General features: G+C 37.9%; 1 protein-coding gene and 3 long non-coding RNA genes across 4 annotated transcripts; 1 reads left to right on the top strand and 3 right to left on the bottom strand.

Moving 5' to 3' along the window:
- Window positions 1-12884: 12884 nt before the first annotated feature.
- Window positions 12885-13926, bottom strand: LOC122526489. The gene is made up of 2 exons (XR_006306078.1): window positions 13171-13926; window positions 12885-12991 (listed from the first exon to the last, which is right to left on the bottom strand). It is a non-coding gene; the product is annotated as an uncharacterized LOC122526489 (long non-coding RNA).
- Window positions 13927-13939: 13 nt separating this feature from the next.
- LOC122526488 lies at window positions 13940-16094 on the bottom strand. The gene is made up of 2 exons (XR_006306077.1): window positions 15994-16094; window positions 13940-14013 (listed from the first exon to the last, which is right to left on the bottom strand). It is a non-coding gene; the product is annotated as an uncharacterized LOC122526488 (long non-coding RNA).
- A 2710-nt stretch (window positions 16095-18804) lies between these two features.
- Window positions 18805-59010, bottom strand: LOC122526339. The gene is made up of 3 exons (XR_006306029.1): window positions 58609-59010; window positions 18986-19072; window positions 18805-18843 (listed from the first exon to the last, which is right to left on the bottom strand). It is a non-coding gene; the product is annotated as an uncharacterized LOC122526339 (long non-coding RNA).
- Window positions 21613-34164, top strand: LOC122526336 (unconventional myosin-IXAa-like). The gene is made up of 15 exons (XM_043649699.1): window positions 21613-22158; window positions 23344-24252; window positions 24340-24636; window positions 24741-25358; window positions 25428-25726; window positions 25790-26049; window positions 26122-26429; window positions 26520-26857; window positions 26947-27007; window positions 28086-28412; window positions 29409-30329; window positions 30409-30501; window positions 30582-32818; window positions 32903-33913; window positions 34004-34164. Exons 2-15 carry the CDS (start codon window positions 24194-24196, stop codon window positions 34099-34101), a joined length of 6927 nt encoding a protein of 2308 aa, XP_043505634.1. The 5' UTR covers window positions 21613-22158; window positions 23344-24193; the 3' UTR covers window positions 34102-34164.
- Window positions 59011-72089: the final 13079 nt, after the last annotated feature.

The following is a 72089-nucleotide window of genomic DNA, read 5'->3' as shown; positions in this document are numbered from 1 at the left end:
ATATTCATGTCGGACAGCTGATAGGAATATATTTTAGCGAATAGTATCGAGGGTTTAATTACATAGCTTATATCGAAATATTCTCGGTTAAAGCCGCGTTCGACATAGACGGTAAGCCGTTTCCAGCGGAACAGAAGCGAAAGGAAAGTAAGTCGCTTCTCCCAAGCTGCTCTCCGTTCTACCTACCTTATATCGTTCTTTTATCCAGTTTTAGTCCTTTTATTGATAGAAACCACTTAAAGCATTTCCATTGTAGGATATAACCGGCGTAAATCCGTTCTCTCCGTTGGAGTCCTCTCCTCGTGGTTCCAACAATTTCCTAATTCCCTGTAGATAATCTTATTTCGAAGGAACTTCCGAACGGATATAAATACGATTGAATCTGAATCTAAATGAATTTGTCTCTTTTTCTATCTCATAGCTTGGGAGAATTTCAATGGGTTGAAGATCTAAAATTTGATTGCAAGGATCAAGCCGATGTTTGGTATCGCATTCTGAATCGAGTTTTTCCCGAGAATTTTCTTCTTGACAATTTTGTTTTCGCGCAAACGTAATTAAACCGTTGGTCAGTACACGAACGGAAGATTTCGAATTCTTTCTAAGCGATAACGGAATTATCTCGTGATTAATACAACGAAATAAAGAGTAATTAAGAAATGAGGAAGATGAGAATAAAGAAAAATGCTTGACGTTACGATAAAGATTGAAGAAACAATGGAAGAGCAACGAAAAAGTGCGCGAAAGGCTAAGAATAAGTTAGGAAAGCTCCTTTGGTCTCTCTGACGGTGCTTTAATTTGATGAAAATATGAGAGAAAGGGGGTCAAACTCGTTTGATGTTATAAAAATACGTTTCTAAGAAAATAGATAGATGGTCCGGAAACTAGTAGGAATGTGCGCGAAACTTCTCGACATGGAATGATGATAAATATTTCTCTCCGGTATGGTCCCAGTGACACGGTCTATCGAGAATTCCCTTTGCTCTTTGGAAGAATAGAGCGCGAGGAAAAAGGAAAGAAAGTGGATAAAAGATGAACGGTAGAGAAGAAAGAAGAAAGAAGGAAAGGACGAAAAGTCGATGAACGAGAACTTGGCTCCTTCGTTCCGACGCAATTGTCGAGCTCGAGTTCAAAGAACCCTGTTCGTTGTGACACCCGCGTACATAACTAGGCGAGGTTTTTCCTGCGGCTTCAAACTCCTGTAGAATACCCATATTGGATTTCACATTGCCCACGCCTCGCTACCTGAAAGCTTCGAAGAAAAAATGCACGCGGCTTGGCCTTATTCGACCCGGATCGACCTGACTCTAGGAGAATAGAAACGTATAACATCGTTTGCGAGTAAACGACCGATAATTACGTCCTCTATCATTTATCTGGAAAATGAATTTCCTTTGAAATTCTAATTGAGAGTTATAACTATTTATCGGTGTTATTTCTTAAAGGATAATAATTAGACAAATTGAGATTATGAGGAGAAAGAATTTTCCCAAAATATGAGAAGGAATTTTTGCGGTTGAAAAGGAAATTGTTTCTAAGTTTGGACTCGATGAGAGGAGAAAGTGGAGGATCAAATATCGGCAATGACCACCTGTCGTACTTGGAACGTAGGTACTTTGCTTGACTCGATGAATGCATAGCTCGTTTCAAACTATCCTGATACATCGCACGGAGTATATGGCTGAAGGAATACAGAGTACCAACAAACTGGCACTCCAAACTGGCAGTCCAAGCTGGCAATCGAAGCTGGCAGTCGAAGCTGGTTGATCAAAGCGTTTCTAAAGTTCACGTCGGACGAGTCTACAATGGGTTTACGACGCTAACTCATCATCGATCCTTCTCTCTCTCTCTAGCCTCTATTTCTATCTCATTCGCCCTTTCACGATTAATTGAAAATCGATCGAAAGGTTAGAGACATACATTCGAGAATGGTATGCGTATAGTATTATTTTTACCCTAAGTCGATCGTTCAAAGTTACACCTAAAAGTACAAAGTCGTAGTGAACAACGACCCGAATGGAGGAAGCTTGAGATAAGTAAGACGCTTAATGAAAATGTCGCTTTTAGCCAGAAGACACGTTCGCGAAACAGCCTTTTACCCTTTAACTTTGGAAATATTTCTTCTACGCTAAAAAAAGCAATTCCGTAGAGTTAGAAAAATGATCGAAACATGGAGTACGTGCAGTTTGATTCAAGGATTGACTCTTTCGTATTTTCCGTGATAAAGTTTTACTCTCTTGGTATATCTTTCTATCGGATTACAGCAAGAGAATAACGAGTTTCTTGAAAAATAGATGCAAGAGTAACTCGCGAGAAATATTTTGTGAAAAAGGCTAAGAGGTGTAAGTTTAACGAACGTGAGTTTCGTTGCGCGAAGATAACTCGTTTCTATTCGACATCCACGATCGATTCTAAGTTACATCTACATCTACGTATCTATCGATAAGTATTCTCGGTGACGAGCTAAAGTAAGTTTCCAAGGATTACACGTTCACTTTCGCGACCAACGAACTAACTTTTCATTGAGCTTTATATTAAACAAAACGATCGCATAACTAAAAAAAGGATTACGTCGATAAAAAAAAATAACCTGACAAATTACATAAGATGAGTATAATAAAGAACATTAGGTAAGAATAAATTTCAAGTATTATCCTGCTTTTTCTTTCGCGATATGTTTTTTCGCGCGTTACACTTGTCACGTGTGAGTTTTTTACCGAGACAGTTTTATTAGGTAAAATAAAGAAAGAGTATCGCGATATAGTTCTAGTCGTGTGCTTAGGCGACGTCAGCCACGAAAGCTCAGAGAAGAAAAATCGCGAAAGTTTGGGCACGCGCACTGGTCCGACGTGAATTCGCGTTCGTCTATCATTTTTGATCGCGTCGCGAATATCGTTTTTGCATACGCGCGCAACGAAAATCGAAGGGAAAATAATAAACAATGAAAAAGGATGGAACATTTAAGCCGATGGTATCGCATACGATATTTCATTTTTACAGGATTTTACGGACTAGATGTCGAACGAGTAAGCCGCATCGAATGAAAATTGATTAGCGATTTTATTTTCATCCGAGTTTTCAAGAAAATAACTAATACAGAAACGATTTTTTATAGCGACTCGCATAGAAAATAGACTAGGAGAATGTTCGTTAACGAGAACGAAACGGATCGTCCTCGTTATTGTAGACGATGCATCTCCATTAAACAAGGAGACGTAGCGAGCTCGCAACGAAAAATGCGTCATGTAAATGTGTGCTGGACCTTTCCAAGTGGCAACAACAAAAAAAGTAGGTCCTTCGTTGGTACGCTTCTAAAAACGACGAGATGGTTCGCGTTTCGTTAAAAATAGTATATCTCTACCGAATGAAAAGAAATACTAAAAGAGAGTATGGAAGAAATGAGAGTGCTCTTGCTATTCGAAAAATGGATAAGCTAACAAGACATTTTAAATTCGAGATCGTACCGTATTATAACAGATACAATAGGAATCGAGAGAACCTTTCCTCGAATGGTCTTCCAGGAAGGAAAGCTTGTCGATAAAATCCGTCGATAAGATGAATACACATAATACATATGTATACATAAGAGAAAATTGTTGACAAGAAGACATAACATTCGAAACGCGTTCCCGGTAGATCACACAGGTTCGTCGGTTTGCCACGTGCCAAATCTACTTGTGTAAGCAAAGGTATATACATTACGTAGGCGAATTTACCTTGTCGTAATAGCTCGTAGCTACATCGATGTATATAATCGGTGTTGGTCTAAGCGAAGGAGGAGAACCCGTTAGAAATGATAGTTGCGCTCCTGAGAAGAGAGTAGAGAACGTAAGGGGGTGGACTAGCGGAGTGGCGTAGCGGAGCTAGGAAAAGGGGGCGGCAGCGTTGGGTGCCGGGGGCTTGCGCTGCTTGAGGAAGGGAATGACCCCGGGTACGCGGGGTCAACCGTTGTTGAACTCTACCTTGCCCGCTACACCCATCCCCCTATCTTTCTTTCGCAACTATAAATGAGCATTCTTGCGTTTTCATATTGCAGTATGCGAAAACCAAAGGAGAAAGAGAGATAGAGTGAAAAATAGATTAGAGATAGAATACGCCAACTAATAGCGTATTCGCTTAGCATCCATTTATCGTTGTTGGAACGTAACAATTGCCAAGGCATCCTTTTTCGTAGAGAATTATCCATACGACGGCGCGGCGGTGGATAGTAGATATATCGTATAAGTATAGGAAAAGATCGATGCCAAATACTTTGGTGTGTGTGCTTATTTGTGAATTATATGATAGTGATCTTTTATAAAGATTATATCGAAACGTGGGTATTTTGTGATAATTTATCTTTCGTCTAGTTTGATGAACAAATACGAATATTCAAGGATCGTTCATTCTCAACAACGGCAAAATGCAAATTTGAAAGACGCGAAACGATCCGACGAAAATAAGCGAAGTTACGCGAAACAGCAATCGTAAGCACTTACGAGCTAACATACGGGATAGAAAAGAGATCAATCCTTGATGTATTTTTAATACGTATATGATGCCGTACTCGTTCGCATCTAGAAAGCGCCAAAATAAAAGTGTCCCAACTTTGGATTTCGACGGGACTAGGATTTACTAAAAGAAATACATATATAAATGTCTACGTATATGAACGTGTAAGTTAAAACTCATAGAGCGTAGGTCCCGAAGGATATCGCGATATGGTTCACAGGCGCCACCAAAGTTTCTGCGACCCAGAAATATCTATCAAATGTTTCGAGATTCTCTCAGCCGTTAAACTCTAAATCATATGATACCCGATGCTTAAGTAATTAATTCATTGTATTCTGTTTTGCGAATTCGTTCATCGACTGGCGTGTCTCGAATGAAAAAAAGCTTCAACTTAATTAATCGTATATATGATAAAAATCGGTAGGTCGTAACGAGAGCGAGAGCGATATAAAATCGAAGCACGCGATAAATTTTAATTATATTTCATAGGGCACTCGTGAAAGGATGGACTATATGGAAAATATAAGGACAAAGGTCGTTCGTCATCTTTCATAGGGAATGAGTATATTATGTGGGAGAGGAAAAGTAGTTTGACCGACTGTACGAAGATGTGCCTTGAAAAAAGAAAAAAGAAACGAGCTAATCGAACGGTTCGATGCTGATGAAATTATCGCACGGAGCTTTAATACCGCACTGGCTTCATTCATGAATGGTTTTCCAATAAAAAGAACTTCTTCGGCGTGAAAGGTGCACTAGCATAATCGCCCGAGACGTCATTTTCAACTTTAACCAATCGATGTGCTATCGTTTAATTAACATTCCTTAGAATCGATACGATTGTAATTGATTATACATCGAAATCGTGAAAGCAATGAACAGGTAGCAAACTCGTATCCGTAAAATCATACGTCAAATATTCGTCGAAAGATTCTTCTTTGGAATGGAGGAAAAAAATTCGCATTCGCACTCGCAACCACTCGAATGCAGTTTAATGGAGCATCGCTTGCGAGCGAGGGTAGGAGAAAATTCAATAATGCTTTGTTACCATCGCTAATCGAGCACCCCTCTGTCTCCGACAGACGCGACGTGCCTCGGACATTTCATTTCGTCAACGTGCACGGAATGATTTCCTATTTAGAATGGTGCATCGCTTTGAAATATCTCCAAACAAATTCTCGTATCGCGAAAACTCAAGAAACCGGGAAGCTAATGAAAATTAGACTAATTTGTAAAGTGGCAAGGGGAGGCAAAGTTTCAAACTTTAATACGAATAAATAAGAAAATAACGTGCTTTATAAAGAAGATCGATAACGATGTTGAAGCAAACAGCTCTCTCTCTCTCTCTCTCTTTATCTCCCTCCCTCTCTTCGGTCTGATTCGATCACCGTTTTTACTACTTATTCTCTCGCGGAGAGGATAGTTGTTTAAGCAAAAAAATATACAACGAAAATCTATAGTAAACAAATCAAATGGAATACTTAATTTCGTTGAAAAAACAAAGGATTGAAAAAAGTTCTTTCTTCTGACCGCGATTTTCGTTAAATAAAGAGTCATAATATTGATTACGTCATAGCGACTGCGGTCGTTGGAAGCCGCGCGGAAACGCAAGAGAAAATAAGGAAAAAGGGGTAAAAAAAAAGAAAAAGCGATGATTGGACTGGGCGTACAGACAACGGTAGGTTCGCGCCCACCGTTAGCACGCGATCACCCTCTTGCCCCTAGCCCGTCTCTCCTACTCCTCCTTTTCGACGTCGGGCATACGTATTAATGTAATTAGAGAGTTCATTAACGCTAATTAATCCGCGTGTACCGTGACTCGTTTAACTCTGCTCCACAATTTCGATACTTTGCAAGGTAACGACATTCTTTCGAGCGTTTCAAAGATTGTAACAACGTCGTCGTCGATTCGATTTCGGTGGAAATTTTCGAGACCACCGCATAAAGTTACCCTATGCGGAATGTTTTAAAAGTACGCGAAAATGTGGAAACCGTGTAATCCGAAGAAAATCGTTATCCGCGAGTAACTCTTTTCTATAGCAGAAGAAACTCTCGTCTCGTTCTATCGTCGCTGTTGTATTCGATCGATTTAGAAAAAAATCTCGTCTAACGAAATTCATACATTTTTATAAGATCGTCCCAAGATTAGTTTTATAACCTTCGTAAAATATTCTCGGTATATCGTAAAGCTCTGAGAAACCTTGTCAGGCGTTAGCGGGTAGAGAGTGCGAATCTGCTTTCGTTACCGTGCTCATCGAGCGGAAGGGACTAAAATTTCGAAAGAGCCCTTTCACCTTTTTCTAAAACGACCGAAAAGACTACATCCTACGACAGAGTCGTAAATTTGTTGGGAGCATAACGGTCCATCCGAAATAATTTAACCTCGCTTTATCGCCCATTTTCTTTTCTATGTCACTACGCTAGAAAGGGCTCGATTCAAAGTTAACGTTCATTTTTTCGATAAAAGGAATTTGATAAGAGGTACGTATTACGTACGAAATTTTATTCAACGTTTTGTAAATAAGTCGAATGGAAAAATATGTACGATGGATTTTATAGATAAGATTTTCGAATGGAAAGGAATGAAGGAAAAGACTCACCTCTGACGCTGAGGAGAGACATGGTCGAAGGTCCTCGAACTGTACGGCTTGGCTTTTATTATCGAGGGAGTCGCATTGAAAAATTCGTCCAGCGGTACTCGATGCGACGTTCAAAGATAACGTAGGAAAAAAGGCAGATTAACGTGCAGCGATGACGCCAGCGTAGCACGAAATGTCGATTCTCTTCCCCGCCTCTTTTATCTCTCTTCTTTTTTGGACGAAGAAAACTCTGAAGCAAGACACTTTCTTCCTCTCTTCTATCCACTTCCTTTTCTCACTTTGTACGCCTTTTAATCGTACGTCAAACGCGCGCACGTCTTTGTATTTTATAACGAGTCGTGTAATATATGTATGTATGTACGTATATACATATACAATATATATATATACAATATATTGATATACGTGCACTTATATACATAGGCATACATATACAGGCATAGATAAAGAAAGGAAATACGATAAACATATATACGCTATGATTTGAAATTCAGTGGCATATGGTGGTGAAGAAGGGGGGCTACGAGGAAGTTAGGCGAAAAGAGCGAGGAGGATTGGAGGAGAGTAGAACGCGAATAGAAAGAGAAAGAAAGATACTCCCGAAGGCGTTCCTCTCGTTTTTCCCTACTATGCACACACACACACTCTCTCCCTCTCTTTCTCTCACACTCTCTCTCTCTCTCCCTCTCTCTCTCTCTTTCTTTTTACACAATAAGAAGACAATGCGTTCGCGTTTTAAGAAATTACGATAGAACGTCTGTCGTGTTTTTAGTCTCCCTTTCTCCCTAAGTCCCTTTTTTATCCCCCTGTCTTTATTTCTCTCTCGTTAGCACTCGCGTTTTCGAAGAATTTCGTTTACCGGTTCGGGGCAGCCTTGAGAAAAGCCCAGCACTTTAGCAAAAGTACAAACGCGGCGCAAAGATAACGCACCTCGTGTGGCTAGCGTCGAGAAAAGAGAGAGAAGAAACGAAAGTAAACGTAAATCGAGGAAGAAAAGTCGCTAGTTTAGTTCGATATTCGAATAGGTCGTCGGTCGTGGTTGCACAAGTAGTAAGGAGAACGGAGGAAAAAGACACGGCCGTGGCGGTCGTTTGGATGATCACGCTTCGACTGATAAGCGCGTAGCGTGATGATAGAAGTAGTAACGAGGACCGGCTGTTGGTCACGCGCAAGCCGGTGCATCGACACCAAAAAAGTTGCTTTTATCCTCGTGCTTGTTCCTTGCTCCCGGCGAATCCTTTTTCGGTCTTAGCGACTTTCTAGCCGATACCTGGCGCGTGCTTTTCGCTCGGTCAACGATGAAAGCTCGATCACGGCTATAGCAGCGACAGTAATTGTTGTTGTAGTAATAATAAGAAAAACGATAGTAGCGGCTAGTCGTGGGGAGAAGAATGCTGGGACCGGCGTTCGGATAATCCTTGCTCGCCGGCGGCCACTCGCCTTGATAATCTCTCTCGTAATCTTTCTCGCAATCTCTCTGGTCGTTTTGCTCTTTATATTTCCGAGGGCAGAAACGCAACATCGCCTTATTAGCGACAGGGGGGTCGTTGGTGCTCGCTCGCCGTCGGTGAACGTTTTCCTCTCGTCTATTATCGCGTCCTCTTGATCGTCGTCCAACGTCGTCCTCCGAATTGAAGGAGGAGGCGGAGGAAGAGGAAGAGGAAGAGGAAGATGAACAGGAGGATGAGGAGGAGGTGGAAGAAGAGACTCGGCCGAGCGCCGCTCGCTTCGGGAGGAGCGCCCACCGTAAGAAGCTTCTCGTTACTATCATAGTAGCAAAAGGCGGCCTGAACACGCCGGCTCTCGCGGCACCGTAGTGATCTCGTGCGCTCGTCAAGCTACCTCGAACCACCTTCCTCTCTCGCGGCCTCCCTCGCGGCCTCCCTCGCGGCCTTCCTCGCGTCCTCTCTCGCGTCGTTTCGCGCTACCTCGATCGCTTAAACGCATTTCCACCTTGCGCACTTTCCTGAAAAAATCCTTAGGGAAAACGAACGCGAGGAAATCGGGGGGACCGGTCGGAAGAAAGATCGGTGCGAGAAGACGTACGAGGGTTTCCGCGTACCACGTATTCGTTCGTTCGTTCGTAGACGTTCGCTACTTCCGTACGTGTGTGCGCGCCTCGGAGAAAAAAGAGGATGGCGGCGGGGGGTGACGGGGTTGAGGGTTCGGGGGTGGACGAGGGTGGTTGGATTGGACGGAGAGGCAGGTGGGAGGTGGGGGAAGGACGAAGGTAGAAACGCGCTCGGTAGAATGAGGAGAAACGACGTCGGTGGTGGGCGAGCGTAGGAGTCACACCGTTTCTCTCCCTCCCTCACACACGCTCACACACACACCCGCATCCAGAAACATACAGGCACACGCATACACACACACACGTACGCACAAACGCATACAGAAAAGGTAGAGCTAGCTCTTCTTTCTTTCCGTTCGTAGTAGCGTGTTAAAGTAACGAGTCTTGGTGGTCCTCGTCGTTATCGTGGCGATCGCTTCTTCGAGCGGCCGCGGCGTTGGGAGATATCGTCTTCTCTCGAGGGACTCGTCGTCGTCTCGTTCGTCGTGGTTGCAGCCGTGGTTGCAGCCGTGGTTGCAGCCGTCGTTGAAGATGGTGACGCTGGTGGCAGCTACTCCCCGGCTTGGAGAGACGGGAAAGGCACCGTAGGACGCGGGAACGATGGGAACCCGCGAACAACAACATCGAGATTACGCCGACGATGCGCCGACGATGCGCCGACGATGCGCCGCTGGTGCGCCGATGATACGCTGATGGAACGTCGTCGTTACGGACATCCGCGGACTGCTCGGCGGTGAGCACTGTGCGGACGGAGACGCCTCCGACACGCCGCCGCCATCTTGCTACGTCAGGGCTCGGGGAGGACGCCGGCGTCGACGCTGGCGCCGAACTCGACGCCGGAGTCGACGCCGACGTAGGCGCCGGCCACCCGAGCCGAGCCGAGCGACACCGACGAACCGACCGACGAACCGTCGAACGACACTCGAACAAGGGTCGAACGATAGTCGAACGAGAGTCGACCGACAGTCGACCGACAGTCGACCGAGAGTCGACCCTCTGCCGAACTCACCCCCGCCGAGCGCTTCTTCCTTCCTTCCTTCCTTCCTTCCTCGCGGATTCCGTTGATGCGACTACCGCTCTATGCGCTCTCTCCATTGCAACCCCTTCCCCTGCTTGCAAACCGCTATGCCGGACGATCGAAAAGGAGCTATCGATTTCTTTCCGGAAAACGTGACCGAGATTTTTCTCTTCCTACGACTCCGCTCTGGCGACCCCTTTCGCAAACGATCTTTTTTCCAATTTCGATGGAAGAACTCCGCGAATTTTGCTCGAATTATTATATACGCTATTATGCTCGAAACGTTTGACCCGTGACAGGCCGTGTCTCGTTCGATCGAAACACCGCTTGGGAGAACCATAAAGTGTCGAAATAACGAGCTACGAGGTCAAGAGGTCGCTAACCTCTACCCGTAATGCTACCTCTGCTGTTTCCTGTAAATTTAATCTCGTTGCAATTCTATTTCCGTCTTCCGGATCCTTTAAAATGATTTATTTCCAAACCAAAGGTATAACATGAATTCGCCCTTATTTGATATAGTATAAAGAATGTATAACTAAGACCTTACCTTCCTTCCCTTTTTCTCTTTGGTTCGTATAGATTTAACATGAGTATATGTGCATGCGTTTTGAGAGAAAATAAGCAACGTTAAGTCCTCCTAACGAATATTCGTCATTTCTTCGTTCATTCTTCTTCTTATTTTATACATTTCTGCTCCTATATAAACCTCGCGTCTTCCGCTATGCGGTTAATTCTCATGTACATAAAATCATTTAAGTTTAAACCTTCCAGATCGTCCATTCGTATCTCTTGAAAATGAATTTCGCTAACTACCGTTTACGTATCCTTCCAATATTAGTCTTTCCAGCAAAGAAATACGAGGAATGGGTGGAGAGTTGTATTACTACTTTCCAACTTCAGCACTCAAAAAATATGTTTCAACGCTACCGGTAATTTTCTTTTCCCCTTCTACCGAAATTTCTCGCTTTCCTGGTATTTACAAGAAGAGTATAAGAAAGAAGAGGAGGGTTGAACCGTGTAACAACGTGATTTTCATTAACGGATGCAATGCATAATGTACTCGATAACGACGTAAAAGACGAGCGTGGAAACACAAGAGAGAAAATTGGTCGGTTAGGACGGTCGCCCTCACGTTTGCGTGTAGAAAAGTCGTAATGCAGGGTTGAACGAGCTCGAATACACGCAACGTCTGGAATTCAAAGTTTCTTCGTTCCACCGTGCGCTAAAAAGCTAGAATAGAGGAGTAGATAGGGTAGCAGTCTAATGTTGTTCCATCGTCTAACAACTATCGCATTTTCAGTAGGAACGATCACGAAGAACCGCTGGAAACGTTCGACTCGGTCACCGTAATTATTTCCATCTCTCTCGTTATCCTTACCTAAATATGATCTGACTATCGATGTGACCCGTAAAGTGTAAATGTCTTTATCTATGAAGACGCGTTTTTTATGCTATCAAAAAACGATACCGCGAATCAAACCGATGTAACTTTATCGAGAAGTGTTCTATTGTAACTTCCGATTAGCCTTCTGCTCGACTAGTTCGACTAGCGCACCCATCGATGAGAAAACGGCTGTGTATATTAAGTGCTTACACTACTCGGTCGCATCCTCTATAGGGCTGCTCCACTAGCTTCGATGCTGAACTCGTTTGGGCTCGTACCATTGCCTCCTATCTACTTCGAATTTCTAATGCGAGCGTTAGTAGGTACATAGGTATTTATGTACATACGTGTACATATCTTGGCTATGGGACGAGTAAAAGGGAACTTTGTCGTATCATTATCGTCCGAGAGAATACTGAAAATAAACGATTCGATTTTGGACCTATGCAATTGAGATATCCATATGTATTCGAAACATTTATTCAAATTACGAGTATTTTCTGTTCTTTCCATTACTAAAATAAACAGAAATAATGATCTTGTTAGTCGAACGAAGACGAATACAAGTTACGACGTTTCTAGTAAAATAAAAGCCGATTAAACAAATATTGTATGTAATTATTAAAAAAATAAGAAAATAAAAAAACTTGATACGCGTATGATTTGAATAAGATATATAGGCAATGAGATGGACGGAATCTTAGCAGACTCGGTTCCAATTTATCGCGTCTGACTCTTTCTAAGAAGCACTCCTACATGTTATTTTAGCCACGACGAAGATAGTTCGCCCACGATTACCTCCCTGTTTGAGATGACGCAATACGATGGGTCACCTTTGGTTCCTCGACGTCGATGGCCGACAAATAATTCCTCTCTTATATTTGCTCGCTTGTCGCACGATCTTGCTAATCGAAATATCGCACTTATATTTTATATTTGACAATTTTTATTTTATGTTATAATATATGAATACCACATTTTCAATTAATGCAATCATAATAACGCTACATTTTATATTCCTAATGTTTGTACAGTTATTTCGTAAGAGTTTCAATATTACGATACTAGGAAAGTAGACTTGATTCATTTGTCAACTAAGAGGCTCATATATAGATAGGAAGCTTGAATGCTTCGAAAGAAAATATATTAATATTTGATGCGCGTATTCGCCGTCTTCCAGGAGAATGCAACTCGTGATAGAAATCTGTGCTCGTTGCTGCTTTTCCTTCGTCCGGAACTTGGCGCAACTCCATCACCGGCAAGTTTCCCTCGCTGATTTCTCTAGGATCCATTGTGGGCTCCGACCGTGCTCCCTTTTTCCTTCAATGGACAAAACGCCGTTGGCGTGATACTCGCTAATTCGCCTTAAGATTCGAAAACGAATGTATTGGCTGACAATGAGAATATTCCCTAACGAACGATAAGATTTCTACCTGTTCGAAAGTAAGTTTAAGGACAATAGATATTAATCAGTTACAAAAGCAATATTTATCGTATTCTCAAAATGGAAATGTTCGGAATGCGTTTGACATACTACAAACGTCACCGCCTACATTTCACATCAGAGATTAGAAATTCTCGGCGGTGTTATCTACTCCCACGAACAAATCACCTTATTATTATTACGCCCCCTTGTTTTAATAAAGATTTGAGAAACTGTTACTACTTTCAGTTATTATTCTTGTTTATGTAACGAATGTAAGATCTACTGTCTAGGAAAACGTCTCGACTCTTGCACGTTACCAGTGTTGACTGGAAAACGTGGAGAAAAACCTGAAGGAAAAAGAGATAAAGGTAAAATAAGAGAAACGAGAACGCGTACAATGCATAAAAGTAAACGTGTGGAGCGTGAATATACGTCGAGTGATATTCGTGATATGTATGCGCGAGTGGGCACAACTTGGCGCGTATACGAAGCATTTATCAGGCCACGTTCATACGTTGCATATATGTGATATGCTATAAAATACTAGACTATGCGTTATCACAATCCCACAGAATCGAAGACTTTTTCAAGAAAACGATTTTTTTAGTTCGTTTCATATATTCGTCGATCCAAACTTCTAAGGAATTATCTAGAAACAATTTTAGTTAAATTACTCTTAGATTACACGGCAATTTTCCCAGATTCATTTTCTTTTCGCCTAATCAAACATCGTCGTTCGTCGTTATAAAATTTGATCACGCGGTCTCCCCTATAAATAGCCCATCTATCTTCGGAAACTCTCGTCGACAAAATATTTGCAAGCAACTCGAGTGGCCATCGAAGGAATTTCAAGTTCGGTTTATCGAGAATCACGGCTTGTCGGCATAACCCGCTTTTTATGAATTATTCTATTTAAGCAGACTACCGAGAGACGCAAAATATGCTAGTATACTTGCCTGCGTATTGATCAGCGAAATTCCAAGTTCCACTGACGTAGACGCGGGAGGAGTACTCCCTTCGTTGAATTCCCTGTCACACATTGTCCATTAAGCTAGACCGATGGCATTCCAATACTAGTATATACCATCTATACGCATATGTAGTATATGTACATTTCTGCGTGTAAATTCTATGACGAATTGTACAAAAAAATATATATATACATAGGTTTTTATTCTTAGATACTTTCTTATTCGCAACGCTGTAGTATTTACTCGCGTCATTCTTGTTACCCGAGTGACGTATTTTCTTACAAAAGGGAAAAAGCAAAAACAAAACGAGAGAAAGAAAGAAGAAATGAAAAAGCACGAGGTTGGTGCAAAACCAAGGCAATATTATTCTTACGTTGCTTTCCACGAAATATGAGTCTACGAATTTCCTTTAGTTTCTCTCCGAAAAACATACTCCGTGTTTCGAGTTTATGAATAGCCAAATATACTACGCTTCACCAATAAGAAACTAGCGATGTGTAGTAATATTATGTATACATGTATGCGTCGATATAACGGCACGTTGCATACGCATACAGTGTGTCAGCAAGTTTATAAAGAGATATCGCGTGCTCTAATTATGCGGTCTTTCTACGATATCGCTGACACATAGAAATTCACTTGTAGCTCACGTGCAATCGTATAAGAACTACATCGTGTACGCATCGGTAACACGAAGGGCCAAAGTTGGAAAACTAGTTCGTGACATTAGCGATACACGATAATACATTACAACGGATATACGTCACACGTATGCAGAGATGAAAAAAAAAAAGAAGGAAAAAAAGAAACGCATAGAAAATAGCGAAGGTCTATAATATAAAAATAATGGTAAAACAACACAAAAAAAAGATGTTTGCTTTGTTAACACAGACGCACATTGATTAGTTCTTTTTAAATAATTAACTATAAAAGTATGGACATGGGTAAACGTACAAACAAATATATTATGTATGTGGATAGTAAAACTATTGTATTTTTTATCTTATATTTAATCGTAAATAAGGTTTGGAAAGTGTAGGTAGGATGGAAATCGAACGAATTGAAAATTCACGTTATCCCATCGATCGGTAGTAAGTTTACGTGACGCGTTATTTGATTTCTGACTCTGTCAAAACATCTTAAGGAACATTCTAAATACGGGATCTTTTATTATCTATCCGAGAACGTAAAGATTGACGAGGTCGACGTCGCGCCAGCTGCGCGATGAATCGTTACGTCACGAAGGAGGATCAACGATCGTAGGTCTAACGATCCGAATGTAATCTCTCGTAAATAGTACTACACAAGATACTTTGAGCTTATAACAAAATCGAAAGTTCTAATCTCTTATATACTTTAAATCTATCTCTTTCGGCTTAATCAATAAAACGAGGATAGAAAATAATCTTTGAGGAATCCAACATTCTATCGAATAAATCGATACACTACCAAAAAAGAAAAAAAGAAATAAAAAGAAATAAAAAGAAGCGAACTTAATGCGAACCCGATCCGAATCCAAAGCTAACCCACAGCGGGATTTCATTGACCTATAGACAATACAACCGTTCTGACTTAATCTAAATGAAGATACTTTTATCTATCGAAATAAATTTTGCGTCGATCAATCATTTTGAATTATTTCCTTTGATCGCGAGTTGTTTAATATAAAATTGCAAATACGTTTCTACATCAATTATTTTATATTATTAAACATTATTTATTTATCATATCGAATCTATGAGAAACATTTCTCAATAGCAATGATGATGACTTTTTAAAATAAACAGGTACACGGTTATAAAAGGTATTTCTAGATTTTAAAAGATTAAACCTGTTTGCCTGATGACCTAATTCTTCATTTTCAAAGTACTTGTCTTTGTATTTATGTGTGAAAGCCAAAGCAATCCACTATACAATCAATCAAAAGTTTCAAATGAGATTTCTGCTTGATACTTTGACATTTGTCACGTATTACTTTAACTAAAATACTCGATACGCTAACTAAAATGTACATTTAAAAATATCTAAAACTACTTACTTGAAACTTTGTAGAGTTCGTTTTCTTACAGCGACGTCAATAAGGTAGCGCAAAAAAGTTGGCATAGAACTTTAAGAAAAGAAAAAATGAATATATGCATTTAATTGCTAACTATTTGCTAATTCGAAATCCATAATTGCTAATTCTTTTAATTAATTATTTAATTAGTTATTGATAATTGAAAATGTGAAAATTCGTTTTTTTATTTCTTAGTAAAGCAATGTAGCTGGCCACAGCAGAAAAAAATGAATAAGTGCGCTAAATTGCTAACAAAATGTTTATTTAAAATCCATAACTTCTAACTTTATTAATTAATTATTTAATTAGTTATTAATAATTACATTTAATTATATTTAATTTTTAATATATAAACATGTGTGTGCCTTCAGAAATGCATTTATATAAATATTTAAAAATGAAGCAATTTAAGACATTCAAATAAAAAAGAATCCAGAAGGTTTGATGATAAATCCAACGATGATCACCTGCAACAAGAAGAAAACTATATTAATCATACAATCAAGTGATACAATAGCCTGACATATAAGTGGTCCAATTGGCAGATGCACTTTTCAATTGAATCCTTTATTTACTTTTTATCAAACCTCTAATTACCGTTGCAATAAAATTAAATTTAAACGAGTGATTTTACATTTATATAAAATAAATAAAAATAAAGAAATAGGGAAAATAAGAATACTAAGTTACTAAAAAAAATAATATCTATTAATTATTATGAAATACTTTTAAACTGCATTATATAGAAAAGAAAATTGCAAATTTAATAAAATACGATCAAAGTGAAAAATTTTAAAGACGAAACAAGAAAAAAGAAATTACTATAATATTTACCGAACGTTATTTAAGCTTCAAAATTTAATAATACAAAAATTTGAATATTTCCGACTCTAACTAAACACATATGCATCTTTTGGACGATATGGCACACAGATTTGATGTGCCAAGGAGATGGAATGGTCCATCATCTCCAATTAAAACTACAATTAATGACGAGCAAGAATGTAATAAATAAAATATTAAATATGACTAAAGAGCTATTATCGAAAAGTTCGAATTTGCTGTTGAACCTTTGAAAATAACTCAATAGTTTATGTAGTTGCCCTCTTCAACCACAATTAAGTGGGGGCCTCTTCGGCATTAGCCTCTTCGACATTTAGCCTCTTCTTTCTTCATTCCCTGAAAACTGCATTGGACATTTTCTACGAGCGAGAGAGATAAGATCTTTCATACTACTTTTGTAAATTAACTTGTATTATGTTACAATTCTAATTCTCAATTATTAAAAAATTAATTTACATTTTCTGTTCAATAGTAAAGCTCGTGAACTATTAATGAACTTAGAGTTCATTGACATATACACGAGCACAATTAAACGAATGTCCAAGCAGACATTATAATAAGATGAAATTCAATTGCACCATGGCGATGCACCTCACGTGAATCTAAAAACGCGGTATAAACGAAAATAAGAAACTATAGATGAGTTTCTTATCGCGAAACCGAAATTTTATAATACGGCGAACAACACTGATTCTAATTCGCGTTTGATTTTAATTTGTTTTACGCCCGATCACTGATTCTACAAAACTAATTCAAAGACTGCTTTGCACACAGTCAATGCAAGTAGAAAAATCTTCATTGATGCACTGATTCTAATACGCGAACAGTCTGTGCGACTGTTTAAAGATAAAAATACAACTTTACTCGAACAAATTCTAATGCAATTACTGCTTTGGTCGCAGTTAATTTAATATATAAATTTCAAAAATAGTTCGCGAACGCGACGGAATTGAAAAGAAAACGAACGAACGTGCTTCTAATCCGTGATTTTAATTTTATTTAAACGATACAACACTCCCGTATATTGCATCGCGCACGATTGCAATGTACGAACACTTGCAACACTTTACAAACACAATTCACAAACACTTCCAACACTGATATATTCCCATGATGATCTAAAATAGAAATAAAAACAAAATTATAAATATCATTGTTGTAAATAAAAAAATTATTATAATTATTGAGAAAGTGTTTAAAATAAAAATTGACTTACGTTTATTCTTCAGTGATGAATGCACGATGGGTATCCTACCCTTAGGATGACGATGAGCACACGTTTAAACCGAATAAAAGAAACTTACGGAGTTTCTTTACCCGAAAAAACGAAACTTTTACATACGGCGTACAACACTGACTTTACTTTCCGATTCTTTTATATTTTATTTTATCGATGCAACACACGAGTACTTCATTGCCTACGCGCTCGATTGCAATGATGTTCTGAAACAGAAAAAGAAAAAGAACAATTAATGTCATCGTCGTAATAAAAAACCATTGAAGTTATTATAGAAATTTTTGATAGGAAAAAATACTTACTTTTAGTCTTCATTGATGACTGCAGGATGGGTATCCTACCCTTAGGATGACGATGAATAAAATAAAATTAAAGAAAAACTCTGAAAAGCTGAAACATACTAAAGATTATATTATAGTACAATATTCCCTGTAAATCATTCCTGAAGGCATAGCACACTTTAAAAAATATATATATATATTCTATATAAAAGTATTCTAATATAAAGAATCAATGTTAGATATAAAAAGTTGTCTAATCAGCAGTTGTCGAATGTTGTAATTAGATAACGTTAGAAAGAAAATCAATAAATAGTTTAATACGTCACGTTCGTTAGATCATAACTCGATGAAGGACGGAAGGGGAATGGTGATCTCTCTTTGTATATCTCGTAGAAGTATCGAATGCTCGGTGCTCGACTGTTTACGTTTCGTTTTCGACGGTTATTCTTCTGTTTTCACCTCGAGAAATTCCTACAAATATACATACACATTCATAAATGCCTGTAGGTCGAATGTTTTGTTTTCTTATTCTCTCTCTCTCTCTCTCTCACACACTCTCGTTCTTACTCTTTCTATACATTTCTATATGACTTAAAAAAAGAATAACGCTTACCTCGATGAATATGAAGATAAAAAAGAGTAAACACAATTATTAGAAGGGGTGTATGTATTCGTTCTGGACTCTCCAATGCTCGGAAATCTAAGAGAAGTAAAAAAATAAAATTACATTAGTACAATATAAAGAAAATCAAATATATGAGTGTATGTGTACGAGCAGTTAACCTATACTTATGTATATATGCCTGTATGTGCAGCTAATATTCTTATATTGCAGCTAAATTTTACCCTCGAAGTCATCACTGCGCAGGAGCACTAAAATAATTACACAAAAATTAAAAGAATACTAAAATAAGAACGTTACAATCTTAAATATTATGTATTAGATGTATGACACCCTTTATACACATGCGAAACGTTAGGAAAGTCAGATAAACAACATTTAATAAAAGTACTTTCATAGAGGACAACGTCTCATTTCAACGGTGGATTTCGAAGGGGAAGGTACATAGAACATATACTCCGATCTTTTAAACAACAATAGACGCTTGCATCGATTAATTAACAATTATTATAATGCACTAATGCACTCTCTCTATGTTACAGCAGAATTTTACTCTCGAAGTCCTCACTGCGCAGGAGCATTAAAATAATTACATGCAATAGATAAAAATACGAAAATCATAACGTTTTAATCTTAAATTTTATTAAATAGGCTTATTATTCTTTTTATACACGTGCTTAACGTTCGGAAGCTCCTGTAAACAACTTTCACCAAAAGAACTATTACAGAGAACAATGACTCAGATCAACGGTGAATTTCGAGGAGGAGGGATCACAGAACATATACTCCGATCTTTTAAACAACAATAGACACTTGCATCGATTAATTAAATATTATTTTAATGCACTAATGCACTCTCTTTATGTTACAGTAGAATTTTATCCTCGAAGTCATCACTGCGCAGAAGCATTATAATAATTACTTGAAATAGATAAAAATACGAAAATCATAACGTTTTAATCTTAAATATTATGTATTAGATGTATGACACCCTTTATACACATGCGCAACGTTAGGAAAGTCATATAAACAACATTTAATAAAAGTACTTTCATAGAGGACAACGTCTCATTTCAACGGTGGATTTCGAAGGAGACGGTACATAGATCATATATTCCGATCTTTCAGACAACAATAGACATTCCTATCGATTATTTAACAATTATTTTAATATTCTAATGCAATCTCTTTATATGTTTCAGCTTTTCAGATTTTTTCTTTAATTTTATTTTATTCATCGTCATCCTAAGGGTAGTATACCCATCCTGCAGTCATCAATAAAGACTAAAAGTAAGTATATTTTTCTATCAAAAATTTCTATAGTAACTTCAATGGTTTTTTATTACGACGATGACATTAATTGTTCTTTTTCTTTTTCTGTTTCAGAACATCATTGCAATCGAGCGCGTAGGCAATGAAGTACTCGTGTGTTGCATCGATAAAAAAGATATTAAAAAATCGGAAATAGTAAAGTCAGTGTTGTTCGCCGTATGTAAAAGTTTCGTTTGCTCGGTTAAAGAAACTCCGTAAGTTTCTTTTATTCGGTTTAAACGTGTGCTCATCGTTATCCTAAGTGTAGGATACCCATCATGCATTCATCGCTGAAGAATAAACGAATCGGCTTCGAGAAGCCTAGCGAATTTTTTTGTTTTAATCAAAAACAAGAAATCTAAAATTTGTACAATTAGCAAATACTTTTAAAGTAATCTATCTTTAGATATACTATTATATATAAGTGTGCATTATAATTATTATATGCAAAATAAGCATCAAATCATTCGACGAAATCTTGTTTCTTTTTATCGCAAATTATTATATTAATTACTATATGTTACTAATAATATTAATTATTGTCTGTAAATTAGTCATCGATCAAAATTATATCGACCTTGCATTCTAATTAACGCATAGATGAGAGATTGAAAAGTGCAAGCTTACTAATATAACATTAAATACTCTAGCCTACACCAACATGAGTGTTATAGCCCCTCTACAAGCTTATACACAGATACTATAGGCGCATGGTGGGACGGCTACTCTCCTGTTGCGCTTTTAGTTCATTTTTTGCCCATACATGTCGCTGAAGTCATCTCTTCGGGTGAAAGGTAGTGGTGAATAGCCTAAACGTTAGTTTTTAAAGATCGTTTAGTAAAAAACAACGAAATCAATATATAATATTAAGATTTGTATTTAATTTATTTTAAGCCGCATCAAACTTTACAGAGTGCAACCGAATATATATATATATATATATATAAATTATTCTTAGTTTATATTCGGTATTAGAAAAATAGTTTTTTTTTTTTCGTTAATTTTCTTTTTCGTCTTGATAAAAACGATATAAAATAGTAATTAAATTAATAGAGGATTTTTCCTTGAAAAAATCTCGAAAATAATAAGAAATGTGTAAAGTCGTAGAAACGTTTCACTATTCTCTCTGCTCTTGATCGTTTTCCGATGGTTCATGATGTATCACGTGATCGAGACAACAAACCAATCGTGTTACCAGAATAGTCACGTGATTAGGAAAATCGAAATGGTGGACGTATCGGGACGAAGAATCCCGAGAAGAGACGAAGGGCGATAAACTGGTCAAAGGTTTGTAGTGTGCTGGCATTATCTAGAATCGAGAGAACAAAAACACCGTGATAAATTCGATATTGTCGATTGTTAAGATCGTTGATAAGATTCAATGATATAAAATAGGAAGTAAAGTAACGAAAGATCTTACTCGTCGAGTGTCAATTTGCCCGTATTGTAAGTGCTTCTGAAAAGATCGCATCACGAATGTGTGCGCGCGCGTGTGAATGAGTGAGAGAAGAGGGGGGAGAAAAGAAGAGAAAGAGAGAGAAAGCATAGTTGTGTGCACGCAGCGATCGTGGGTGTTCGTCTCGTCTCACTTTCTTACAATTAGAAGCTGCTGGTTTTTCGAAGGGTGTTCGCTAAAGAAGAATATTTTGGCGGCGTGCGAGTGCAGAAACAGGAAAAAAAGAGCAGAAGTCTTTTCTGGACGTATCGAGATACGGTGACGGTTTAGTGGCAGTGCGGGAAAGGAAGGGAGCTAGGAGGCCGCGATTAGCATGTACTTACCAGTGTATACCAAACTCTTCTCTCGTGCACTAAAAGGATGTGTCATCGTTAATAGCTTAAAATCGACAAAGGAGGTAAATTTATGAAAAAATTTGTGCATTTTTCTTTAATGTTTTTATTGCATGATACTTAAGACACGTTTTTCTTTCTCTTTCTCTCTGTCTTTTTCTCTTCTCTTTCTTTCATTATCTCTTTCTCTGTCTATCTATCTGTCTGTCCGTCTGCCTGCCTGCCTTCTCTCTCTCTCTTTCTTTCTTTTTCTCCTTTTCTCTTTTTGTCTCTCTGTCTCTGTCTGATCTCTCACGAACGTTAATTGTGATAGAAGTTGGTATTGCTATTTCTATTACTATTGCCGACGGTGGTGGTGGTGTCCGGTGATCGGTCTACCTTCGAGCGAGAAATTCCTTCAGCCGCTTTAAGCCCAGTTTACTCTGTTGACGTTTGCGATCGCGTATCGGCGCTCGATTGGTAGCACGATCCGTGACCCGCCAATAGACGGGATGGGAAGTTTTTCCTTGCGAATGTCAAGCCGTCGACACGGATGCAGGACCGATCTCGGCAATAGCCCCTCGTTTAACAGTTCAAGTGTTGTCCTTTTTCGCGAGAAATCTTTCTTTTTCTAATATCTTGGAAGTGAATGCGTGCTAAAACGTAGAGATGGCGAAAAAAAGAGAACGAGAGAAAGGTTACGTATGTAGGATCATACACAATCTAGCCTAATGCTCGTTCGAATATTGTTTCCGAGTGTTGTTCTCCTTATTGTATGCTGCACCACTTTTCAACGATTACTGTACGCGTGGATATGTAATGTAGATCGAAAAAGGTCGTCGATAGGTGTGGGGTTATCTTTTTCTTTCCGAGACACAAAATCAGCCTATCGTTATCGTCTTCGTATTTATACACAAGCCAGTTAACGCAACAAAAGAATGTAATTTATATCGTTTACTTGTTTTAAGGTTATACTTTTGGTTCAAGTAATTTTTCTTTTATATCATACGTCAAGCCTCTATCTCTTGCTGTCATTTCGTTCTCGCGATGGTATCCTCGCTTCATTTCTTTCCAGACGTTCCTATAAATATGATATTATTGAATAACTTATAATAATGTTTCAGTGTTTCATTACAAGTAATAAATCCTTCTTTCGTGACCTAAATCATTCTGCGCAAATTGAAATACTTTGTAAATGGTTATGCATGCATTTGATTATTTTGTCATTTGTAACAAAGACATTTCATATTCTATTTATTGGCTTTTTTCAGATAAAGTATTTTTCTCATTAAGGAAACTTTCTACAAGAAATGTTATCCATGAAAAAAGGTCTCTGTCTCAATAAACATGTTAAAATACTCGAGCTGGATATGCCAATATATTGAGACCTATATACTTTTGTCCTAGCAAGTAGATTACTCTACTGCCTGCCAACAATAGCACGCCCACGCAATTTGCAACTGTACAACAAATTTCATGATAATAATTTGATGACTGTGTTAAGAAAATTCTATAGGCATTCGATTTTAATCGCGTGACATTAAGATTAAAAGTAGTCATACAAATAAAAATACTCCTATTCTTTGAGAACAAGATCAATAATAAGGACCTACAATTTGACTGAATTTAGAAACTAAAGAAGGAAATTATAATTTTAGTGAATCTATTTTATTACATTAAAATATAGAACAAAATTATAATACTCCGTTCTTTCCTATTGATCAAGTCGTTGTATAATAGAATGATACTTGATATTAATCAGAAAGCAACTACCGATATACCTAAACAGTTTATATTACTATTTAGAGAAAGAAAAAAAGCTTATGATATTTTGTTTAGTCAAACGATTGTTTCTACATAATTTCGATGCTGTAATTAAATGAAGTATTTTACTTAAATATAGTCTGGTTAATTCCAGCTAGCGCATAGTTATGCGATAAAACTAAGTTATATGACCGTTTGAGATACAGTACAGTTAATGCGTGTACATAGACTGTTGATGATAAAGAACAAACTGAGAGTATAGTAGCTAATATTTTTAAACAGAATGTGTAAAAGTTATTTTAAATCATTGCATAAGTGGGTGTATATAACAACAAAGAAGAATGAAGGAGTAATGATATGCTTGAAGTATCCTATGGATGGCAGAGGACGTATTTGCTAACCCTAATAACAAGAAGGTAATATAGTTAATTTTATTTTAATATATATTCGTTATATAGAAATCAATATTATTTGAAATATTCTTTCATCGATAATATTTCCAGGGTTATAAATATGGATATGTTTAGTTCTGGAGTGGTACAAGTATTCGTGGGCGAATGGAGCCCCGAATATGAAGCGCTGTCTATTAAAGCTACAAAACAGACTTCTTCAGCAGAAATAGTTGAATGTATTATTGAAAGACTGGGTTTGGTAGATGTTTCCAATGGTTACGAGTTAGCAGAAGTGGTAGGAAATTCTGTCGGGCAGGAATGTAAAGAAAGAAGACTTGGTCCTTCTGAATGCCCTGTAGCGCTTATGTTACTTTGGCCAAAAAGTGTTGCTCAGCAAGAATATTACAGGTAATCTAATATTGTTTTATTAAATTACAAATTATTTGCAAATGTACATATATGCAAATATAAATAATATTTATGTGCTTATCTCTATGCTCGTATCTCTTTAGGTTTTACTTGAGGAAAAAGCAAACGGATTATTTATGGTGTGACAGCAGATTTCCTATGGATCCACAATTATTAAAGGATTATTTCAATAGATTTCTATATCAACCACGAGATAAAGAATATCCAGATTTATGCCAGCTTCCCGATCTTAATGAGCAGACGCTTTTGGACAATCTTCGTGCTAGATTCTTAGCTGGAAATATATATACCTATGTTGGCAGCATATTGATTGCTTTAAATCCATTTAAATTTTATCCCATTTATAATCCAAAATACGTGAAACTTTATCAAAACAGACGATTAGGGCCCGATATACCTCCGCATATATTTGCGATAGCTGATGCGGCTTATCATTGCATGTTAAAAGAAAAAAGGAATCAGTGTATTGTGATCAGTGGTGAAAGTGGTTCGGGTAAAACAGAGTCAACAAACTTTTTACTACATCATCTAACTGCCTTAAGTCAAAAAGGTTCTCATGGTAGCGGTGTTGAACAAACAATACTTAGTGCTGGTCCTGTACTCGAAGCATTTGGTAATGCAAAGACTGCACATAATAACAATAGTAGCCGCTTTGGAAAATTCATACAAGTGAATTATAAAGAAAATGGAATGGTACATGGGTAAGTACCTCTTTGCTATGAAATATATTCAATTAAAATGCATAACAATAATTGTTATTTAAACAACAGGGCAGTAGTTCAGAAATATCTGCTGGAAAAGTCAAGGATAGTTTCTCAAGGAAGAAATGAAAGGAACTATCACGTTTTTTACTATTTATTAGCTGGTGCAAATGAACAGGAAAAACAGCTTTTACATTTAGAAAGTTGTGAACGTTATAATTATTTAAACAAAAGTGGCTGTTATGGTCTTGAAAACATCGATGAAAGGCATGAATTTTCGAGATTGAAGCAATCTATGGAGATGGTGGGATTCACACCTGAAAAGCAAAAACGACTTTTTGCAGTTTTATCAGCTGTTCTTTTACTCGGTAATTATTAAAATATCGTTAGTTGTTTTTTAAAAATATAACTAACAATATTGTATTTCCTAGGTAATGTGGAATTTCAACCAAGAAAATCTTACCATCATCATGACGAGGCAGTAGGAGTTAAGAATCCCGAAGTCGTCGCATTAATATCCGAATTGCTTAGGGTGAAACAAGAAACTCTTTTGGCTGCATTAACTGCTAAACGCGCACGTGCTTCTGGTGAAACATTGGTCATTAATTATAGACTTCCAGAAGCAATAGCGGCAAGAGATGCAATGGCCAAGTGTTTATATGGAGCTTTATTTGATTGGATCGTACTTCAGGTAGAAGAGTTAGGCAAATTAATGTCAAATATTAATATAAAGATTATAACTAATTATTATTTACAATCTTAGGTCAATCATGCTTTACTCTCGAAAAAGGATACGTTGAGGGATCATCAAGGCAATAGTATAGGTGTACTTGATATCTTCGGATTCGAAGATTTCAAAACATGCAATAGCTTTGAACAGTTGTGCATCAATTATGCGAACGAACAATTGCAACATTACTTTAATCAACATGTTTTTCAATATGAACAAAGAGAGTACAGGAAGCAAGGAATCAGATGGACGGATATAGGATACAGTGATAATTCTGGTTGTTTAAATCTTATTGAGGGAAAACCAAATGGACTTCTTTGCCTTTTAGATGATCAATGCAAGTTAGCACCTTGTTTTTCTTTTTTGTCTCTCTCTTTAAAACAATAATATTATAAGCAAAAATATCACCTTGTCAATATATGTCTTTTTAGCTTCCCAGGTGCAACGAATGAGACACTGTTACAAAAATTTAATACAGTACACAAAGAAAATCCATTCTATGAAGCACCACAGAGACGTGAAGCAGCCTTTGTCGTACGTCATTACGCAGGAGCTGTTAAATACCAAGCTTCTAATATGAGAGAGAAGAATTTGGACTTGATGAGACCAGATGGAGTGGTTGGTGTGCTCAAAAACTCATCCCTTGCTTTTGTCCGAGAGCTCGTTGGTGCCGATCCGGTCGCTGTATTTAGATGGGCTATTCTCAGAGCTTTTTTTCGAGCTCATTTTGCATTTCAGGAAGCAGGACGTGCACACAGACATGGCAGAGGTAATTATACTTCATATTAAGATTTTGTATAATAAACATTTGTAAATACTTTTGACTTGGATTATAAAATATGTTCTATTTTGTTTCAGCCGATGGCAATAAGACGTCTGCACAAAACAGATATAGGACACCAAACGAGAATTTAATAAGGTATGTATTCATTTTTATTTATTAATTTCATGCTATACCTGTTCTTACGAAGGGTGATTCTTTCAAAAATCTGTCAAATGCTTTTATATTTATTGATTTTTTATTAATAATTATAATGAACAAGTACCAACGTCGTTACGCTTGACTATGAATATGTTTGATCTGCATATTGTGTCACCCTACGGTGTATAAATTTGCATCTAGCTAAAAAGGTTTTTGTGTGTTCATATCTAATTGGAACGTTGAGTATATTTATATTGGTCACATTGTCTTTTGTCCCTGTAGCCATCTTGTGACGTTATCGGCCGTCAATCTAACTATTAACCGAATTGCGTAAGTGGTATTTGATCCACTGTATGTGTCATTTTACAATATGTTAAGTACTTTTAGTCTAAGATTTGTTATGGATTTACAACATTGTATTAAATATTATCGAGTACCAAACATTACACTAATATCTCTTTTGCAAAAAATGTATTCATAAATCTCTTTTCATACGCGACAATCACAAGTGGACGTTTAATGCAAAACACAATTGCAGATTTTGGGAACATTTTTGTTTATTTTATATTTCAAAGAGTCGATCCTATTCTTTTGGATTATAATAGAATTATAATTGTAAATCCATACAGCTGTACATCACTTTAATTCTGTATGTCTCTACAGATATTTAGATTTTTATGTTCGCACTTCTGTATTAGATGTTATTAGAGTGCAACCTGATGACTTTTTCCATATGAAAATATTTTATCACTCTCGAGTGCATTATTCTTTCTGCTGTACTCTTTTAAGCATGATCGCGAGCGACAATACGATAATAATTTTTACTTTATATAATTCATTATTACAATGTCATGCGCGATCAATCATTTCGATATTTTCTTCTCCATTAATATAATTTATTCACTAATTAAACCTTATGGTCATTAACTCTCCGTTACAAGTATGAATAATAAATATTGCAATTTAATAAACTCGTTATTTATGATAGTATCTTACATAAGAAAAATGAATAATGATAAATATGAAATCACATGATCGCGTCGAAAAATCAACTAAGCATGAAAGGATTTTTCAGTTCTCACAAACATACTCGTCCACCCAGCTATCAGAAGCAACGAAATGTCTGTTTACCATCGACCACTCCCACTGCCACATTATCCTGCGTACAAATTGAAAACGACAGTGTAAACAACAATCGATTATCGTGGCCGCAGTTTAGAAACATTAATCAGACTCAACACCCATCGAATATAGCAACAACGAAGAATTACATAATAAGGGGCAGGGAAGACCAGCCTCATAGTAATAATAAATTCAGACGGGATACTCATACACCACTTGAGAGGGTGCTTCCGAAAGACGAAGTTAATAACGTTATGGAACGCGCTAATCAAATTGTCATGTATGTAAACGAATTTTGTTGGATCTTGGATAAGAGTTTAATTTAAGCTATATAAAATCACTGGCTCACAGCAAAGGTAGTGCGTGCTCTATAGATTTTATAGGTGAAGGGTTTATTTCGTATCGCGTCTTAGAAAAATATTAATGGTCTTCCCATGCAGTACGTACATGGCTTTATACACATTATAATTTTATTTAATCAATTCATCCCCCCCTATGCACAATCCTTCAGACTGTAAACATATAATTCTACTATCATCTATCATCATAGAAACTTCTTATATAATATGTAGTTTAATAATTGCAATTTTCAATACGTTACGGTGATTGGTGCATGTTATTCGTTTATCAATAACAATAAATCACAGTTTAAGATATAGAGTTTAATAAAAGTAGATCATAGTTTCACTATTTAAAATACTATTTGACCCATGATTTTCCTAATCTATATATTTTTCTTATAGACATACATTTAATGTATATCGAAAAGTTCATTGCATTTTTCGTACGATCTACTTTCGTTCCTCTAAAACAACAGTATCAATATGTTGTTATTTCTTTTCTTTTACATATCAACAAATATTTTTAACAAAATTGTCATCAAATCTTGATAATAATTAACCATCTGTATTGTTACAATATTTTTCTATGCTTTTTATCTTTAAATTATATTCTGTATATTCTGCCAATTATCTGCTGTCGTATATCTTGCATTTCATATTAATTATATGGGAAAAGAAAACAACTTAAAATAAAGAAATTATAATTGCAATGCACTGTTTGCCAAAGTAGACATTATAATGCTTTTTCCTTGTCCTGTTTTTTATTGTCGTGTAAATATAATATTCCATAAAAGTGCACATGCTTTACCTAATGAAAGAAAAGAAAATAATTAGTTTAGAATAAATAATGAAGTAAACAAAAAACACAGGAAAAGGAATAGACGAGCGCTTTTCCAAAATATTTATCAACGCTTCTCAATTAAAAATGTTTACAGGAAAAATAAATCGTTTCGTCCAAGGGAACGAGGTAAAAAGGGGCTAAAAAATCTTCAAACTGTGAAAACTCTGGCTGGAAGAACGCAAAGTTACGGAAGTGGTCCTGGAAAAGCGAGAAAACAACCCATGACTGTATCGGCACAATTTCAACAAAGTTTACACAGCCTTATGGATACCTTAAATCAAGCAAATCCTTTTTTCATTAGATGCATAAAAAGCAATGCCAATAAAGTTCCAAATGAGTTTGACGAAGAAACCGTACAGCGGCAGCTAAGATATACTGGAATGTTAGAGACCGTTCGAATTAGACAGGCAGGCTTTAACGTCAGATTAACATACGACGAATTTATTCAGCTGTATCGAATGTTATTACCTAAAGGGCTTTTGAGTTCGCAATCGGATGTACGTGATTTTTTGTTAACATTGAATCTGAACAGAGACAATTATCAGCTTGGAACAACAAAGGTATTTCTTCGAGAATCCGAGAAGATAAAGCTGGATATAGAATTGCATCAACAAATTATTACAAGTATCACGACGATACAAAATTGGTTTCGTGCTTGCTTAGAAAGAAGAAGGTTCTTAAGGTTAAAGAATGCGGTAGTGCAAATTCAATCATTTTGGAGAATGGCAAGTGCCCAACGATTCGTACAAGCGCTACGTGCAAGAACGGAAGCTGCTATTCATATTCAAGCTGCATGGAAAGGATACAAACAACGTACTTGGTTTAAGAAATTAACATCCTGCATAACAATCTTTCAAGCTTACGTCAGAGGTAATAATGCTAGGAAAGCTTTCATGGAACTTAAAAGGCGGAGGAAGTATATGAAAAAAATCGATGAAACGACAGAAAATCGGGATGCTGAGGAACATATGCTTCAAAAACTCACCTATACGCTTGCTAATACCGATGCAGAAGAGTAAGTATTTATTAACATATATTTGGAGAATTTGTCTACTTTCTGATGCGTTTCACGTATTTCATATTATCCATCATAGATCATTGTCCACCTGTGAAGAACGTTCTTTGTCAGAATACTACACTGTGTCACCTCGAAAATTCGAAGCTCAGAAACGTGTCACGCCGATTAAGTAAGTTAATCGAATATAAGTACCCTGTGTATTTATATATTTATTTTGTTTTTTTTTATTTTAATACTTTCATCTTACAGGCAAGAAAACTTATGTAGAGAAACAAGCGGTGATACAAGTAAGATACCTTACTCCAAACGAAAAATTATACAGAACAAAAGGATATTGCACGAATCGAATGTCACATCGAAGAATTCAGAAACCTTTTATTCCGAAGAAATTGGCGAACGTAAGAGCAGCATCGAAAGTCTCACTAGCTTAAAAAGTTATGAATCTCAAGGTAGCGTTAATAGCTCCGAATCGCAAGAGAATTCGAGTTGCAAGCCTATTCCCAGTACGAGAACGAAACGTGGCGAACATGCGGTCGTTATTGTTGCGAATACGAATTTAATGACCTCCAACAGATTGTCTTCGATAAGTAAAAGAACCGATAGCTCGTCAACTGGTTGTAGCGATGGCGAAACAGATGGAGATACGCCAAATGCTGTACAAAGTGCTCCACCCATATTCAATGTCACTCCGTCATTTACAAATCCTAGAGATACCAAATACCATCCCAACGCAAATTTAAATCGCAGTCCAAATTCGGATATTTGGGGAAGAAAAGCTGCTGAGTATTCATCTATCAATTATAACGATTACATTATGTCAGTGCCTCAGAAAGCAACCGTGACTCGATCTCCGAACGTTTCTCAGTATAAAAACATTACTGATAATGTCTTAGAACACTCTCGTTTGGACCAACCAAACGAAGCCGCAAATTACAACGTCAAGTTGGACTCCAATGAACGTTTCATCCGGGTGGAAAGTTCACGCGATTCGCGTTTATCGAATGATCGTTTAGAAAATCTACCGATTTCACCATCTAGACGAGAGCAGAACTATGGCTTATGTAAAGACGTCAAAGAGATCAATTATTTAAGAAGACAAAATTCTGAAGGCGACACCGCTTCTAAAACGGAATCCATAAATGACGAAAAAGTGACGAAAAACGTTCTCGCCAGAAGAGTAGATCCTAAAGATAAAAATTCTAGGCCGAAGGACAAATTTGAGCCAGATGTACCGGTAAGAAGTGCTAGACGAAATCGGCCATCGAGAGAGGTTCAATGCAGATCCATGGGCGAGAGCGTCTCAGATGCGAACCCCGGAGAGACTAGGAATTTGTTCCTTGGTACTATTAAGGAGGCGGACATGAAACGTATGAAAAATATTAATGTATGGACGAGGAAGGAGAGTCCTAGCGAAGTCACCTCTAGATCCGTCACCGATTGGCCAGTGAATAAAAATGAAGCGGTTTACAAAGGTCAACAGCCAGGAAAGCGGACAAGATCCAACGCTATAACGAGTCTGGAACTTCGAAGAAGGAATTCCGATCCAGCTACGAAAATCTCTGTGTTAAATGACGATAAGCCTGGGGCGGACACTAGTCCTAACGAACTGAAACTAGCTCCTGGTATGAATCTATTGGAATGGAAAGGTAACAATCTTTTTACCTTAGCTGGTCATCGTTTCAGAAAAGTAGCACGTTTCGCCAAAGACGATGTATGCGTTTGTTGTCACGAAAAAATGGATGCTTTTGTTACTCAAGGATACAAATGCGTCGATTGCAAACAATTGTATCACGTGAAATGCATTCAGAATGGAGGAGTACTCAAAATGCCATGTCTTTTAGCAAATACACCAAATAGACGGAAAAACAGAAAGCCTCCGCGTACTCCGTACACCGACACCAGCAAACAAACGGTGACTTCGAAATTCAATCTTACCGGGACCTCCGCTTTTTCCGACAGTACGGATAAGATCATATCCGATGCCAAAGAATTGGCGTTTATGCAGGACTTCATTACTAAAAAAATATATATAATGGAGGCCCAAGAAGAAGGCAGTAAACCCAGCGAAGTGGATCGCGTTTTTAAGCAGGCATTGCGTAAATTTAAAGACGAGCTGGTGATTACTTACAGCGTTGCTATTCAACAGGGCGTGGAAGGAAACATCAAGTACACCGATTTAATAGCGAATTTTCTTCACGTTATGCAGACTGTCTGTAAACAAGAAAATACCAGCGAAGATTTTCCCGTGACAATGGGCGTTAATGCCTTTAGAGGATTTATGAACGAATTCATGACGTTGGTTAAGACCGAAGCGCCGGAAAAGCAAAGTAAGAGCAAACGAAAAAAGGAAAAGAAACGGAAACAAGAAGAGCCTATACGACATGGTAATCATATGTTCCAATTGACCATCATTAATATTCCCACCGCTTGCGAAGTTTGTACTTCGTTTTTTATGTGGCCGATCGAACGAGGACTTGTTTGCCAAAGTAAGTACGTCTTGATCGTTTGTTCCCCTTGGAGATTACTTTTTCTCGGTTATATTTATCTTTTTTCTTTTTCTATTTAAACAGATTGCAAGTTGACTTGTCACAAAAAGTGTTACACAAAAGCAGCGGCTGATTGTGGAAAGGAAGCGTCTATGCTAGAAGCGAATTCGCGTAGAGTTTTTGGTGTTCCGTTGTACAAATTGGACTGTGGCGACGGCAAAGTACCTCTCGTAGTTGATCGACTGATCACAACTATAGAGATGCATGGATTGTACACCGAAGGTATATACAGAAAGAGCGGAGTAAGTTCGAAAGTACGAGAGCTCAAAGTAAAAATGGACGAGGGTGATTTAGAGAAGGTAGACTTTGAGAATTATCAGGTACACGTCCTCGCAGCCGTTTTGAAGAGCTTCTTCCGAGACATGCCTGAGCCCCTGTTGACTTTCGAATATTACGACGATTTCCTTCACGCCGCAAACTTGACGGATCCTCACGATAGAATCAGCACGCTTTTTGCGATTCTAAAGAAACTGCCGAAGCCAAATTTTGATCTGATGGAACGATTGATCGTACATCTTGCAAGGGTGGCATTGCACGAAGTAGACAATCGAATGTCATCGTCCGCCCTGGCGATCGTTTTCGCGCCGTGTATATTGAGAACGAATCGAACTTTGCCGGCTCAAGATTCGCTTCAAGACGTTGGTAGGCAGACTCGCTGCGTGGAAACGATCGTGCAGGAGAAATTGCGAGTGGTCAGAGCAACTTTGGCCGACATAAATACTTTGGAATCTGCTTGCCACACGGCGACCCATCGATTGTCCAACTTGAGATCCTCGAAGATATTTAGTCCGGAAGAACTGAACATAGCGACATCGAATATCGCGGTAAGAACCGGTGCTGTCGATAGGGAAAGAGATCGGGGAGATGAAGAGGAAGCTTTGCTCGTCGATCACATACAAGAGATTCAAAAGGAAAAAGCTCTGTTGACGTCCACGTTGCCGAGCTTGACCCGTGCTTCTTCGGACGACGATCTTCTTCTCTCTGCTACAGACTTGGACGACGGATCTCTCGACGATTTGCTTCCACCTTCTGCCGGTATGTTTCTCTTGTCTCTACCTTCAAAATTTCTTATTACGCGTCTTTCTCCATGCATGAGATATTGATTTTATTTTCCATTTCTCGTAGACGGTCTGGTACGAAAGAAACCCATTCAGAGGCAAAGTTCGGCAGACAACACTTTTCCCACTATCATAAGCGTCGACGAAGACATGGTGATGGTATGACCGTCGTCCACAGGCAACATGTCCGTGAAACTTGGACAATAAAAAAGTGTAGCAGCACGATAAGCTTCGCGTGGTTTCGGTCGTTCGGCAGTTGCTCGACAGCCGCCAATTCTGGTCTCATCCAAATAACGCCAAGTTATTTTATTCGCTAGTTAAGACGACTTTTAAATAGGTCTAGTAATTTGTCAACCCTTTAGGATCTCAAGCTGGTGATTTGGATCGTCGCTTACTTCCTTCGTTCCGTGGTAAAACGTAGATCGTCTCGACGTAACGATATCAAAAATATCGCGACGTCAATCTAATATCGCTATAGAAGCTACTCTTTTCCTAGGATACATTCCTTTTTACCGAAGACTGTCAACATTAGATCGCAATTTTTTGCGAGAGTTCATCTTCCAACACAGAAATCATTTATTTTTCCTCATTTTTTTTTTTCGTACATCGATATAAGAAACGCATCGATAGTAGTAGAATGTTATTCTATTTTCTATCTTTCACAAATATTCGAAAACGTTCAAATTGTATACCTTGATAAGGTAACGTTCCACTCGATAAGAATGTAAAGAGAGATCCCCCTCTCCTGATTATTATCCCAACCACGAATTCGTTAGACTTTCTTTGACAATCGGAGAGATTAAAAGAAAATCAGTGGCATGACTGAAAACCGATTGATAACAGCACGACGACATTAGGCTGGGTTTCGTGATGATCGAATGGCAAAGAGGAAAACAAGGACCGCGCTGGTCGTTTTTTTCCTCAAAGAAGAATCCTTGTTATTTCGGTGGTATCTTCGAGTCGGTTGAGAAAAGCGAGTTATCAAATTGCTAGATCTAAGCGGAGAAACTTCGTAGCAGAAAAAGTACGAAAGAACGTGGAAAACCAAAATATAACTTGTACATATTATATCATACAGCTATATCTCATATTAGTCTGTTACTATTGTTAAAGATACGAGAGACGTTACCAAGGGTTATATTTCTACTGTCGATATTTCATCGTAGCTGGTAAAACGTCGATATATGAATAATATATCGGGCTTGCCGATTTTTTAATTCGTTGCAATTATTTTTTCTTTATTTTACTTTTTTTTTTTTTTTTTTTTTTTTTTTTTTTAAACTTACGTTCTTTTCCATGCGACGATTTCATACGCAGACGCAATACATCTTTGTACCGCGCATCGAATTTACCTTACGTATGAGAACTTATGTATATACATATATATGTACATATATACAGACATATATATATATAAATTAGAAAAATTTCGTACGGGCAAAACTGAAAGTGAGTAGGCTTTTTTTACTCGACATTTATATAGCATGTCATTTTAGTTTCGTTTTTATCGTCTAGTTTCTTCGTTGGCCCAAGCGCGTTTTTTATTCATTTTTTCGCTTCATTTTGCTCGTATTCCGTTTTAATCGCATTCGGAGTCTAAGTCCTATTCTTCTTGCGCTCTCGTACGTTCCTTGTGCCAGTTTGTCAAAGTTTCTTGCTAATTAAAAAGATCGAGGAAACGTTAGAAAAGACACCGTGATAAATTTAACATCAAGATTTCATATTTTTTTTCTCGAACTCTAACAACGATGATCTCAATTCTATTTTAGCGCACGCCAAATTTTCTCATCGATGACAAATTAAATCTGTTTTCGAACTTAATTATTCTTTACATTTATCAAAAATAAATATTCCTATTTTTAGATCTTTAAACTATCGAATTGGCGCACGAAAATTATACGTTCCTCGATCTTTTCTCATGTCTTCCAACGTTTGCACATTCACATTAGGACATTTTTTTTATGTTTCGATTAATGACAAAGGTCAAATATCAAATAAGATATAACATTAATTTCGCCAAATTCGGTCGGCTCGATTAATGACTAATGCGTATGCGGTTTTTATCCCAGTAACAAAAAATTAGGTGGAAGATTAGGAAAAGATACCGTTTTCGTTCTTTCATAGTTTACTTTTCTTTCGACTCATTAAGATATTATTTGTATTATTTGCATTTTCTTTCTTTTTTTTTTTTTTTTTTTTTTTTTTAAATAACTGGTTACCGAACCGAGAGTTTTTTATCTGCCTGTTCGTTTTATCCTTCCTTTCCCCTTTTTCTATTTTCTATTTTCTATTTTCTTTTCTTTTTCTTTCCTTTTCATTCTTTTTTAATGCGCGCTTCTAATCATTTACTTGTCGCGCACGATGAGTTTTAGAAATATGAAAGAGAGGAGGAGAATATGGTCGAGTTATCGCGATGTAATGTTAAAGATTATTGATTATAGTTGTGTTTTAACGTTCTACGTTGTGTTTTATTCTACAAGCCATGACATCGTGCTAAGGCACTAAGCAAAATACGATTCGTTATGTTTCGAGCGAAACTGAAGTCATAATTCGTTGCAATTGTAGTGGATCTCGATTTCGTTGAAGAAATATAATATAAAAACCGTATATCTTATGCGAGTAGTTGCAGTGTTATCATCGTTGATTTTTCAATGTACATAGTTATTGTATCTCTTGAAAAGAATTTACATGAAAACATACATACATATTATATATATACACATATATATATACACATATACACACGCACACACATGCATACATAGAAAAATCTTTATCGTTTTATCATACATTTATAACAAAAGTTAAACATTTACAAATTGTTTTGTTTTTTATTTCAGTTAGTCTTCCCATTGCATATCGAAGAATCGAGTTGTTATATTTAAAGTTTCGCAAATGCCTATAGTGATCGCAACGATATCCATCCATCCATCCTCTCTCGAGATCTATAAAAATTGATTCGCCGTAATTTTATAAGATCTTAATCAGTTAGATTTATTCATTGTCGAGCTGATATTTAGTCCTATTTTATTGACGATAAAACAAAACAAAAAAACAAAAGAAAAAATATAAATTAATTGGTAAGAGATATAAATATCGGTACGTGTACGCATACGCTTCTATCGTGCAAAGTGGTTTTACACGATCGTTGAGTAATCCGTATGTTTTGATAATCTTTGAATAGAGAAAACTTGGAACGAGGGTCGAATGGGGACGATGATAGAAGTTCGATAGTCAAATTTTCTTGATACCCCGACTATCAGAGCCAAAGAAATGTCATCCAGCGCCTACATAAACGTTTATTGTCTTTGATTTTTCTTCATTTTTTTTTTTTTTTCTTTTTACAGTGATATTTTTCAATAGTAGACACACCATAAAACAGAAGAAGCCTATTAAAGAAAACGAGTAATGCTATTTGGTTGAATTTTGATATACATAGTTTGAATAATAAAAAACAAATCAATAATACAGTCACGGCTCTACTTATCGTGCGTTAACAAAAGTCGGGGTTTCGATCATCACTTTACATTATATGTAAACAATATGGAGGACTTTCATGACAATATCGTCCGATGTATCGCGAATGAGGATCGTTGAACATGAAAAATCCTTTCTTCGAAGTGTATCCGTTGACGAGGACGCGTAACATCGGGCCACGATTCGCGTTTGTTATCGGAAACATTAAATTACGAGACGACGGATGCGGCAGTTTGCGTTGTCCCCCCTTATCGTCAAAACCTACGACGAGAATCAAAATTGCAGCAAGCATCGTTATCGAATGAATAAAAAACTATGTAATGCTCTACGTGGCCGAATTTTCGAAATACGCTTATTACAAATATAGGAAATGATATGATGTTTGCTGTTGCCGCTCCCGAATCTCTTTCTCTCTTTCTTTCTTTCTTTCTCTTCTCTCTATCTCTCTCTTTCTATCTATCTATCTATCTCTATCTGTCGCTCTCTTTCGCTCTTTCTCTTTTTCTCGAATGAACAATAAAATAATAAAAAGTGCTTCGATGATCTTGACTCATCGTGAAAAAATGTTCATTTTCGTACTCTAGTGATCGTCGAAGATGAGAAAAATCGTGTCATCGTTGAGGAAGAGGATGAAGTGATTAAGGCCACTGTAGATTCCTGAAGAAAATAGAAAAAGAAAAGAGAGATCGATCGTGATAGGAGGACGAACGAGTGAATTTTAGCAGAATTTATGAATAATATTAAAACATCGCGATTATTAATGCTCTTCCCGTTCGTGTCTTGGCATAAATATAAGCACTGATCATATGGACAGATTGTTCCCGATCGTCGCGATCGAACTCGATACTTTTTGATTATCGGTATAAAGATCGTAGGATAGAAGAGTTGATGATTAGAAGAAAAAACCTGTATACGTACAAAAAAAAGGAATTTCGTCCAAGAATATTGTCGTCGTTTATCCTCGATTGAAGGAAGGAATGTTTGACTGTATTATAGTTTCCAAGCTCGTCGCGATACTCGGGAACATTGTGTACAAAATTATATTTATATATACATATATGAATATATAAGTATATAAATATATATGCATGTATATATATATATATATTTTTATCTGTTATTTTTTTTTTTCGGAGAGAAAGAAACGCATGTATCTTGCTGTACGAGAGTGGAGAGAAAAGATAGTGAATGGGAATTGTGTACATTTTTCGCGAGAAATTGTGTATTGCAAGAGTAAATAAACAGATGAAATAAGAGAAAATATATATATTTATATATATATATGTATATCATATATAATTATTATATAATTTATATTATATATTGATATATTAATATTATAATATATTGTATAATATATATACATATACATATATATATAAAATATATATCGTCCATACAATGGTACACACATGCACACATACAAGGAACACTTCAAGTAGACCCGGAGAGTGAAGTGGGGCGCGTGCGCGTATCGGTTGTTTATCCGAGCGTGTGCTCCGAGGGATTTTTCGTTAGACTCGAGTGTGCTCTCGTGTAGAACAGCTCGAGATGTGGGAGGGGTTAGGCGAAAGAGATTATAGACTTTTAATCGGAAGGTGAGGCTAATAAAATACGAGAAAAAGGACCCACAGGAAGAAGCCTCTTCACGTTCGCCTTAGAGTTAGCTTTAACCTTTATGTATATCTATGTATATGTATATATCGTCTTTCTTTACTTTTCACTTGAGAAATCCAATCTTTCTGTTTCGTCCGTTATCTGTACCCTCTCTCTTTCTCTCTCTCTCTATCTTTCTCTCTCTGGTTTTTTAATAGACGAACAGTATTAATTTTTTAATGTTTTTCATAGAACGAACCATACGTTTAATAATAAACAGAAATTTTTCAACAATTTTGTCTTCACTCGTGAAAAACGATCGCGAGAACGCGAGGATCTTATATTTTTAATACTTTGTTCATTCCACGTCACTTTTCGGACGTCTTTTATACGACGAAGTAGCATCTTGTTTTTTTTTACATTTGACCGCGCGTTCGCACCCTAATCATTATGGATCTTGCGAGCAAAGAACCGTGAAATGGGCCGACAGGGTTTACCAGAGTTTGCCGAGGGACATAGCTGGAGGGACGTCATGGACGATCGAAGCGTGATGACGTGGAACATTCGTTTTTTTCCTATCTTTTCCTCTTTTTCACACCTCATCTTGCTGCTGCTCCCCGTTAATGCCGATTATGGTAGTAGCTATGTATACGCTCGTTGGATACTAAACTAAGTAGCTCTAGAAAATACGAGGAAGCTCATCGTCGTACAATTTTTCATATTTTTTCGAGCTACAACTTTAAGTTCTAAATTGAGTTTGTTTTAAAGAGAGAAAGAAAGAGAAAGAATATAAAGGAGAGCGATAAGGAAAAGGTTGAGCGAGCGTTCTGGAAAAGAGATTCTTCCTATTTTGCTCCTATTTTTCACCTTCTTTCTTATTCCTTCCTTCCTTTCTTTCTTCCTTCCTTCCTTCTTTCCTCCCTCCCTCATTGCTTTCTTTTTTGTCACTTCTTTCCTCGTCATTTGCTTCCTGATTTGCGATCGAAGGCGCCTAGACGTCGAGAAAGATCAATCGATGCGAACTCTGCAGTTAGAGCGAGAGAGGAAGATAGTTGATTAAAGAACGAGGGAGATAAAAGGTAACGAAGAGGAACGGCCGTGTTCCATGTTCCGTGTTCGAACACGCGCGTTAATTATACATAAATATATATATGCATTTTCACATAGAACATAGACACGCAAATGGAAAAACAGACAGAGACAGAAAGATATCCCATAGGCGTCGTATATATATGTTACTTTAATCAAGAAGGCTTATTGACTTAAACTGTGAGCCTGGTAAAACACTCTTTAACTTGTACAATATGCGTGTGGCCGCTTAAAAATATATTTTGTGTGCTTTCTCGCGCTCGCGCGCGCGCCCGTATGGATTATTATACGTGTGCGTCCTCCGAGAGACGGTGTGTGTACGAGGGGGCTATCCTTCGTGATCGACTGTAATTTTATATAATATTTGTAAGGCAAATGAAATATTATGTACAGCATACCTGACAGTAAATAATAAGTATATATATATATATATATATATCTACCTTACATCTATACAAGAATCAAATTACATAGGCATGCATTATGCGTGTTCCACTTTCCTAGCTCGATCGTTAGTTCTATGTAAGATTGATGCCGGATCTAAGTAATTGTAAGCCATTTTCTTATGATTTTTAAATCTTCTTTTTTTCCCCCTCTTCTTTTTCTACGATAGTTAGTTTCTTTCCCAACTCACGTTCGATAGAAGTAACTAAAAACTCTAACTATAATATTATTATATTTTCCTTTATTTAATATAAAACATCATCCTTTTTAGGAAGTTTACGTTACGTCTAATGTATACAGAGTTTGTATACAGTTTTCTTTCGACCGAAAGTCAATCGAACGCCCAGTTGGAAGCCACGATGGACAATTCGAGAATTCGATACTCGCAGGACTCGGTTCGCTTTAGGAAGTTTGTCGTTTTGAAATCCGTGTGTCGCGCGTCCTCTGTGTTTCACCATCATTTCCAATTCTCGTTTACGTAGTATCAAACATACGATGCCAGCCGATACGAATTGATTTCCGTAATTTGACGATGATAGCCGAGGAACTAACTTTCTGTCAATCGCAAGTCCTGCAACGTAAATAGATACGCCATCGCTTTGAACCGACTTTGTCAGGAATCGCATTATCAAAATTTTGCGAACCTAAAGTGTGGTCAAATCTCGAAAACGTGGCCAAAAGTTCAAGATGTAGTTTCGTTTTATCGATAATTAATATTTCTCAGTGTTCTCGAGGTCGCTGATTACGAATCTAATATTATTTTTATATAAAATTTCATATTTATATGTTGAAATCGTATATATATATATTAACTGCATTATGCGCGTTTAAAGAGATCATAATTTTGAGGACGCAGCGAGTCAAAAATGCGATGCGCTCGACGCTTACGTTTCAACTGATAATTTAAAGGAGTGCATGAGCAAAAAAAAAATGGTTGGAAAAAACGTTACGTAGTCCATTAAATATATTTCTATGGTTAAAAGTCTCCAAACGAAAATTTGTGTTGAACTTCTTTATACGTTTTCGGGATTTGGTCACACTGTGTGACGTATGCAAGCGGAGACTTTTTTCTTGGTAGAGTAGGAGAGGAAAAAAACTACTACTCTTTCTAAGGAAACTTTCCAAGAATATTTTTACAAAAGCTCAACCATATCGAAGCTAATTAACGTTTCATTTCATGTCAAGGAAATTTAAAAATGAGAATAAGTAAAAAGGTCAACTATGCGCGAGTAGTTATGTTAGTATGTAATTTACGAAGAAAATCGATGGTTACGACGAAGTTATCGAGCGTCGTAAAAATAGTTCATTAATTTGAGCCCGATTGAAAGTGAGAAGAAAACATGACTTTACCTTTCTATTTCAACACACGAGTAGTAGTAGGATCGTATACACCCAAAATTCTGTTTTTATATATGAATTTCTTTTACACGAATTAGGAAAAAAAATGTAATTCTCTTTTTACGCGACTTATTGTATTATTTTTGGTGATTTTTAAGACCAAAATCAATCTTCAATTTTTCCATAGATGCAATATATTTTTTTACACGAATTTTTCGTACACGTATTCTTCGGGAACGTATCTATCGTGTAAAAACAGAATTAGGTGTACTTAAATAAAAGTGAAGAGCCGAGGGTATCAAACGTACAAGGGAAATATAAGTCGTGGTAAGAAAAAGGCAAAGGATTTTCTCGTAGCTTTAAGAGATCGCGTGGGAAGAATTTTTTAGCTTTCGGTGGAAGCAGCAGCAGCCAGCAGATTTTCGGAGAAAGGCAATTAAGGGTGTCCACCAGGTTTGTGCCATCGTCTCTACCACGAACGGAGGGAAAAGGCAGTTTGCCGAGAAGAAAAACGTCCGATATCAGCGCCGATGACCGGAGACCGAAGGGACTGGAATCGTTTCTCGCTCGCAGAACCGTTCAAACGAACGGTAATGTCCTCCAGCCGGACAGAAATGAAATTCGCGTGATTTAGTCGTTCGAATTCACGGACAATCGGGAAAAGATAAATCCTATTCGAAAAATACTCTCTTATTTCTTCTCCTTCTTTTTCTCCTTTTCGCCCTTTTTCTATCCATCGAGTACGCTTACCGTTTGTTTTTTCACTTTTATCTTTTTGCGATCGCGTCTCGCGTGAATTATCTCATAAATTTTTCTAAAGGCATATATTCTCTTTCCAATAAACTCTAGTTATAAAACTTGCCAATCTCTTTTTATACTTTCGACTCGATTCGACGGACAACAACTAGAGGAGGTTCCATCAATGATTATGCATACCCACTCGCATCCGTGTATTAGTAGTTGTTCTTGTTAGTCGACGAGAAAATACCTTTTCAACCGTTTCACACGTCGATAAGTATAATGTCCGTGAGCGTATGGTAGCCGTAAACGATGGACGAGGGTGTTATTGTGAATAGAAGGGAAGAGACTGGATCTCAACGGCTAAGCTACGTCTGTGGAAAACAATAAATTGTTTAGTATAAGCACTTTTCCCCTCCGTTAACGCATCACCAGGGAATCAAATAACGTAGAAGGCAAACTATCCTTTATTTCTCGTAGAACGAACTACGATTTTGTTCGAATCAGCCCTGACCTCGGTCCACCTTCTCTACGCTTCAAAGAGTCAAGCACACACGCACGAATAATCGATGGCTTTCGCTCGTCCTACCGATTCGGTGCTTCGGGGTTGGAAGGCAGAGAGAGGATGAACAGGACTACTACCAAGATTTCGGATTTAACCTAATTTGCAATACGAGTTGCTTCGCCGGATTGGCTCTAAGCTCCTCCCCTCCTTCCTCTCTACCTCTGTCTCTGTCTATCCATCCTATCCAACTACATATCCATCCATTCATCTATCCATCCATCCATCCATCCATCCATTTAGTTCTTTTTCTTTCGTTCGTACACTAATACGAACGGTTCGATGAAGTGTCGACATCGCTTGCAGATCAAAGTAAACGTGTGCTTTGCAAATTAGAGTCGATCTGATATGTAAACGTTCAACGCTTATTGCTAACCATTTATAATGCTGTGATACCGACGATTTGTGGTTCGTCCTCTTCGATTTAATGACGCATACACATTCTCTCTTAAACACATACTTACTTTGGGTTCTATGTATTTTTGTTCTAACCGATCAAACTTTTTTATCGAGAAACTTGATCCGTGACCACTTTGAAACTTTGGTGTCGAGTATCGTTTAAACAGGCAGGTCAAACTGAGAGAAAGAAGGTTTCGGATTTAAAACATTTTCGCAATATTGATAGGTGGTAAATCAAAGGAAAGTAGAAGGCACGATATTATATAATGGTCTATTGACTTTAATGACGAATTTCAAACGAATTATGTCCATTCAACTTGGATAAGAGTACAGATTTGACTCGATAATCGACACAAACGGAGTCTTTTAATACCCGATTTTTCTATACATTGACAGACAGTTACATGATTCGAAACTCGTTATAGAAACTGTTTGCTTTTAGTCGAGTAACCCGATGGTCGTTCGGCCCATCTAATGGAATCCAAATACAAATACGACCAACTTAACGTATTTTTGTATACAAAAGTAGGATCTAATTTGAAATGGGAAGCCTACCTCGTTCCAACTGTTAAAGTTCAAAGAGGAGGAAGAAAGTTTTGATAAGAAAAAGGACGAAGAGAGGGGTGCGGACGCGAGGATGACCTTTCGTCGTTTGCGGTATCCCAAGGAAACTAACATATATTGACAGTTGCAATTTTAAAAGCATTTGAGTGTCAGGTAAAAGTCCACTTTTAATCCTCCACTCGTTCCATAGGACTTTGCTTTTTTTTCCCCCCGTTTTCTTGTTCACATCGATCCTCGAAACGAGAAAGAGGAGGAGGAGGAGCAGAAGCAGAAGCAGATGGAGGACGACAGAATCAGCCGCTTTGTCATCAGATCGTAGTCTCGCTTATTCGTTTTTATTTACCTTCTTCTTTAGACGCTTACAGACGATAATTCACCGACACGGCAGACCATTTATTTACCGTCGGCATCGCGGTTTCTTCCCGCAACTATCCGACAACGCCCGTATAAAAGGACTGATCACGAAAATTCCTCCTTCTTTCTTTTTCACGAGTCGACACCTCGGCGCTATTCCAACCTCTTTTATTTCATCCATCTCGATGCGATTTCCATTGGATACGCGAGAAAAGAGTGTTTAACAAATCGTTTTTTTAGCTCCCCGTTGTTATATTTTATTATAGCGTATTTGCGTCCCCAATCTACGCACATACCAACGCGTTTGTATTCGAAAGACCGTTCGTTAGAAATTTGAAAAAAAGAATTCGTCGTTCGAAAATTTCTGGCACAGTCATTCATGATCGTTTTCTTTACTTTCACTAATCGAATCTAATTGAATTTTCATTCGACCCTCGTTCGAGAGAGAGAGAGGGAGAACATTCGATCCTTTGGGATCGACAACCTACGCTTGGAAGCCAATAAAAATTAACGTTTTATTTGGAAAAATTGGCTTCTCCTATTTCTCTCTTTCTTTATTTTTTTTTCTTTTATTTTTCTTTTTCCTGCTTGTTTTTTCATTGACGAAAACTACGTGGATTTGTTCGGCCGAAGGATGTTGGATAATGAAGAATATAGGATTTGGTTTAATAATCGTTTCACGTTTCTACGACCTTAGCTTCGATCGGAGAAAAACGAGCTCGGATTTGTTCTTTGTAAAGAAATCGTAAGGGGAGGAAGAAAGATCTCTTTGTAAAGTCGGTGGCGCTTCGTTAAGCTAGAGAATTCAAAGTCTATGACCGAAAAGTCGATCGGATGCTAATCAGAACTTTACTTCGCGTAAGCCACATAAAAGTAAGAGTTTTTCGAGATTAAAAAAAAGTATAATACATAGATATAGTTGACGGATAAGACGTCTTATATAAGGAGTCGTCCGACCAGCTGCTATTTGGATTGGTTTGAGGATCGAGATCGAGCATCGACCGTACGTAAATCCGAATACTTGGATAGTTTTTCAAGGAGGGAAGGTAAATCGTATTTAGGGAAGAACAAAAAAGGTGAGAGGAAATGAGGGGAGGGAGGGCAATTTTGTATCGAAAAGAATATCGTTGTCGATCGGATGATTCGAAGAAGGAGGAGGAGGAGGAGGAGGAGGATGAGTAAGAGAAGAACGGGAAGGGAAAGGGAGGATGATGCGTGTAGAGGAATTTTTGGGCAGTAGTCGGCCTCGTTATGCTGTAAAATCTGAAATCGATTGGAGAACCCGGACCGTGTCGGGGCGTCTGCGCGACTCACACGTCGACGCAGACGCCGAGGTTGCTCGTCAGGTCGATAGTGAGCCCTGCTTAAATTCTACGAACGAACTTTGCCGATGGTCCGTGAGGGAAAGAAGGAGGATCGCAAGGAGGAAGAAGGAAGGAGGAGCGGGGCCAAGTTAGAAGGGACGAGATAGAAAGAGGATACGAGGGACGGGAAAAGGGGGATGGATCGGTTCTCTTGGTTCTATCTACGAAAGACGGACATCATTGCGTCGACGAATTAATTACGGCCGATCCTTAGGTCCCCTTTATGACGCCTTCCGTCCTCTAAACCAGGTCGGTAGGCAACTCTCTCTCTCTCTCTCTCTCGCACGCTTAAAAGTAACATCCGCTTATGGAGACCCGATTTGCCGGGTAAAAGAGCAAAGGCCAAATTCCCAATCCCTTTTCCATCGGACAATCCGATATTCTTTCGATGGGTCGTAGGATAAATCTCAAACGATCGTTTTACGTTCAAACAATTCCTACGTATGTATTAGAAAATAGTATTCCAAAGTATTTATTTATAATCAATTGTGGGAAGAGAAGAGATAAATATCGATAAACTCGTATATTTGGAATCGTTGATCTTTCGGAGGTGTAATGTCAAAAGGGAAAAAGGGAATAACGAATTTGTCGCGGAAAAAGAGGCGAGAGATAAATTCAAAGGATTAACTTGGACGCGTTCTGCTCGGTTCGGCTCGACTGTCCGTAAGATTGTGCACGATGAGGGAACACTATTCTACACGTGGTACGGAAAGATAAAGTGTTCGCGCGCTCCTGACCGATAAAAGACATCCTTTTAAAAGCGATTTACGTAAAGCGAGTCTTTATCCTTATCCACCTATCGATAAATATTGATTTTCCATGGTAAAATGGTTGGAGATAGGACGGACGCGAGGCAAACAAGCACAGAGTAATTTATTCATATACGTACCGACGAGTAACACGAATCTTCCTATTCGTATCTAAATGATTTCCTGCCTTTGCTATCTATTCGCGATCAGAACAAAAAATTGATCTTCGTTTGACCGAACGTTCGCGAGATTAACTCTAAACGACAAAAAGAAAGAGAGAGAGAGAGACCACTCTCGAACGACACGGCTAACATAAAAGAACAAAGTAGCTCGATTGATAAAAATATCGAGCGCGAAAAAGCACACGATCCTGCTCTGGAGATCGCGTTTTTACACTTTTTTCCCGTTGTCGAGTGGAAAAGATCGGTCGATCGCGGATCGAACGCGTTCTCGTTAAAGGAAGAGAGAGAGAGAGAAAGAGGGAGAAGCTTCGAATATCGAATGAACGAACAGAGAGAAGGAAAAACGAATGAACGTGGGCGTCGCGTCGTTCGAGTCGAAGCAATAAAACGCGATTCAGCATCGATATTCCGATGAAAGTGGCACTCGTTAAATTAAAAGGCGTGTCCTGCTGGAAGACAAATTGGCCGCGGAAAAAGAGGACAAAGGCTCTCTCTTTCTCTTGTTGCGGTATGCCAAGCTCTCGAATCTACCTGTCAGCTGATTACAAGGACGAATCGCGTTTCTCTGTGAAAATCGTTTGCATTGCTCGATCAAACGATCGCGAGATGGTGCTTCGAAGAAAGTCAATCGAAAGAAAAGACGCATCTTTACGGTTCTCTCTCTCTCTTTTTTCTTTTCATTCGATTCCCATCTCGAAGACAGAAAATCACGGAAAGAAATAAATAAAAAGAGTAAAAGGAGTAGAAAGATTCCGTTGAAAGAAGTGCATCACACCGGAACGCGCATATCCTTGGAGAAAAGGTACAAAGATTCTTCGAAGACATACCATCGGACGTTCGATATTCCGATAAAATTGGCATTCGTTTAATAAAAAGGAGCTACGACTTTGAACATCGATGTCGTCTTGAAAAGAGATGGAATATTATCCGGAGAAAAAGATTCATTGGTTTCACCTAGCAGAGCTCTATTTTCCTCCCGAAACAAATTTACTCGGGCGAGAGAACGCGTTGCGCGATGAGATTTTCACGCGGTTGCAAAATTTACGTTGAAATAAGGCCAATTATTCCGAGTGGAATATCATTTTTTAATGGGATAACTAATAAATATCTCGAAATTGTTGTTTTCTTCTCTAACGATCTTGGAATTTATTAGACTTATTTCTCGAACGTTATCGAGATTTAAAGAGAATCGTATGGTTAAGTGGAGTATAAGAAGAATCGGGATGAGACTCTATTCCCTATTTTTCTATCCGTCTACGTCTATCGTTTATCTAGCGTGCGTTAGAAAGCCGCGAAACCTATGCTCGATAACGCTATAAATCCCAAAGAGCGCCGACTCCACTTTGGACGAGGATTTACCTTAAGCCAGGATAGATCGTTCGACGTGACGAACGTTGTTAAATAAATTCGACGGATTCTTGGACGAGCGTGAAATTATTTTTCAATGCCCGCGTCGCCCACGCGAATATTCGTTTCGTGACTTGTGTTTTTCTCCTTTATCTTAAACTTATATATATATATTCTACGCGATATATAGATATATGGTACATTACAACGTAATATAGAAACCAACCTGTGTTCACATTTTTTATGGTAAACGATCGCGAATAAAAAAAGAAAAAAAAAGAAAAAAAAAGGAAAAGGAGAAAAGTTAATAAGAAGCATGGAAACGTGCCCTCGAAAGCCTCCTTTGAAATGTTTTACAATGCATATTCATAGATACGCTAGCGGAAATCCTATATGTGCACGTACATACGAATTTCAAACTCCATATATGCGTTGCAGATCGAAGAATGCATGTTGCTTCGAATGAATATTACCGATGCTTTTTTTTTATTTTTGCTTTTTTTTTTTTTTTCTTCTTCTCTTCTACCCACTATCTTTTTCCCACAATTTAGTTTCGCATCAGTTTCGGTCGTTCTTTCGAGCTAGAGTCGCGAATCAAAGGAAGTGCTCGCGAAAATTAGAAAACTTTTCGAGGTTTATTTTCTACGGCACGAGAATACCCGCTGTATGTCTTGAAAAAGAGAAACGGAAAATTAAAAGTCGTACGAACAACACTGTTACGGACACGTAAGCGAGTTTCTCGGGGTGGTTTTCAAGTATTTCACCGGCAGAGCGCGACCTTCGCTATACCAGAGAGAAAACAAAAAGAAAGAATAAAAGAAAGATCCTTTGTGTTCGTGTAACGATTACTAAAGCTTGACAGACATTTTTGATTTTCTTTTATATTTTTTTTCTTCTATTTTATTTTATCATAAAATCCCCGAACGCGAGGATACAGTTAATAAAGAGTTAATTCGAAACAGGTCATCGTTATTCGGATTGAGCTTCCATTTTTTGTCTAAAATCTAATATGATTAACTTTAATAAATGAAAATTATTTGTTTCGCGAATTCTACTTTTTTTTTTTTTGAGAATTTACGTATAGCTATATTTAAACTATTTTACTCGAGATTCATTTAATTTAATCAAAAATACGCGTCAGCAATTCATTTATCAAATCTTTAATGGGCAAATAACGGAAAGAGAGTGACAAGGAGGATTCTGTTACGTAAGATATCTACTTTTATTTTCGCAAGAGAGAAATGTCTCTCCGAGTGATAGTCAGATAGACTTTGGATGCGTTCGCCTTTTATACTTTGACAGCTGCTTTCTCGGAGTATCCGAGAAATTTTTAAGAAATTTGACTCGCAGCTTCTTTGTCGCCTCGTTCCAAGCTTTTCCTCGAATACAATTCCAGGGAGTTTAAAGTTTCGCAAAAGTCTGTGCGTTGCGCTCTTTTCGCTTTAGAAAATATTTTTTCCTCGTAATTCTCTAGCGGATTTAAATCGTAAAAATATACGCTCATGGAAGAGATTCAAAGTTGACTACGGAACGTCCAAGGGTAGTCGACGTACCATGAAGAATAAATGTGTCGAAAAGAAGACGCGTTTTTACGTTAACTGCTTTTACTCGAGTAAAACAAACATTTTTAATCTTTTTTATTTACATAAAAGTACCTACATAATAAGATAATAAGAATATAACTAAATATTTGATAAGTAAAACAGAGTTTCTTTAGATAGATTGTCATACGTTTTCATCTAGCAACGTAAGCTCATTGTTAACATTAAAAGATCGTCGTGCTTCTCTCGGAAGAAAAGGGAAGTACGAGCAAATATAATCGTCGTCCTCGTCGTTGTCAGTAATTCGAAAGAATGTTTTGTTCTTTTCGTTGGCAAACGTCTTTGCTTTTTCTTTTTCCCCCTTGGATAATATTTGCAAATTGCTAGTACTGCAATTTTCCCCACCTGGCTGCAGGCACTTCCACCGCTTTACGGCTGGCAGTTCGGAAAATACATCGCGATTCTCGTTAAAACTTGCCCGACGACCGAACGCGCGATGTTAGCGCGATACAATAAGTCATCCCGGCCGATGTAATAACAAGAATTCCGCTTTAAAAATGGCACGTTTTTAATCCTCGATTGCTACAGTTATCGTGGCAGCTGGGCTTTTTCGTAGAGACGCACTTCGGGTAGTCGTTTTCTTCGTTTCTTTTTTTTGTTTTTTTTCCGTTTCTCTTGTTTCTTTGTTTCCTTTTCCCTTTTTTTCTTTTTTTTTCTTTTTTTTTCTTCTTTTATTTTAATAGCACACTAGAAAATTTGTACGCAACGATAGAATATAAAAAAGCTGTCACGGTGAGTAAATAAAAATATCGTCAAAGTATCATCGTTTTATACGGTGACGCTGACGTTTTTAAAGTGCATTCTTTTGACGAGAGATAAATGCACAAAGAAAACTCGTTAAACGAATTTAACAAAGGGAAATTCGCTACGGAGGAAAACGGTTTATGTAATTATTACTTTAAATTCGTTTCCGTTGAGTACACTAATTCGGTAAGAAGTGGTGTTTTATTCGTCAAAATCCGACGTAATGAACACGCGAAGATTCGCCGATTTTCTTTCCAATGCTAAAGAAAGATACGACGCGATATATCGATATAGAGGAAAATTATTAAACGCGACGGTATACCCAAGGGAAATTTAAGTTGTTTTCATTCAAGAGAAGCACGTTTGTTCGTTCCATCCGATTGCTCGTCGAGATACGAAGAACAAACAAAGCGTGAAAACACGCCATCCTCCTTGCTTACTTTACAGACAGCATGAATAATAGCGGCTTGGAAAATACAAAACAGTACTAACCGATTTTCCAGGTATGTCGATGGAAATGGAACCTATCATACTTTAAATCAAATTTAACGACGATCGATGTATCCAAAAGAAAGTATGAATTTTCCTCCTACGATTATAAAACTTATGTTGGAAGGAAGAAAACAAAAAAAAGAGGACAAAATAATTTTATTTTCTGCGAGATCGTTAAGATTTCTCATTTTTTCTATTCCTTCCTCTTATTGTGTTTTTTTTAATACATATGGTATTTTTCTTCCTTACGAATTTTTCTCATAGCACGCAAACGTTTTTATACGGCCATTTGAGTAACGTTTAACATTTTCGACAACTGTAAAAGTATTTAAGCTGAATTTTCCTCTCGCAATTCTTGCAGCTTGACATCTGCAAATTTTGTCGGTTGTCATTCGAAACATTCTTTGTCCCTCGCGTTAAAATTACCGTTTCGAAAGTATTCAAATCAAACTCTACGTGTCCTTTATGACGGAGTTTTCTTGAGATCGAAATAGCGAAGAAGTGCATGTCGGAGAGACAACTTGTCGCTGTACATTTTCAATCGATTGATAAATCTTCTGGCGTCAAGAAATTTAACCTGTGAAGATTGAACTCCTTACAGGTATATCTAAATTATAAAAGATTTACGACTTTACCGTGAAAGTTTGTCAGGAGGTATTACATTTACTACCTCATACTTGTAAAATTCATGTTAGCTGGCTTAATTACGATAGTTCATTGGAGGGGGAGAGTTTTGCAGGAAGGTTCGCAGGGAAACGATAAACCACGAGCCCTACAACTACGACTGCTACGTTTTCTCTCGAAAGAAGAGAAATACAATGAAATGATGAGCATAGAGAGAAAATAATATATGAAAGAAAAAAAGAAGGAGAAGAGAAAAGAACCACCATAAGTACCACACACACACACACACACACATATAGATGAAACTATATACGGTGCTGTATTCGTTCGTTTCGAGCTAACTTTCTCCTTTACAAACTTCATGGTTGATTCGCCATTTCGATCTCCCTGGCGATATCGACAATTTTACAGACAAAGTTAGTATAGATAGGTACGAGTAGTTTGCTTCTCGAACCAATCAGCGATCAATGGATTTGGGACGAAGTTCGTTTAAGGTTTTACGATTTTTCTAATACTACTTTATTATTTACTCGCTCCGATAGGATTTTTCATATTTGCGTTTGATGTCGAACTTTTACGAGCAGATTGGAGAAAGTTCATTTTTTTTTCAACGGTTACCTTTTTTTTTAACAGAGCAATACATTTTGAAGTGTCGATTAAACGCGTGGGTGCATGCAACACGTAGGTAACTACCGTACTCAAAGCGAACACTCGAAGGAAGATAAAAAAGCCAGTCTCGGACCAAGGGTAGAAATAAATTATATTTACAGGTCACTTTACACGTGTTTCTTCTCTTCGACGTGTTCTTCGATCTCCCTTCTCTCATATCCTTGATCCGACGTACGTGATAGAAATGATCATTCGAAAGGAATATTCGATACGTTTATTGCATAATAAGCAGGAACAACATTTTACGCATTTTTATTCTATAAATGGAATTGAATTTCGGCAAATATTAATCCTTTTTTATTTCGATTAAAATTGGGAAATGAAGAAACGCGAACGTTATCGTAAGGTTTAACATCTGTCAAATTGATAAGACTGGAAAAGTTTTGACCATTCGAAAGACAATTATTAATAAGAGAAATATTAATAAAAGGTTTAATAGATTAGATTTCTAAGCATGGTTGGTACACGACATGTGGCGTAGGTGTTGGTACATAAAATTTTTTATGACGTCCGAAGAAGAAGAAGAAGAAGAAGAAAAGGATGATGAATTTTATGGAAAGACGCGTCCTCTACTTTTGAAGCGAAATTTCTTCTCCTTTCCTATTTCTCGTATCTCGAAAAAGATTTGAAGTTTTCTTTCTTGGTAAAAGCACCTAACTTATTTCGCTGCTTTCTTTGTATTTGGAAATAAATCCACAGGGAAGAATCTTGATAAGGAGAACGGAAGAGACACGTTTAATACGTACGTACGTAAGTACATAGATGGAGTGGAAATACGAATACCTATGTGTATATATATATATATAGGAAAATGAAATGAGATTCTGGAAGATTTTGCGTTTCATATGTTCGCATTCTCGAGAAAACGCATTTTATAAAGAGTGTAACAGTTCGACGAAAGTGAATCATTTCAATGAGTTGCATCCGATTTATCGTTGGAGAATTTATACTTTGCTCGATTTCAAAGTAAACGTACGAAAATCTCGCGAAAAGATTTGCCTTTGAGAAAATATATATTGAATTTCTCTTTTATGAAACGAAACATAACGAAGGAAAGAACGTTGAGCTTTTCCTTATTATATATTCGATTAGTAGCTAGAACGTCCGTAACGAATTTTCCCCGAACGAAAACCGAACTTTCAAAATTCTTGATCCTCTTTGTAAGCGGAGAACGAAATTTTTGCGAAATTAATTTCAACTAGAATTAATCTCTCCTACGGTATTAGAGATCGCATTGAAAATTTATCCACAGTCCTTTAATACCAAAACTCCCTAATAATTCCAGCTTAACCGCTTCTACTGATTTAAATGAATTTTGATTACAACTTCTCCTGTGAGATCGTACGAACGCGATCCGGGTGATAGGAAGCATTAATATTAATAACGCATGAAATGTAATCTGCTTTTCTAAATTTACTTACAGAAACTTGTATTCTACGAATGAGTTAGCATCGATATAACTTCAAAATCGTATATAATATTTCAAAAAAGATTATAAGTTCGCGAATAGAGCAACCTGTTGAATAGAAACGTAATAAGTCGTAATAGAGAATCTTTTTAACGTTTAGATGCGGAGAATATATTCGTAAAGAATATCTAAGATCTTTTTTACGACGCGTCCTATCAAATATGTAAGAGTTATACCTACATATGTACGACGAGGCCGAAAGAAGAAAAATCAAATACGTAGATGCAGTGCTTTCCAATCATCTTTTATTGCATTTTTATTAAACGACGAAATTGATTAATCAAATCCCAAACTGTGGTCGAGTTGCAAATGCGGAGAACTCGACATACGTCGCGGCCGAATTTGAAGAATTTCCGCGAGGTTACGAAACGAGAGAAGAGAGATAGGAAAGTGGAACGAGGGGTAAAGGGATAGAGAGAGAGAGAGAGAGAGAGAGAACCTACGTGCCGGAACGTGGTTCTTCTTTACTGGTGCAGCGCGACGCGAGGAACGATAAACGTGTCCGAGGTAGGAGAAATATCGTTTTGGAAGCAGAGAGAGGGTCGTTCAACGTCCAGGTACCGTTACTGCACATCTGGCGCTGTCTCCATGAATATAAGCTCGTACCACTGGCATCGGTAGTAGTAGTAGCAGCAGCAGCAGCAGCAGCAGCAGAAGCAGAAGCAGCAGTAGTAGCACTGGAACTACCTCCATTTCCACCATCTCCGTCTCCTTCTTTCTTCATACTCTCTTCATCTTCCTTTACTTCCTACCTACATACACACATGTACGTATACACATATATCTTTCTTTCCATCTCCTTCTCCTCCTCCTCCTCGTAGTAGCCACTTTCGAGAAAGTTTCGCCACGATGCTCGGAGCCAGAGCAGTGTCAGATGTGGGAAGAGAAAAAGGGATGGAAAGGAAGAGAAGAGATGAGAAAAGAAAAAAAGAAAAAAGGAGAGAAAAGGAAGATCGAAGAACCCGAGCTCGTGTGTAGTCCCTTTCGAAGAGGGCGACCGCGTCGTATGGTCTTTTCAGTCGGAACGTTCAGCGTAGTCTCTGTCGTCTTTAGAAGAGAGAAAGTACGAGGAGGAGGCGGAGGGTAATCGTTTGCGAACTTCCTGCCAACTTCTTTCGTGGCAGAGTGAACGGAAGAAAACTAAAAGAGAAACGCTCGGATAACAGACGTTGCATTTCGGAATCAATTTATTCACCCTCTCATGGGACCCTAGCCGATATTCGACGATACTACTATACTCTTCGATCTATATGTTCTTCCAACGTTCCGCTTCGTTACTCTTCTTTGTCTCATTTCTTTCTTCTTTCTTGACACTGGTGCAAGAGATAAAAAAACAGAGAGACGAGAATTACTGGCACGACAAAATCTAACGATGTATTTTTACTTTGTTACGCTGGTACATAGATAATTAACGTCGCACTTTATTAATACGATTACGACTGATTCTACGTCGACTCGATTTACTCGATTTCCGTAGATAGACGAGATTCGATGAAATTTTCATCAAATTCGGAGTCCCCCGTTGTCGTTAATTTTTAGATTTTATTCTAAGAGAGGATAGTCAATAATCGTATAGAATTTATTTTCGCGAATATCAATGTAAATTGATAGATATACGAATTGGTAAGGATATTTTTCCATTGTTTTGATGAAATTAAGTATTCTCATCGTATTCCCTCTCTTAATCGGCTTGTCTCGGGCTCGGAGTTTGTCGTCCGACATCGACGAGTCTTGGTTTCCTCGTCATTGGCAGCATCGTTGACTCGGTCTCTCGTTCCGAGTCCTATTCTGGGATATTGTAGACTAACGTGGGGTGGCTAGGCTGCCAGCCAGCCAGGCCGGCAGCATTGTCTCTCCTTTTATCGCGAAAGAGTAGAAGGTTGACGGAGATCGGTCTGAAGCCACAAACTAATTACGACCCCGGGCGCCGTCGAGAATAGAGGCGCCGATGGCGCACGCTGGGGTTGGGTTATACATTCACCAAGGGAGAGTTGTACGAAGGCAGAGAATAACACTGTCGTTAGCACCAAGCCGGGGGAATGGACTCTGTGTATTGGTCTATCGTATATTCTACCGTTGATACTTATTAACTCTTCCTATTCGCATATAGAAATATATAGTTTCTTATTGAATAGAAAAGATACCAAGTCTGGATGCGAAAGACGTAGAAATACTAAAACGAGTGATAGGAAAGAGAGAAGGAAAGCGGAGAAGGCCTGAGAGAAGAGTGTGTTGAGATAATTTTATATAAAGTCAGTTATCGATTTGAATTTTTCATTATCAATTGTTATGTTTTGTAGTATAGTTTATATAAGGTGACGAATGGAAAGCGGAAGTGTATTGGTAGAATAAATATTATTATAGGTTATTGTAAAAGAAATAATGTAACGGAAGATTCTATTCGTTTTCTTCGATTTAAACTACATTTCAATTGCGTAACATTCAACGTCTACTGTTATACTTGCGTATAGGTCGACATTATTATTTGACCGTTTTACTCGAAGTAATGAAAGCTCTACAGAGCGAGATGTTCCACAGCAGTGTTCTAATATTCGACCGCTAAACTAAAACGTGTTTAGAGCGCATCGAGAGTCAAGTGGCTAGTCCCTGAAAGCCAACCAGCCGATGCAACGCAGAAAGCATTCTCGTGCTTTGTGTCTTCTCGTATTAAATGCGGACAAACTATTCGCGTGGCTTGCTGTAACACGATAATGCATAGTTATCGAGTTTTCCTTTCCTCCTCCCTCTCCTCCTTTCTTCCACCTCTCTCTCTCTCTCTCTCTCACACACTCTCTGTTCAGTTATCCTTGAAACTCTGACGAATTTCAACGAATATTTACATAGAGTAGCTAGTAAACCCTGTTCGCGATTCCGAATGAGACAGATCTACTTCAAGGACTCCAGTCTTAATTTTCTTTTACCTGTAACAATCGGAAAAAATCATGTTCTACCCTACAATTCTATTCGCAAACTATCATATCACTTCTACGCAATTTCCTAGCCAACCCGTCAACATGCCAAATTGTAAGAAATTGGAGAACTTTAGAGGAAACCCATGTCCAACAGTAGATTAGAAAAATTAAATGATGATAATGAATTTGTATAAAAGCAACCCTTTACGATTATAAAGAAAGAAAATACGTGAACCGTTCGACTATCATTCACGTGTACTCTTTTTTCAAAATTTATTTCGCCAATTCTACTCGTCCGTTTTTATCGAAAGAACAACCTAAAGGATCGTTGAATGGCTTTAATACTTTTAATCGTACTAGAGCTCGGTATTAGAGAATAGCGCGAGACGGTGTGCCGTAATTCGCGGCAAAATGCCTTCATCGTCTCAATGCCATCCGAGTTCGAATTGGTGTGCGCCGACGCAATTAAATCCTCGAGCGCCTAATTTGAGCCTCCTCCTCCTCGTTCTCCTCGTTATCGTCCTTGGCGTTGGCAGCAACGGCGGCGAACAAGGATTAGAAAGAGAAGGTAATAGGACACGACGGTGGGAAGGACGAGTTTGGTCGGCTTAATTGAACTGTATAGACCTAACGACGTAATTGCTAAGACGATTTAGAATACGTAAACGAGAGTATATGCTTCGAGCTGCCAAACGACTACTCCAACGAACAAAAAGAGAGAGAGAGAGAGAACAAACGTACGAAAAGAGTGAAAAAGCGAGAAGGAGAAAAAAAGGAATCGAGTTGATTGACGATATGAGAGGTTTGGCTTGACTTAACGCGTACCTCGTATAAGAATGCTTGTCAATCAATTATTAGTAGACTAAAAAGGTTCTAGCATCTTCGAGACCTCTCTTCATAGTTCTTTTCGATAATCTGTTTTAAGAAGGTAACATTTTTGTTATAATTGTGCGATTAGACCGACACGTACGATATCCGAGAGACTGTAAAAGTGTTTAATTGATCTCTCGCGGCCGTATATAGAAAATATTTTCTCGAGTATTGAAAACGCTAAAGAAAACACTTTTTGATGTGTGTGCGGTGTTATCGAGAAGGCGATATCTCTTCCGAGAAAACGATGAAAGCATTTATTTCCGAAGAGTAATGTGTATCGTTCGATCAAAGCAGACTTTCTCCTACTACGGATCCGGCCAGCTTACTTATCGACCGCGTAAAAGCTCCTTCGATTTCACTCGAAAAATATTCAAATGAGTTTCCACAGAGGAAATCCCATTCTAAAGAAATGTTGCTAACGCTATCTTAGAGATTGCGCGCGAGAGAATTACAACTGAGAAAGAGAGAGATTTTTCTCTACCACCTTTATCCGCGTGTAGTGTTTTTTTTTTCTTTTTCTTTTTTTTTTCTTTTTTATCTCAATTTACAAGAAAAGAGCCAAGTTAACAGGACATCGATTTTTTTCTAATTCTACACAGTTGTACGGTGTATACTTTCAACTTTGCAAGTGTATACTCCTCAACCGTTATCAAGAAAACCAAGGGAGAGATTTCACGTGTATTCTTGTATTTAATGTTAGATGGAAAAATAAAATTTGTAGAGTTTAATTAAGGGAAAGAAAAATTATATTTCAGTTATCTGAAATGTTTTGAGCCTAATAAAAATCGGTATACCGTCAACTTGGCTTTCCCTTTGTTAGTTATAAAAAGAAGAGTTAGAAATATATGATTATTATTAACGAAATGATCGCGTTACCTTCGTAAGGTTAGTATCAAATTCATCGTCAAAGATATAAGACATCGGTAAATCTGTATAAACTAGGGGGAACGGTAAAGAAACAGAGAAAAAAGAAAAATGGTTTTCAGAGGGATTAAGAGGTCAGGTGCCTTGCGGTTGAGGGTAAATGCAGACCGGATCAAACATCACCGAGGGATTATCGTTGGACTTTTGCAATAAGTACGTTACCTTGTTCTTGTCCAGGAACGGACCATGATCCTAGCTCTATGATGAACCCTTCGATCGACCACTCTCTCCCTCTCCCTCTTTCTATCTTTCCTCGGGGCTGAAACTTTTTCGCACGATGTATCACTTCGGCATCGAAACGACTTTCGAGGGCTTACGACCTTCGACGATTGAACGTTCGTCGAAATCTCTCGATCGCCTTGGAATTTATGTTTCGAGGGTGGAAAGATAACGGGGGTTAAGAAGTTGAAAAGCCCTTAAGGTAATCACTATACGGAGGATGCTTCTTAACGACTGTAGACTAAAGGAAAAAAGTATATACGTATATAATCGGAAGGGAGGTGAAATGGAAGACCGTCAACGTAAGCTCACGATCATCTTGGTGTCGTACCTTTGACGCATTGCGCTGCGAGCACAACCCTATACTAGCGAGGGTTGTCCTCTTGTTTCTTTTTACAAAAATAACTTCGACCTTTAACCTATTGTTATCTCGTACGGATTGATACGTTGTCCTTTTTTAAAACGTCCGCGTTTTAACGTCGCATGAAACATCGTTAAAAAAAAAAAAAAACCGAACGCGGAAAAAGTGCCAATAAATGCGATCAATTTTTAAAGGCAGTAGTAGTCGCCGTTGAAAAATTCAGTAAAAAAGATGTCCGCTAACGTTACCACGGAAACGAGTATATCGAACGTTCCTTTCTGTTATTTTATCGAATAAAAATGATTCGAAAAACAGATAGCAAATGATTCTACTTTTAGATCAAATAAATCGATCCGATAAAACGATTTCAAACTGTGACTATTAGAAATGGTCGCACAGAAAGGGTTACGCGTGAAAAATATGATCATTTATTCGGGTAAAATTTGGTCTAGGACGGTGGGAAGAAATTGGAAGCAAAACTAGGCAAATGGTAGAGAACAACTTACCCGTTTGTTCGTGGTAAGTCAGTGCTCATTAGCGATGTAAGTCGTGTCTCGTGTTTGCGCGCTTTCGCGAACGCGTATGCGGCCTCTAACTTTGGACAATCCAGATAGAGGAAGCCGTTATTTCCCTACTTACAAGCCATTACAGCGCACTCCTCGATTCCACTTCGTACTTACATATCTATCTACCTACGTAACTTCCTCCCATTGCCGATTATTATTTGCATAATTCGGAGAGAGAGCGTTCGCCCGATACGGACGAAAATTTCATCGTTCACGCGAACAAAGTGAAACGTGTCCTTTTTATTAAGAACGGGAATAGTCCCTTAGATTTTGGTCGATGGTCGATACACCCATCCCTACGATCGATACTCTCATTTCAACTTGGATTTCTGCGCGGGTATGGAAAGAGAAAAGAAAAAATTTGTAGAAAAAAAAGAAGAAAGAATAAAAAGAAAAAAAAATAGGAAGAAGACGCGGAAGTCTCGCGCACGGAATATACGTGGAATCACGTGTGATATCACGTCGATACCCATTCTCCGCAAAGACATCGTTACCTTTGGCTTCCGTGTCGGGAATACGTCGGCCTCGTTTCCGTGACGGGAATTCAAGTCCGTCTTTGTGAGGAGCTAGGACCATCGACTTCCACCCTCACCCTTTTTCTTCCTCCTTTCTTTCTTTCTTTCTTTCTTTTTTTTTATTTTTTCCCAGTCCTTTGTCACCGATGAAAATATCCAAAGCGGATTGCCAGGACACAGTCGTCTAACAATTTCACGCACGTGTCGAATCGCGGGGAACAACGGGAGTTACGTTTATAATTTGAAAAGTTTCTCCCTCGAAGGGGGAGAAAACGGAACGAAAGGTGACGGAAGGTGACGAAAGGTGAGGGAGGTTAATGGAAGGGGACGAACAAGAGGGAAGGGGCTTGTAGAACTTGAAAAGACGAAAAGTCTTCGAACGAATAATTAGTCCAAAGCGAGAAATAAGGCAGAGCTATGGAATTACGTCACCGGTTGTTGGCCCAATTTCTCCAAAGAATCGATCACTGGGCAGCGAGCGAGACTTTCTTCCAAGGGGCTACTTTAAGGTCGTCGTCGTCGTCGTCGTCGTCGTCGTCGTCGTCGTCTTTGCAAGAATCTACGAAGCTTAATGACGAGGGAAAGAAGTTACGATTTCCCAATCGTTCCTCGAAAACTTCCACGTCCCTCGGACGAAGAAAAGAGAAAAGGAGAAAGAAAAGAACTCGTGGAAAAATCTCGTTCGGAACGTAGGTTTATAAAATTGTACTTTTCCTTACTGGTCCTTTCGCTTATTCGATTCCAAGATTCTCCGTACCACTTTTCTAATCTTCCTTCGAGGAAACCAAAGGATTCGAGTTTTTTTTCCTTTTTTTAGTTGGGAAAAGAATTTCTATGAAATAAGAAAACTGATTGTAAGAATAAATTGTGCAAAGCAAAGAATAAGTTATTTTATTGTGCGGTTAAGAAAACGAGATAAAGAAAAAGATTTATTTTGATCGCGTTGGCATGGCGCTTTTGTCGATTCATTTGATTATATAAAGTATGAAAAGGGAAGAGAGTTAAATGAACGAATACAAAAAAAGTTTTAATAGCATTAGCGGGAAGCACGCGCCGGCCAATTTGCGGATAATGATCGCGAAGTTTGTATCGTTTACCGATCGATAAACGTTGATTAATAAAATATCGACGATTACTCGCGTTCCACGCGAAAATTTCCAGGATACAAATTTCATTAGGGTTAAATTATTAACCATTTAGTTGGATATTTTTAATAGCGAGATAATTTTTGTATTATTTTTTTGTATAGGCAATGGACACGTAGAAAGGTTCTGTTAAACGCAAAAAAGGAAAATATTATCGACGATAGGGCAGACGTGAAATAAAGCATGTCATAACGGTTTAATAAACGTCACGTGATATCGCGCAGGTAGCTTATAAAAAGCGCGCGGATAAATGACGACGATAATGCCTTATCGTGCAAAGGATAAGAATCGAGAGCGAGTGGTTCACGGAAGCTACGGAATTCCAGGAGTTTCAACGTCGAAATTCGCTCGCGTCGATACATGCAAGTAGGATAGCGACGAGTCCGAGGAAAATAATTCATGCTACTGTGCCACTCGGAATATCATCGTTTTCGAGGAAAGTACGGTTGTCGGATGAGAGAGAGAAAAAGAGAGAGAGAGAGAGAGAGAGAAAATCTTTTATTCGATTTTTCAAATTCCGTTTAACAATATCGCATTCACCTCATAATTCTCTTCTCCGCTTCTAGTTCTCTAAATATTCCAATGACCCCTTTATTATATTTTTCTTCCGTCTTGAATATATATACACGCATTATTCTTCCTTTTTTCCCCGGACTATCATCTTCATTTATTTATCGACTCGTTTCCATCTTGAAACGCCTAACTAATATTTCATAAGCGATCAGAGAAAGGCTTGTTGTCTTTTTCCATTGTTAAAAGCACGAATTCTTTGAAAATGTATTCCCTCTAGCGATTCGCTCGCACATGGGATGCGAGCGAAATGAAATTGAAAGAGAAAAAAGAGAAAAGGTACTACTGGATGCGGCAAGGAATACATAGAGACACGTATAGAACGCTTATACGCTCGAAACAACCTACGGTTCGCGTGACCTCGCGGAAATGCATGCGTTTAAACGTAAGTGTAATTACTTTGCTAAACTGCTAATTAATTTGACCATTTTACCCATCCTCCGCAATCGCCATTATCGACATTTTCGTTATTTCATTGAAAATCCGTATTCCGTGTCGCTTTATTTCATTAAATCAGCTATCGTTAGGCAAATATTGAAAATAACTCGATATACTACTTCCCGATGTATAGAATTTCGATATCCATTTATCTTTTTCTTTCTCTATATGCGATTGATTATTTGCGCAACGATCCTCGAATAAAATTCATTATAAATATATGCGGAAAGATAATATTATATTTGTATAATGTTTTGACTTAGGCCACTATCACGGTTATCGGCACGCATACGTATATTCGTTTATGAAAAAACTCGATTTTTATCGATGCTTTTATTTCAAATGATCGCTCTCGATTATCCATTTGAAAAAGAAAGAAAACAAGGAGGGCGAGAGAGCGGGAAAGAGGGCAAGAGGCAAAAAGAGAAAAAGAATCAACGCATACGTTGAAACGATTCTCGACGAATTTCGAACGGATAGGCAAACGTTTGCCGCGGCCGGTATTGCGTTCAAATCGCGATCCCAGCATTGTTTCTACTCTTTCGTAATGACTGTCGATCGATTTTCTGGTTCATTGAACCGATTCTTGCGCGCTTCGAATGGAAAGACATATGCCGGAACGTATGCATACATAGGTTTTGTACGAGATGCGCGTATGAAGCGGAGATGCGAGCGCGAATTTAGCAGAAAATTTATCTTTCCTCTATAACACGCGATGAATCTCGAGAAGTGAATTGGAACGATTGGACGATGATATAGTGAATCGAAATGAGAGAAACTATTCGCGTTCGTAGATAAGAATATCTATTGGCGTCCGAGTAGACTGCTAAATACATACGCAAATAAATATGGTATTAGGGTAATAAATATAGTTATTAACGGGATTAACGCTGTTAAAAATGATATTTCTGCTTAATTTTGATTTAAAAATATTTCTTCCGAAACATTTAACGAGGTGGTAAAAATAAAGCTCATTATAATTGAAAATTTGTTAGGATGAGAACGAGCATGGAAATTTTTACCGGTTTGCCGGTACCGGTACATATAATTCGCGTTGAATATTCCGACACGTGATGGCGGCGTGGCCCTTCGAGAATTTTCTCCTTCGGCTTTTCGCGTTTTCGCTTCCGAAACGAGCGAAGTCGTAATCGGTCGAGAGGCTTATTCAACTCCGGAATCGAAACGATTACGGTCGGAAGTGTAGCGCGCTTTTCTTTTGAAATTAGCTGCCTTTACACCGGCATAATGGTCGTTCGACGAGATGCAAAAGAGGATTAACTTAATCGCTCGTTTATTCCTACCGAATCGTGAAACTTTCCAAATACGATCTAGCGGCTCGCAGTTTTGCCTTTCCTTTTTCTTATTCGTTTTCCTCTTTTTCTCTTTTTCCTATTTTTATACCCGCGTGGCAGCACGTTCCTATTATTTACAATGACTATCCGCTTGCTAAGTTATAATGATTATTCTCTGTAAAAAAAAAAGAAACTTTGCGAAAAAATTGAAACGAAAAAGTATCGAGAAGCAAATTGACTAAATACCTTTAAACGAGATAGTCGAAACTGAGATATCCACAGAGATGGCTGTAATTAATCTCAAACGATTTGCGTGACTTTCTTGTCAGTTTGCTTCGAGCTTTTATCGCGAGTTTTTCATTCCACTACCAACGTTTGTTAGTACGACGGTTGTACTTTTCTATGCTTAGTTCGTGCGTCCTACTTTATGACTTTCCTGTGTACTTTTCCGGAACGTTCACTTCTCTTTTTTTCCTTTCTCTTTTTCTCTTTCTAGGTGCCACCGAGTTGGGACCTTTGGTCGGCTCGTTCTTTTCTACAATACAATTTTTACCGACTGCATACGCTTTTTCCGAAATGCACACGTAGTAGTAATTTCAGGACTAGTATTTGCCTTGTGTTAGACGACTACGCTCTTCACCCTCCTTGCCCAACCTCCGCGTTTCCTCCTCCATACGTAACGATCTATGTATGTAGCTCGTATGCGCGCTCGCGCATCCATGAGAACGTGTTTTATATATTTGATGTATTTTCGGTCAACCGACCGAATGGCCTACATTCTTGATTCGTAGACACCCTTAGAAATAATACCCTTTGAATCATATATTATTACTATTATTATATTTCTATTTTCAACATTTTTTTCCTAAGTATTTTCTAAATGAAATAGTCAGTATTCATGAACATCTCGTCGCGTATAAATATTTGATCGCTTTATTCTATTTACATCCTTGTAAATGTAATTCCTAGTCCGCGAGAAGAGATAGATAGAAGGAAATCTCGACGAAACGATGTCCGAATTGTAAAGATCGAGAATGGAGAAAAAAATGTCAAGGTTTTTAACGAGTTTTCGCGAATCGTCCATCTCTCCGCGTTATTTACTCGCGGTGGAAAGCTTAAGGAGATCTCTTTATCGCTCGCTCGTCTCGCTAACGATCCCGTACCACCACATAATCCTACCCGTGCTTAATGTTTATCGCCGTTTGGATTCTCGATAGTTCTTTCAAAAGCCGCTCCTTCTTCGATTTGTCAATTTAATGTTACATTTAGGGAACTCGCTAACGTTCTTCGCTTTTCTGCCACACACACACACGCGTTTTCGATCGTAAATAAGATAGAGATAGCAATAACATATATATATAAGCAACTTAATCCACAAGTTTTAGATCGGAACCTAGGAAATATTTGTACTCTATTATTTTCTAATTTCAAAAAGTTGTTCCCTTGTTCATTTTATCTCGTACACATTGTATCCCTTAGTGCATTGAATATTTTTCAATATTTTGTAATATTTTTCAATATTTTTAATCGATAGATATAAAGGCTCCTCCTTTCGCATTATTCAATATTTCCGAGGAAACTTGATAGAAACGATGACGTAAACAAGAGTACAGTAGATAGAGATGAGTTGCATCGTTGGCTTGCACATATGCGATTAGCCACGCTGCTTCCTTTGAGTATCACAACAAATATTTAACGAGATATTTTCCATATCCGAGAGTCGATCTTGTCTAGCGTGTCGCCGAATGAGATAAAGTTTCGATTATCAACGCAAACTAGCGAATAAAACTTCGACTATAGTTATTTGCCAAAGCAAATTAAAATATCCGTACGAATTAGAACTCGATTTTCGATTAATTTCATATTTCTTTGAGATTCCGCGAATCCGGAATAAAATAGATAAACGAAATATACAAATATTGTTATCGATCATTTGAGCTCGCGGATAATTCTCGATAAAATTCATTATATCGCGAAAATGGATTATCTCTTTATAACTTTATTCAAAAGGAACGTCGACGATAAATGGCAGTATCTCGCTCGTACGGTGCTCCAGAAAAAAACGAACGAGAACGAACGAGTTGATAAGCATCGAACGATGAATGCTCGAATTGCACGATCATACGATACAGACGTATTGAAATTCAACTAATACGAATATGTATTATTGCAACGAGGCAAAAAATCGTTTCTTCGTGCCTTATGCCATTGTTATTATCGTTTTTGTTTCTTTTGTGGAAATATACGACGAATATATGTTTAAACCCGATACATTTGGATGCTGGGATAGCAAACAAAGCGTAAAACCTTTAAACGAGAAAATAATGAAATACTTGACACGTGTAAGCAAGAATAAAAATGGAAAAAAAAGTCATGGAATAATATAAAAGTTGCAGGTCTACTCATATATGACGGTAGGAAATTTATTCGGCACCTAGAATGCTTGGTGTATGTATAACGATACGCGTTAACAGCTAAGGAGAATGCACGTCCTGTCGGTTTTTTTTTTTGCACTGATTTTCTCCGCCAGTATCCGATCGTATACCATTACGATCGTTCGTTGTCGAACGATGCTCGTCGAATATAAACGAGATTTATATTTCCATAGTTTTCTCTTAAGCGTGGAAGCAAGGGAAGATAAAGGTTTTACGAAAGGAACCATTTTTTATTTCCATCGGACTCATCTCTGCATCTTAATCGTATTTCTTCTCTTTAACAAAAAGGAAACCGAAACGTTAAAGGATCGATGCGATCACTTTTTATAGATTTTCATAATGAATCTAGCGTATCCTGAGAACAATTAATAACCTCGACAGATTTATTGTTACTCATTGTCAATTTAAATTACTTTACTAAATAAGATCGACATTTCGGTGTAACAATTGAAGAGAAAAGTTTCCGTAAAATTCACCCGATCTGTAGTAAACTAGAATCGCAATGTAGATATTACCGTTTTACGTAGGTACGTACGGCCGAGTGCATATTCTTTCCGAAGGGAAAGAAAGAAAGAAAGAAAGAAAGAAAGTGCATCCGTAAAATGTAAAAACTCTGAGCGCGTAGCAGTGACCATTTTTCTTTGTCCTAAAGCGATTCATCCGGAGCATTAAGTTAAAAATCGCATGCATCTTTTTGCAGTAGGTAAGTACATTAAACGCGTATTTAATAGGAACGTACGACTTATTCATTTATCTTGCTCGGGCGCTTTCGTTTATTTTAGGATAAATTGGAGAAAGAGGTACAAGAAAGTATGAAATTTATTAAAGGGAGCACGTTTAAAAATTAATTTTCCTCATTTATATGTAAAACTATAAGATTTACTTCTTATTCGAATGTTAAAGCGGTTCGTAACGATAATTAAAAATATTCGAGAGAAGACGATGTCGCATCGATCGTACAAAAATAGGATTTCAAACGTAAGACAATTAAAAGACTTATCAAAAAATAAACAAGCAGTAATAGAAGTTCATAGATCTTGAGACGTTACAGAGTGATGTAACTCGACCATGCGACCCAACGATGTAACCCAACGATGAAACTCGACTCGAAGAAAAAGCATAATCACCGAAGCAAAAGGGAAGGAAGCGATCTTCGTAAAAAGTTAATCCGCGGAGTACCTTGGAGAATTTAGTCGGAGCTCTGCTTCCTCATCGCTAACCGTTTATCCTGCCTCAAGGGAGAAATCTCGGTTTAAGAGGAAATGGATTACCGAAAGTCCCCCTTTGAGTTCAATCCCGGACTAAATTCGATAACGCGTCTATTAGCGGAACGATAAGGGACGATTTTAGCGAGATAATCGTTTCTACGGGCTTTCCCAAGAATATATAGGGAACGTCCGTGCACGGAATCGCGACGATTTCAAATAAACGCTGACTGACCCGCTCTAATACTTATCCCTTCTTCGCGACTATACCATTTTGTTTTCCAATTGGAAACTAACCGAATAGAGCACGCTCATTCTTCTCCTTTCGATCATTTAATCTAACTCATTCCGAAAGAAACTCGAACTCTAGATAAAAATATATATATAAGAAGGGTTCGATCGGTCGAAAGAGTCGCACTCTTGAAAAGTTATAAGTCGCGTTGAAATGCATGAGAAGGGTGGTTTGTCGTCGGACGTCTCGTTCTACAAGCATTCTCTCAAACTTTCTTGACCATTGTCCACGTGGAGGATATCTAGAATTCGAGGGTGGATTTAAGGGTGGATTCGAGGGCCGACTCGAGGATCGGCTCGAGGGTCGACTTCAGGCTCGCTTCGAGGGGAAAGCACATAACGGGAACTTCCAAAGCTATTTTTCCGCTCCGATCCCAGATAAATTCTATCATGCGATCATTCGCGAAACTATCAAAGACGGGATAAACGTTGTTGGAAAGTCCTTATCGAGTGCGTGCCGTTCCTGTCTTCGTCTGTATTACCAAACTTCTGTGTAACACCTATGATAGAAAAGGAGGACTGATAAGTGATCTGGCCATCCCTCTTTGAAAGACTTCAACAAAGATTTAGACGGCTCGCAATTGCTTAGAAATCGGAGATTTCTACTATTGTTCACACTCATCGAAGATTCATTCCTGGAAATAAAAATAGATCCAAACGATAGCTTGGTTACCTTTTCTTATTTTCTTTTCGAAGTGAAACTTCCTCGACGGCAACGGTAACGATCCAATTTTATAAAACGACTTGAAAAGAGACGGTGAGATAGAACTCGCAATCGACCGTCACGCTTATTAAATATTTTCCTTCAAAACTATTGACATAGTGTTTTTAGGATCAAGATAATTTATTTAATATACCTTATTAATTGATACAGATTTAATAAGTTTAACTTGAATTCGCAATATGTATATAATGAAAATAATATTCATAATAAATATATCATTTATTCTCCTGAATATCAACGAGTACGATTTTACTGTACGGTGTCTTCTGTATATTATTTTCGTATTTGCTTATAAATAATCGTTTCAAATTAAACTTGTTAAAAAAATGTCGTAAGCGTAACGGTGTACGATTTTAAGGAACACTCACCGTATGCACGAATCAATTGATTACTTTTGTTATTTGATTATTTGCGTTGTAACGCATCGTTTTTCTCTATTTTTCTGCCTTCTTCTAGAAAATGAAATAGAAAGAAAGTTAAGCGGAAGTTTGCATCTTGATTAAAAGCGTAATTTCCAAGTTGTAAGGCTTTTCCCATGAAACGATAATTAATGATCCGTTCGGTTTTAAAGGACGGAGAAGGTATCGCTGAAGGTATTCGCATAAATTACGAGGCGGTAAATTATAATGCGGTTTAAACGCGGCTATACGCGTCCTGTTAACGTACCATCGTGGTATCATGCATCAGCGACATCGTATGGGGAATTTTGCGCGAATTATCGTACGATCGACGTAACGTTATCGTCATCAAAACGTATTTTTCTATCGCTTATTAATTCACTCTTACTCACTTACAATTAGTGCGAATGATAGAACCCTCCCTATTGCTGAGAACGAATCGGTTTGTTCTTTTCTTTTCTGCTTTCGATAGACGATGGAAATCCTTAATGAAGCGTAATAATCGGTTCGTTAAGCATATATAAAGCCGAATTATATGGATATAATGGTAACCAGAGATTGGAACGGATTCAATGATTTATCATTCCATTAAGATCGGTAAGTAGAGCAACGTAATTTGCTAAAGTCTCACAATCAGCGGTATTCGATAAACATACCAAAAGTACACTTTGAAAGCCCCTTTTGGATTCCTTTCAATGACGAGAGATGGAAGGAAGGAAGGAAGGGAATAGTCGAGGATCGAAGTACCTTCCGCTATTACCGCAAGAGCGATTAACGATTGGGCCGTGCGAATCTAACAGCTGCCCCCTCCCCTCTACCCCACCCGAAACGACTCGGCTTATGCCCGAAATAATCTAATCCTTCCTATTTCTTACCCAACTATCTAATATCCCGTCTCATCGCAAATTCTACTTATCATTTACCTCGTCCGGCAAATATCGAATTCCACCGATATCGACCTAGATCTTAACGTTTCGTTATCTACCCAATAAACTCATATCGCAAAGGATAACAGAGTTGAAAGATCTAGGTTTAAGAATAAATAGAGTGATCATCGATATAGGGACGTATTGTAATATGATGGATAGATTTCTTCCAATTATTATTTAAATTTATGAAAAGAAATAATGGAAGAGGATTTTCGATGCTTCTAGGAGAAAAAGCTGTAGACTGATTCATCTTTGGTGAGACGACCACCTATCGTTGACACTTAAGCTCGCGATGATCGAGGCATATAATCGGAATCTCTCGCAGCAACTCGATATCGAAGCTCGAAGCATTGTAAATGTGGTTCGGTTTACAATAGTATGTATAAAGCCATCGCGCAAGTAGAAACGTAACACGTATGTGTACGAATACAGGTACGACCAAGAGTTGTGTGCTTAGATTTGATTACACACGCGTATAAATAGGTGCTCGTACATAGTACTATATATGTCATACATCCTAGCAAAAAATATTCGAAACCGCATCTTCTACATATTGATGATCGATTCTATTAATTCGAGAGTTGATAATATTTCGTTTATTTCGTTTATTCAAACATTTACGGGGATAACCCGTTGTTACATAAAAAAAACAAAAAATATCGAAAGATAAAAAGATAAAATAAATATAAATAAATAAATTAATTAAATTATAAAAGAGATACATAATAAAGATAAGTATAAATAAATAAATATTATACGTGTACATAAAATAATATAAAAATAAATAAATAAATAAATAAATTAAAATATAAAATAGAAAAAATACATACAATAAATATAAATAAATAGATAAAATATACATAGAAATTGACGAGAGATTAAATAAAATATATTTGGGATCTATAGATTTTTAAATTTCATTCAGGTAAGAAGAATAGAATATAATTCAAAAGTTTTCCGACAGCATAAAGCGATTAAACCGTCAAATATACGAACGAATCGGATAGCCGGTAGCTTCTTACTTATCAAGATAAAACGAGCTTTCGAAAGAAAGAGAATTCTAACGTTTTACCGTGATCGATTCCTTTTATACACGCGGGGGCTAAGAGATTGAGCGGCGTGCTTTCCACTCGCGTATCCTTCAGGATCATGATGTTCAACGAGTATCGGATTTCGGGAAAGAAACTATAGAGTGGCAACCAACCAACGTGCTCTCTTTCCTTTTGTTCGCAGATCCTTGCGATAAAAAACATCCAAAATTTTCACGATATTCCGGAGAAAAGAAAAATTTGTGTTTCCCTATGATAACAAGGGTCTTTCAATAATATCGCGAGGAAAGGACGCGTAAAGTTTAATCGAATCTCGATTGGACTGGTTGTCATAGGAATGTGCATTCGGTGCAAATAGAGATCTCGGACGATCGAGAATCGCTGTTTGATTCGATTTGCTTTCCGCGATCGCTAACCACTGTAATTCGAGACGAACATCGGTATTTCGATGGGCGCTTTCGACCGATTCAAATATTCACCAAGCAATTTCATCCTGAAGCTAATTCCGTGCAAACGGATTCCTACGTGTATGTATACTGCTACGCGCGGGTAAACCGTCGTCGCAGAAACATACGTAGAGGTTGGCTTTGAGAAACTACCGTTGGATATGTGTATTTATGTGTGAAAATAGAAAGAGAGAATGAGAGAATGAGAGAGAGAAGTGAGATATACGAGAAATTCGCGTGTCGTGGGGTAATCAAGTTGTACTTTGGACCAGTATTTTTATTGGAAACGATATAGTGTTAGTCGCAACATCATGATGTTCTATGTTTATTTTACTATTAATTAGATATTTTATCGTATAGATCAAAGAAAGACTATAGAATTGTTATAAACGATAGCTGTCTGATCGAGTTACGTTAAGAGGAAAGAAGGGGGAATACAGCTCGAAGAATAATAATTGTAATTCTAGCACACTCGGGACTAGTTTCATTGCAGCGTTAACAACGCGAGACCCGTTTTACATTATTCAGTAGATCCAAGAACGTTGGAACGTTGCTCCGTCGCTGGCCTTCGTCTTCGCTTCTTCAGCTTCGAGGATAAGTGTTCTTGGAGTTACGAGTATCGCAGGTATTATCATAGAGCTCGATCGACGACGGCACCGGTAGTTCTCGAGGTAAGGAGGAGGAAGTGGGCTGAGGGGGGGGGAGAGAGTATATAAATCGATCTCATCGAGGTAAATTATTATCGCGAGTGAAGGAGAAATAAAATAGTAGACAAAAAAAATAAGGGTGGAGAGAGTGTAGGAGAGACACGCATAGAGCACGAGATTCCCTTAGTCTCCTATAAGTTCTATGTACGTTATACTTTTTACGAGTTTAAAACCTTACCCTTATCGACGTTTACATCTCGAGATCTTGCGATTAATCATGGCGTAGACGACGCTATCAAATTTACCCGACTCTCCTCGTTTTTTCTCCTCTTATTTTTCTTTCATAAAAATAAAAAAAAAAAGAAAAATTTTTGCGCGCCTCCGTTAGGCAGGCGCGAACGTAGAAAAAAAGG

The sequence above is a fragment of the Polistes fuscatus genome, unplaced genomic scaffold (assembly GCF_010416935.1).
Source record: "Polistes fuscatus isolate 324 unplaced genomic scaffold, CU_Pfus_HIC Scaffold11, whole genome shotgun sequence".
Classification (NCBI taxonomy): Eukaryota; Metazoa; Arthropoda; class Insecta; order Hymenoptera; family Vespidae; genus Polistes; species Polistes fuscatus.
The sequence above is the reverse complement of the archived record's forward strand: the minus strand, read 5'-3'. Positions and strand labels throughout refer to the sequence as shown.

What these genes read in the sequence shown, in the direction of transcription:
- LOC122526336 (XM_043649699.1), top strand. Translation starts at nt 24,194, where the DNA reads ATGCTTGAAGTATCCTATGGATGGCAGAGGACGTATTTGCTAACCCTA. An exon ending in CTAACCCTAATAACAAGAAG is followed by an intron (nt 24,253 to 24,339) that starts GTAATATAGTTA and finishes TAATATTTCCAG; the next exon opens with GGTTATAAATATGGATATGT. An exon ending in TTTGCTTCCACCTTCTGCCG is followed by an intron (nt 33,914 to 34,003) that starts GTATGTTTCTCT and finishes CATTTCTCGTAG; the next exon opens with ACGGTCTGGTACGAAAGAAA.